This window comes from Diabrotica virgifera, chromosome 6 (assembly GCF_917563875.1).
Source record: "Diabrotica virgifera virgifera chromosome 6, PGI_DIABVI_V3a".
NCBI classification, from domain to species: Eukaryota; Metazoa; Arthropoda; class Insecta; order Coleoptera; family Chrysomelidae; genus Diabrotica; species Diabrotica virgifera.
The window spans coordinates 207,953,667-208,025,755 of NC_065448.1; positions in this window are offsets into that span (position 1 = coordinate 207,953,667).

Sequence of the window (72,089 nt, forward strand, 5' to 3'; positions counted from 1 at the left end):
ACTTTTTTTATAAACAAAATGGAGCCCGAAAATCGTGTTTTTTTCAATTTTTGCTCTATAACTCCAAAGATTTAACCTTTAGACCAAAAACACTCAAATAGAAATTCACCGCAATTAAATTCTGCATAGAAACGTGTTTTCTTAGATTTACTTCGACGAAAACTTTCCCCGGAAAAAGCGGGTTTTTCCAACAAAGTCTTTAATTTTAAACTAAACTTTTAGATAAGTAGTTGTGAGTCAATAATTAAATAACTTGGTAAAGTAAAAGCTCTTTTCGTATATATTATAATTCCAGAAGTCGATAGAAATTGAATGAACAGTTTAGCAACAATTGAAACGTTAATTAAAAATTTACGGTCGCTCTAATAACGACAATAATTACGATGCGTAAGAATAACTATGATTTTTTCATAAAAAAACACTATACCTATCTAATGTACTTTACAGAATTGAAATTGGACTATTTAAGCGGCCTCAGGAATATTTTAAAGTTTTAAACAATTTTTTGGCTTATAAATAAATAAAATGTCTCGGGAAATATTAAACTAAATTAAATCATGAAAACGGTATTCGAAAGGCAGCGGCAGGATACTTCTTTTCAAAGAAAAAACGTTTAATTATGACGAGTGGTCCCTGAGATACAACCGATCAAAGTTGACCGAAATTTACGGCAAAGATATAAACAATAGGATCATAATTTTCAAACCATCACCTTTTTATTTTTATCCTCTTTCTCCACACCAATTTTCATATCTTTAAAATCCTCATAACATACATTATTATAATAAAAACTATCGATAATACGTGTGAAAATTGCCAAAAATAGCAAAATTCCAATAAAAAATTAGGTTGCAGAAAATGTAACCCTCAAAGTTCAAAATCAGTATACGTTAACAAAATGCATTTTCTCGGCTTCCCATGGAGCAATTTCCTTCATTCTTTTTTTGTTCCCTAATAACTCGAGTAGAGCCATCGAACTAATGCATTATTAAATGTCAAATTTGCTTTTGTTTTGTTATAATAGATTTATTTATTTATAAGAACAGAAATTTACATATTTTTTCCAGTTGTAGGCTTTTTTTAGATAAACTTACTGCAAGTGTACCTTTTAAAGTTAAAAACATAAATATTCTCATTTGAAAGCTGTATAATTATTTAAACAATTTTTATTTAAACAAATTAAAATATTGTGTTATAATAAATAAATTAATTTATTATAACAAAACAAAAGCAAGTTTGACATTTAATAATGCGTTAGTTCGATGGCTCTACTCGAGTTACTTGGGAACAAAAAAAGAATGAAGGAAATTGCTCCATGGGAAGCCGAGAAAATGCATTGTTTTAACGTATACCGATTTTGAACTTTGAGGGTTACATTTTCTCCAACCTAATTTTTGATTGGAATTTTGCTATTTTCACACGTATTATCGATAGTTTTTATTATAATAATATATGTTATGAGGATTTAAAAGATATGAAAATTGGTGCGGAGAAAGAGGATAAAAATAAAAAGGTGATGGTTTAAAAATTATGATCCTATTGTTTATATCTTTGCCGTAAATTTCGGTCAACTTTGACCGGTTGTATCTCAGGAACCACTCGTCATAATTAAACGTTTTTTCTTTTAAAAGAAGTATCGTGCCGCTGTCTTTCGAATACCGTTTTCACAATTTAATTTAGTTTAATATTTCCCGAGATATTTTATTTATTTATAAGTAAAAAAATTGTTTATAACTTTAAAATATTCCTGAGGCCGCTTAAATAGTCCAATTTCAATTCTGTAAAGTACATTAGATAGGTATAGTGTATTTTTATGAAAAAATCATAGTTATTTTTATGCATCACAATTATTGTCGTTATTATAGCGACCGTAAATTTTTAATTAACGTTTCAATTGTTGCTAAACTGTTCATTCAATTTCTATCGGCTTCTAGAATTATAATATATATACGGAAAGGGATTTTGCGTTATCAAGTTATTTAATTATTGATTAACAACTACTTATCTAAAAGTTTAGTTGAAAATTAAAGATTTTGTTGGAAAAACCCGCTTTTTCCGGGGAAAGTTTTCGTCGAAGTAAATCTAAAAAAACACGTCTCTATGCAGAATTTAATTGCGGTGAATTTTTATTTGGGTGTTTTTGGTCTAAATTTAAAATCTTTGGAGTTATAGAGCAAAAATTGAAAAAAACACGATTTTCGGACGCCATTTTGTTTATAAAAAAAGTAGCACACTATCTGCTGACTTTGCATATCTATATTATTAATATATAAAATCATAAGATTCGATTCCAGCAATAAAATTGCTGGTAAATAACTTTTCCCAAAAATGGCCTATTCTCCGATAATCAGCCCAGACTACTATGCTATTCGCTCTATGGCATCTGTGATGATGATTTGATATCTATATCTGGTTTTCGACATTCCAATGAACGGAACAAAAAGCCAATCAACTGAGTCTTTCATTTCCCATCTTGTTTCTGGGTAAAGTTTTTACTCGCTTCATTGTTGAGCAGGCCCGGCTCCAGGGGTGGGCAAACTGGGCGGCTGCCCAGGGCGGCAAATTTAGGGGCGGTAAATTTTTAAAAAGCCAATTTTTGGAGTTAAAGAAATAATAAATTATATTTTTAATATTATAAAAAATCAACATTATAAACAAGAGCGGCAAAAATGCCTCTGTAAAAACGAGAATTAAAAAAGTGAAACAATAACAATTGTTCATTCGACCGGAAATCGACAACATCGCCTTCTTCTTCATCGTATAAGAATAGTGGGATCAAAACTACTCGCCAAGTCAGATCACGCTATGTTTCCAACTCATCTACTGTCACAGCGACAGTGGGTAGAACTAGCAATTTTATTAAACTAGAATCGGGCAAATCCATAGACGAAGAAACACAAAAAGTTCTAAAATGTAATAGAACGACTTGCATCAATAATAGAGTTCTTAGCACAACAGTGTCTTCCATTGAGGGTCGATTCTGTTAAACTGTTTAATCACAACCATGGTAATTTTTAAAGCTTGTTGAGCTCTTTGGAAAATTTGATTCTGTTTTACAAGAGCACATTAGGAGAACAACGAATGGTAGTAACAAGCAGCATCACCACTTGGGAAAACGTATCCAAAACGTAATTATTCAGCTTCTCCATTAACAAATAAAAAATAAAATTTTAAACTTTTTGAAATCGGCAAAGTATTACACGGTGGACAGATGATATCAGGCGGATTAGTAAAAATTGGCAACAATCAGCACAAAACCGTGAAGTGTGGAAACAATTGGGAGAGACCTATGTATGTCCAGCAGTGGACGTGAATTGGTTGAATGATGATGATGTTGATGATGATGAAAGCATTATAGCATAATTTTAGATTATACACCTAATATTGCTGGAGTGAAAAAGATATCTACTCTTACACGTCTTGTAGATTTATATTCGTTCACAATGTGTTAAAATTAAAGCACATTTTCTTGGATTGGTGCCTGTTCTGAAAACCACTGGCTTGGGACTTATAGAAGTTATTTTGAAAAAACTTAATGAACTGTGAATACCTTTGGAAGATATGAGAGGACAAGGGTATGATGTATGATAATGTGGCATACATGAAAAGGAAGAACTTGGGAGTTCAAAACAGAATTTTGAAAATGAATCCTAGAGCATTTTTTGTCCCATGTTCTAGCCAATACTAGCCATTTACTCAACTTAGTCATAAATGATGCTGCTAAAGCCACACAGTTTGCAGTTTCTCTCTTTTCTTTACTGACAAAAATTTACAACTTTTCATCAGCATCTATTCATATACTGAAAAATCATATTTCTGGGGCTATACTGAAAAATCATATTTCTAACCTTTGTTCGAAACTAGATGGGAAAGTAGAATTGATGCAATTACTCCCATTAGATACAAAATTGAAGAAATCTACAATGCTCTTGTAGAAATCACTGTCAATAAAAACAACATAAAATGGTTGCTCATGAGGCAAGCTGTTTGGCATGATAGTTTACTTCACATCAACGTAGTCAGCACTGCACAATCACTGCAGAGTATTGATATGCGAGTGTATCAAGCTGTAAGTTTATTTAAAAAACCGAAATCCATTTTAAGTCTCTCAGAAGTGATTTAAAATTCCAGGGCTATTTGACAGCTGCAATAGAGCTAGCATCAAGTATCAAAGTTATAAATTGAGAATATGAAAATCGGAGGCACAGAAATTGCAAGAAAGACGAAAGTGAAAAGACAATTTGGCTACAAGGCTGAAGATGAAAGTATAGACGTACATAGATATAGAGACACGATATAAAGTTTACTTCTATTTAAAAATTATAGACACAACCTTTAACGCATTAAGTGATAGCTTTCAGAAAACTAAGAGCGATGGTGAAATTTTTTGGGGTGGGGGGGGGGGGGGCGGCGGTTGCTGACTTGCCCAGGGCGGCAAAATTCCTAGGGCCGGGCCTGTTGTTGAGAACGAAAGTTCTACACTATTCGTTGTGACAGGTACAGTTGCCAAAATTGTAAGGAATTTGTAAATGTTTAGAGAACAAATCTTTATTACAATGTTTCATTACGTGGAGAACTTCGTTATTTGGTTCCAAAGATGATACTGTATTACAGTTACACCATAACATATACATATTCAGCTTTTATTGCTCAAGGGAAGTGTCGCGGGAGTAATAGGCAGGCAAATTTTCTAGCAATTTTGCTTTTTCTATGGCTATTGATTATATTCAAAATAACATAGCTAAAAGGAACTACAACGTTAACGGGGTTTTATTATTTTATATGGTCAATGGACATCTATATATGAAAAAACCGCGGAGTGCTACCATTTAAAGGGGTGCGTTTTTGAGAAATGGGTGAATTAGTCCCTGGGCACAGGTTACATTAGGGTGAGTTCTATGCACTTTTGGTACAAACATATCTACATAAAAATTGTTCCTGGTTAAATTTACTATCTAAATATCAGTTTTTAAAGTCAATGATACTTTTTTTTACAAAAATATATTCAAAAGAAAAAGTACAAAGAAACCCAAAAGAAAGAAATTTTGTTTCTTGTCCCATAACTTTTGTCCACGAGGATATAGGTATAGACATTGCTTTACAGAAAAAAAACCTACATATTTCTTCTTTAAAATGTTGTTTAGTAGAGGTAATTAGGATTTACAGTTTTCGAAATATGATTTTTCAAAGTTCGCCACTCACAGCAATTTTGGGCAATTTTCCTTGTTATTTCGCAAATATTGTTCTGTAACTTTTTTCTACGTAACTTTAGGTATATGCAATGGTACACGTAATAGGAATAGAAATCAATTACCCCTAAAATGGTCGACTGTATAACGTTGTACGACTTTTTTTAAAGAGATGGTTTTTCAAGGTTTTATACTTTTAACGATTTTTTATAATATAATATAAAAATAAAATAATATTATTATATAATATTATATTATATATAGTATATATAATATAATATTACATTATATATTATATAATACCTAATATAAAAAAATATTGTTTTACATTTTTTACGATTATTTTTGAAATTTCTCATTATAACTTTTTTTTTCTTATATTGCTCAACAAAGAGGGCTTACTTTATGTTCTTTAAAATGGTGTATAATCTATATTTAAATATGTAATGGAAACCGAGTGATTCTTTGATATTTTTTTACCTGTATTATTTAAAATTATTTCTTTTACAAAAATTACATAAACATTAGTCTTAGAAAGCATCACTTTAGTTAAAATTATTTAAACGTTGACATTTAAAAAAATTTCAAAATCAAAGTCCATCTCTTCGTTAGAATCTTCAATATCTTCCTCTGACACCTCATATATCTATATCCCTTAGAGTTTCCACAATTAGTAGGTACCCATGCACATGCACCCTTTGCAGAATATTGAACAACTAATTTCTATCTTCCTACAACCGCAGTTTTTTGTACATCCTTTGGTACATTTACATGCTATTTTTTCAAGCAAAGCTTGTGGTGCAGGAGCTTTGACCGTAAATATTGGAATTAATCCATATTTTGAAGTTTGCCCGGCCGAGTCAAGTGGATCCAAAGTATTACCTATAAAAATAAGATTCAATCATAACACACAATCACATAAAAAAGTTATAATGAGGAATTTAAAAAATAATCCTAAAATCAAAAATCGTTGCAAGTACTTATTACATTTTGAAAAAGCATATCTTATTCAAAAATGATCCTAGAATTTTTTATAATACACCATTTTAAAGTAAACAGAATAAGCTTTCTTTTTTATTATATAATATATACCTAAATTTAGAAAAAGAAGTTATAATGGAAGACTAAAAAATTAATCGTAAAAATATAAAAACTCGTTAAAAGTATAAAGTCTTGAAAAAGATAACCTCTTTAAAAGAAGTCGTACAACATTATACGGTAGAACATTTTAAAGGTAATTGATTTCTGTTTCTCTTACATGTACCATTGCATATACCTAAAGTTACGTAGAAAAAAGTTACAGAACAATATTTGCGAAATAACAAGGAAAATTGCCCAAAATTGCTGTGAGTGGCGAACTTTCAAAAATCATATTTCGAAAACTATAAATTCTAATGACCTCTACCAAACATCATTTTAAAGACAAAATATGTAAGTTTTTTTTCTGTGAAGCAATGTCTATACCTATATCCCCGTGGACAAAAGTTATGGGACAAAAAGCAAAATTTCTTTCTTTTGGGTTTCTTTGTGCTTTTTCTTTTGAATATATTTTTGTAAAAAAAAGTATCTTTGACTTTAAAAAGGTATATTTAGATAGGACATTTAACCAGGAACAATTTTTATGTAGACGTGTTTGTACCAAAAGTGCATAGAACTCACCCTAATGTAACCTGTGCCCAGGGACTATTTCACCCATTTCTCAAAAACGCACCCCCTTAAATGGTAGCACTCCGCGGTTTTTTCATATATAGAGATTCATTAACCATATCAAATAATAAAACCCCGTTAACGTTGTAGTTCCTTTCTATAGTACATAATCAATAGCCAATAAGAGGCAAATGCAGGTTGTTGGATTTGTGATGGTGAAATGTTAATAATTTTTAAATTGGATGTAAGTTGATCCATACACTGAATAAAAACAGAAATAATTCTAGTAAAAAATAATAATAATTACGTTCACTTTTTCAAAAATGTTAATAATAACTTATGGTTAAACGTGCTGCCTTGGTACAAAAGCCGATGTAGTTTTGGGAGGGGCCCGGACCCCATGGACCCCTCCCTTGGCTACGTGCCTGTTTTACAGCATTGGTCTTTCCAGATTCTTTAGTTAAAATTTTTTATTATAATTATAACTATAAAGCAATTAAATAAAATACACAATAAATAATCCAAAATGTTTATTAATTACATAAATATTGTACAGTAAACAAACTTACAAGTTGTGCTATGCTATTTAGATGCTTACAATAGTGTCTGTTAAAATATTGTTTATTGCTTAGTATTAATACTTAATACATAGAAACAAAATGTATATAAAAGTCATGACATCTGATGAAAAAAAGAAGAAGAATGAGACGAATGTTTTCTATCTATCTATTGCTCTTCATTTGTCCAAAGTTGAACGTAGGCCTTCCCCTTATTTTTCCACTCTTCTCCTGTCTAACCCTGTCCATCTGGTTCCTGCGTATCTTTTTAGGTCATCCGACTATAATATTATCTGTGGTCTGCCCTTTCCTCTTTTATGGTCCCAAGGTCTCCAGTGGGTTATCGCTTCATTCCATCTTCCGTCTCTTTGTCTGCTGTTGTGTCCTGGAAAATTTCCATTTGATAGTAGCTGCATGTTTGTTTACATCTATCACTTTGGTTTTATTTCTGATCCATTTCTTTTTATTTTTTTCAGAGTTTAGCTTGATACAAAACATCTGCCTTTCCATTGCCCTTTGAGTCTTGGCCATATTTTCGTCTGTGAAGGGCCATGTCTGTTCTCCATATGTAAGTACTGGTAGAGCACATTGATTACATACTTTTGTGCGGAGGTATTGGGCATATTTTTGGTTTTTCAGGATATAGCTCATTTTTCCGAATGTCACCCATGCGAGTCTTATTCTCCTTTTTATTTCGAAAGTTGTAGCAATTGAAAATATAATGAATAGAAACAGACTGTATGACTTGTACACACTTCTATATAAATCAAAACGGGAACTGGTGTATGTTTTCTGTTTTCAAAGAGTGATAGTGTGTAAATAAATTTATTAAAATCAGCTAAGTACTTTCAGCATTTTTAATGCCATCATCAGAACTATCGTCTTATAATTGTAACTACCTCAAATGAAGAGAAAACTTTGAACAAACACATTCTAATATTAAAAATTAACCCAGGGATCTAACCACTGGTCAGGGTAAAAACCCTTAAATGTATAAAATATTCACATTTAATGTATTTTTAGTAACAGCTGTTGATTGTAAAAATGGTAGCCATTTTTTAAAGTACATTAAATGTGAATATTTTATACATTTAAGGGTTTTTACCCTGACCAGTGGTTAGCTCCCTGGGTTAATTTTTAATATGAGAATGTGTTTGGTCAAAGTTTTCTCTTCATTTGAAGTAGTTACAATTATAAGACGATAGCTCTGATGATGGCATTAAAAATGCTGAAAGTACTTAGCTGATTTTAATAAATTTATTTACACACTATCAGTCTTTGAAAACATACACCAGTTCCCGTTTTGATTGAAAATATAATGGCCTACTCATACTATTGCTCTGCTTGAAAATTTCTCATCTTTTGGTATTGAACAAATCATGAAAAAAATGTAGGTAAGTATGCATAACCATTTATTAAAAGAGGATAAAAATATAGGTATTCTTATGCAATCTACAAATAAATCATAAATTAATACAGAAAGATATATTATGATGAGTTGTGGTAGTAAAAATAAAAAACAAATGTTATTATTATAAATATATTACAATAGTTATTTATGATATAAGTGTTAAAAGTACAATTTTAAGGCACGCATGTGAATGTTTGCAGAATGAGCGAAGCGAATTCTGCAATTCACATGAGTGCCTTAGAAATGTACTTTTAACACGTATATCATACAATATTTTTTCTACAAACTTATTAAATTTTTCAAATTGCCCAAATTGTACTATTAATATTAATGTTAATAAATGAAAGTGAAACAGTGAAACAAATTGTGAGGTGAGTTTCGCAACTATCAATGTATTTACCATTCATCACCTGGGATTACTAAGTTTTCTGTTTTAAAGACGTAGAGAGTATTACATACAAATAAACATGGCAAAACTAACCTAAAACCACAAATTTTAAAAGATATCGCACTGGTTTTTTGTACGCTATTGATAATAATTAAGTATAATATAAAGCGTTCCATACACGTAAAATTGATCAAATACAATAAAAATATGCCTGATAGTCAAGATCGTGAATTTATGAAATTAAAAGAGTTTATCAAGGAAGAGAACAAGAGATTATCTGAACATTTCACATCTAGCCTTAAAGAGGAAGTTGCCTCCTTAAAAAAAGATATTGATGAACTGAAAGTTGAGAAAGAAAAACAAACCATTAGAGTTGAAAGACTGGAAACTGAAAATGCAGAACTAAAAAATCAAATTGAGCGAATTGAAAATAAACTAAGAAAAAATAATATTGTTATTTTCGGCTTAACTGTACAAAAGTCGACACTTCTTGAGGAGATCATCCAAGAGTTGAATCAGAGACTGGAAATAAATTTAGTAAATTCAGGTATCAGTGGGTTCAATGCCTTTGGTAAAAATCCAACAAAAAAATCAGTATTGGTAGAATTCGCAACATATTCAGCAAAAATTAGTGTTCTAAAAAAGTGCAAACTTCTAAAAGGTACAACGGTGTTCATCGCTGAATATCTATCCCCATCTCAACAAGCAGTAAGAAAGGAATTATTAAAATACCAATCTGAACTCAGGTTGTCAGGTAAAACGGTGAAGTTGAGAGGAAATAGGCTTATAGTTGATGGACAATCATTAACACTGGAAAAACTGTCGGACTTTATTATTACTAACAAGACTGCTGAAGAAACCGACACATTATTGGATGAAGCCAGAAGAACAAATCGTTACCCCACTAGAGCAACATCTTCAAAAAATTAATTTTTTTTTATTGTATATTGTACTTTTATTTTTTTTTTCAGCTTTTTTGTTTCTAGAATAGTTTAATTTATAGGTAGTATAGGTAGTAATAAATAAATAACCTTTTCTTTTTGCTATATTATTAATTTAATTGTTTTTTAAGGGTATATAAAAATTTGTATTTTTGGTGGTCCAAATTAGCACTGAAGCTTAATTGCAGAGCTAAACTTACAAAAACTATGTTCATTTTCTTTTCTTTTTGTCAGTTTTGCAGTTTTTTTTTCTTTTTAATTTATTAGTTAGTCTTAGTTTAGTAAGAATTAGTAATTAATGGGCAAAAATAATGAGATAAATTTAAGGATAGCACATGAACATAAGGTCACTAACTAATGGATTTCAGCACTTTGTTGACATTGTAAAACAGGGCGCTTTTAGTATAGTTGCAGTGACAGAAACATGGCTTAACAACAACGTACTAGATAATAGTATAGCTTTGAATGGTTTTAGGTTTTTCAGGAAGGACAGAAATTCCAGAGGTGGAGGTATTATGATATATTTTGCAGATAACTTAAATGTTGAATTATTAAATATTGATTCAGTTTTAAACAATGGTGTAGAGTTTTTATGCTTAAAGATAAAGTTAAAAAACAAAATAATTGGTTTCGGGTGCTTTTTACAGGCCCCCCAAAGAAAATACCCAAAAATGCATTGAAATAATTGAAGATTTCCTAAACAGGTTAATTCCAGAATGTAACGAGGTTATCTGCCTTGGTGATCTTAATGTAAATTTACTAAATATTGCAAACCCTGTTGGTCAAATTTTTGAGAGCTATGACTTAACGCAGTTAATAATGAACCGACTAGGGTAACTTCGCGCAGTGCTACATTACTAGATCCAATTTTCGTAACATGTCCTAGTCAGATTGTCAAAAGCGGTATTGTCGACTGTAGCTTAGTGAGTGACCATCATCTTGTATTTTATGAATTAAATATAAAAATCAAAAAAATGGAACCAAAAATCATTAGTTATAGGGATTATAGCAAATTTAATCAAGAAAAATTTGAACATGATTTAAAACAATTTCCTTGGTTTTTATTTTTGCAGTCTACAGATATCAATGAAAAAATTGAACTTTTAAATACTTTTCTTCTGCAGTGCATTGACTACCATGCCCCAATCAAAACAGCACGAATAACAAAAAATAAATCACCGTGGTTAACTCAAGAAATTAAAGATTTAATGAAATGGAGGGATCGCGCTTACAGTTTGTACAAAGCATCTAGGTCTGATGAATATTGGTCTCAGTATAGAGCTCTTCGTAATAGTACACTAGCGGCTATTCGCGAGAGAAAAAAATCTTACATCACTCAAGTGGTGAACGAAAACAAACCAAATTCAAAAAGAGTATGGTCTTCGTTGAATGACGTCAATTTAATTAATAAAAATGTTGTGGATATTCCTGAGCATTTAAGTGACGTAAACAAAATAAATCAGTACTTTTTATCAGTTAATAAAATTGATCACAACACTGAAAATGGACAAGACTATTATTCCACTAACAAATACAGTCAATCGTTGAATTTCTCTTTTAAAATAGCAACCACAGATCAAATAGCAAAAGCGATATCGGAGATAAAATCTAATGCTAGCGGAATTGATCAAATTAATATTAATTTAATAAAAAATTGTTGCCCCTTCATAATACCGTATATAACTCACTTAATCAATGTATGTATTGAATGCAATTATTTTCCTTCTAGCTGGAAATGTGGCCTAGTAAAATCGTTGCCTAAAATTCAAAATCCTATGGAGTATTCTGATCTACGTCCTATAACGATGCTACCAGTTCTTTCGAAAATTTTTGAAAAAATTCTATATGAACAAATATTTACTTACTTTGTAAACAACTCAATTATAAATCAAAAACAGTCAGGCTTTCGTCCCTCCCACAGTACTATATCAGCATTAGCTCAGGTTACGGACGACATTTTTCGAAGTTGGGATGAAGATGACATTGTTGCAATGGTGCTATTAGATTTTTCCAAAGCATTTGACAAAATATGTCATAAATTGCTTTTGGCCAAATTTAAGTTTTATGGGTTTGATGAAACTGCACTATTGCTAATAAAATCTTATCTTTGTGACCGTCGTCAAATAGTAAAAAATAATGAATGTTGTTCAAATTCTTGTTTCGTTCCTACCGGAGTGCCTCAGGTATCTATATTGGGACCTTTATTTTTTCTAATATACACTACGGACATTTTAAACCAGATTTCGAAGACTTTCATGCCTACGCTGATGATATCGGGCTTTACATTCCACTTGCAAAAAATAACATGCGCGAATGTGTTCAAAACTTGCAGTTGTGTGTGGATGAAGTTTATGATATGTCGCTTAAACACAACCTAATTTTAAATCCAAAGAAATGTGTAACTATATTCTTTGGAACTGATAAAAACTTGTCAACATTAAACAACGGTACGTTTTCTATTAATAATGAAAAGCTAGAAATTAAGTTGAAAGCAAAATATCTTAGACTTTATTTGGACTCTAAAATGACTTTTCAACCACAAGTGAATCAAGTTATAAAGAAATGTTTTTCAAACTTAAAACTGCTTTATTCCAATAGAAAAATGTTAAACTTTAAAATGAGAAAAACACTTTGTGAATCCTTAGTGTTATCGCATCTTGCGTATTGTAATTTTATATATTATGGTCCTTGTCTAACAGTTAATAATGTCAAAAGATTACAAAAAATATAAAATTCTTGCTGCAGATTGGTGCATGGTATTCGAAAATATGATAGAATATCCCATAAAATAAAAGAACTTAATTGGCTTAATATTACTAACCAATACAAGCTGCAAAATTTGGTGTTTACTCATAAAGTGATCCAGACAGGTAAACCAAGTTACATAAAAGATAAGATTATATTTAGAGAACAACTTCATACATTTCCACGCACCATTCGCTTTCCTGAAACACTTGCCCTTCCTCGGTTTAGAACATCCATGTTTAAAAAATCTTTTAGCTATACAACAATTAAGGCCTACAATTTTCTACCACAAAAATTTAAAAATATTAAAAACTCCAAAAAGTTTAAAACCGAAGTGAACATTTTTTTAATAAACTCACAATAATTGCGTTTAATAAAACAATCTGCTGCATCCATTCAGTAATCTGTAATTTCAGTTTATTTAATAAGTTGCTGTCCTTTGTTCTTTCCTTCTCTCTTGCCCATATTTTTAAAATTTTCTTTTTGCCCAGTAATTTTCTAATCTTTTCTCCTTTATGCTTGTTTTTTTTCCTCTAATTTTTTATAAAAATGTTTTCTTTCTTATGTATTTAAATTTATTCTATATATTTATATATTTTAGTGCCATTTAATCGAATCATTTGTGTAATTTAATTTAGCAGCAAATTAGTGAGTTAAGTGTAAGAGTAGTCTAGGCTAAACTTAGCTCATTATTTTGTATGTATATTATTTTTTGTTTCTAATAAAGACCTCTATTATTATTATTATTATTATTAAATATAAATATTTTGACGTTTGCTTTCAAAATTCTACATTTTACTTTTAACTGCAGTGCGTACGCGGTATTTAGAGCACGAGCGACAACGGAGCGAGTGCTATACATCGCATAAGTTCGCAAAAAGTACTTCACGCACAGTTTTATACAATATTTTATCTACTCTACCATAAACAAATAAAAAAAACTGTAACTCTTCGTCACTGGAATTTATTTCTATCCCACAATTTTTAGAATTTTGACATTTAAAAATTTTAACTTCTTTCGAACAACAAAACTGTCAAAACTTTTGTCGTAATTTATTGCTATTATGTCATCACCATGACAACGCGAAAGTTAAGGATATTTGATTATATGAAAGTGTGTCAAAAACAGTGCGAAAAAGTAAATCCCATTTAAAATACATTGTTACTTCACGCACACTTTAAACACTTCACGCACTGCTATCTATATTGACAGTTTTCACAAACTAAAAACTTATACATAATATGACATAGAGTAGATAAATTGCATTTCTAACACGTTTGTAGAAAAATAAATTTAAACAATACCTGCATATTCATTTAAACAATACTAGGTACACGTGAAAATAATATAAAAAAAAATAAGAAAATGTAGGTAATTATGTAGATAATATATTATATGTATTATAGTTTCTACTAAATGTGGTTAATAAAATACTAATTGCCAGAAACAATATTTTAGCTTCATTTAGACATATGTTTGATGATAATTTGAACAATAACAACAATTATTATAGCTAAAGTTATTTCGTTTTTAAAATATTTAATTTTAGCAAAATCTGTTACAATATTAAATCTTAAATGTTTTATATAAGACCGAAAAGTCCTTTGCAGAACCCAAACCTTTTATAGAACCAAGAAAATATCCTTAAAATATAAAGGTATGTATCCATTACGTTGATGCTCCGTGCTCGGTGTGGATACGGCATGCGCTCCTCTACATACAGGGTGCGCCAAATCTCTGGTTTTCTTTGATTACGACTAAACTATGAGATATACAAAAAAATGTTTATAACAAAACTAATGTATATCAAATACGTCTATAATTTAAAATTATTTTCGATTATACAGGGTGAGTGAGAACGACGGTATGAACCAAAGTTTTATTTTTTGCAATGGAACACCCTATATATTAAATCATTTTTGAATATATTATTTAAAAATATGAAACATTTGTGTCAGGTCGTATAGGCCTAAAGTTATTAATTTTCGAAATTTTTACATTTTTATTGAGAAAAATGGTAATATCTATAGGGTTGTGGATTATGTTTCCAAGGTAATAAGAATTTAACTGATATGTCAAAGTTTTTATAATATAGTGTTATTTTTAAATAATTTAATATCTTTTACCTTTAGCCATAAAATGTACAGTGTGATCACTATTTGCAAATACAAAATTTTCTCATTTTTTTAAATGGGACACCATGTATATTTTAGTTTTGCATTTTATAGTAAATATTACAGCCTTTCTTTTGGTATCAGGTTGTATGTACCTAACATGTTTCGTTTTGTAGATATTTTAAAAAATCTATAGATTTTACGTTTATCCGGAATTTTTATTAAAAAATTTTTTGCAAAAAAAAAAAATAATTGTGATCTAGTTTTAGAAACATACACTAAAATATCAAATATGAAAATAAAAACGTAATTAAAGATTAAAATAAATTGTATGCTAGTACAATTCAATTGAATTTAATAACTTTAAATTATTTTAAAAAAATATTTTAATAATGCATAAATTATGCAATTAATGAATGCATAAACTAGTTACTAAATTAAATAAACAACCAAATTTTAAATCTACCTCAGTAATTTTTCTACCACAGCAACTTTCCTGTACCAAATTAATTGTTAGTTATATTGTATTTACGAGTAAGATCAGTTAAACTTTTAGTTTACCTTTTAAATTTATTTACATCTTGAAAACATAATAATTATAAAGTATGCTTTGAAACAAATGAATGTTAAATGTATCAGCCAAATTATTTATTAATATTTATAGTATTTACTGGCGTGACCCGTCAAAATAGCCCGGTCAAAACAGCCCCGTCAAAAAAGCCCCGTCAAAATAGCCCCCACACAAAATAGCCTCGACAAAATAGCCCGCAAACAAAATAGCCCCGACAAAATAGATCGCACACAAAATAGCCCCGGTCAAAGGAGCCCTGGCTAAAATAGCACCGGCTAAAACAGCCTCTTATAAACAATTACATAATTATTTATACAAGGTGTCCAAAAACTTTTTTTTAATTCAAATTATTTGACAAAAAGGAAGAATGTATTTAATTTATTTAATTTAAAATGCATTTTACTGTTGCCCGAAAACAGAAAAAAATGTTTATATCATAAATTAACATTGATTTTCGCTTAACTTAAATGTTCAAACTTCCAAGAGGCAGGGAAGACAGGACTCGAGTTCTCTGAAAAGACAATTTATATTTAATGTGGTTAAAACTAACATCTAAATAGAGGATAATTACCATTTCCAAGCTTTTTTTGGGGCTATTTTGTCGGGGCTATTTTGTCGGGGCTATTTTGTCGGCGGGCTATTATTCCGCGGCTATTTTGTCTGCAGGCTATTTTGTCGGAGCTATTTTGTGTGCGGGATATTATGTCGGGGCTATTTTGTCGGGGCTTTTTTGACGGGGCTATTTTGACGGGGTACCATTTACTGGTGTCACAAAAGCTGGTAATACTTTTGTAGTCGAAATTTTTGTAACAATTTTTTATATTTTAAATTTTAATTTTTCAACCGAACAATTGGTGGATATGACATTTGTTTTAGCGAAACCATTAGAAATTATTACCAGCTTTTGTGACACGAGTAGGTACATAGATACTATTTACTTCTTAATATACATACTTCTATAACGTTCATTTGTTTCAAAGCATACTTTATACGTTCTCAAGATGTAGGTAAATTAAAAAGTTATTAACTGAACTCACTCGTAAATACAATATAACTAACAATTAATTTGGTACACGAAAGTGGCTGTGGTAGAAAAATTTCTAGGGTAGATTTAAAATTTGGTTGTTTATTTAATTTAGTAACTAATTTATGCATTCATTAGTATGGTAAAATATTTTTTGTAAAATAATTTAAAGTTATTAAATTCAATTGAATTGTACTAGCATACGATTTATTTTAATCTTTAATTACGTTTTTATTTTCATATTTGATATTTTAGTGTATGTTTCTAAAATCATATTATAATTATTTTTTTGCAAAAATGTTTTAATAAAAAATCTGAAAAAACGTAAAACCTTTAAAATATCTACAAAACGAAACATGCTAGGTACATACAACCTGATACCAAAAAAAAGGTTGTAATATTTACTACAAAATTCAAAGCTAATATACAGGGTGTCCCATTTTAAAAAATGAGAAAATTTTGTATTTGCAAATATGTAGTGATCACACTGTATATTTTATGGCTAAAAGTAAAAGATATTGAATTATTTAAAAATAACTCTATATTATAAAAACTTTGACCTATCACTTACATTTTTATTACCTTGGAAACATAATCCACAACCCTATAAATATTACCATTTTTCTCAATAAAAATGTAAATATTTCGAAAATTATTAACTTTAGGCCTATAAGACCTTATACAAATTTTTCATATTTTTAAATAATATATTCAAAAATGATTTAAGATATAGGGTGTTTTATTTAAAAAAATAAAACTTTGGTTCATACCGTCGTTCTGACTCACCCTGTACAATCGAAAATAATTTTAAATTATAGACGTCTTTGATACACATTAGTTTTGTCATAAACATTTTTTGAATATCTCATAGTTTAGCCGTAATCAAAGAAAACCAGAGGTTTGGCGCATCCTGTATAAACCGCCACCGATTCAACCGATTGGATCTCGATACTCGCCGATCCAATCGGTGGTGGAAGTTTATATGTAGATGAGCACATGCCGTATCCACAGGGAGCACGGAGCACCACCGTAATGGATATGTAAGTAGTACACTTAAAAGACCAAAAATAATCATTTTTTTCAAGAATTTTTTTCTCATAACCTTTATTAAAAATGAACATAAAACTTTTTACATATTAATATCTAACTCTTAGAGAATACAAAATATGTATCTTTTTTCATTTATGCACGTACACTAATATTGTAGAGGGCGCCAAAGTCGAGGCCTCGAAAAAAAGTAGTTCCGATGACAAACAGTTAATCTCAGGATTGGGATCTCTGAAACAAAAAAATCGTACTTCATTTGAAAAAGGTAGGTTTCCTACGTGACAATTTACCACAATTTGACCAAAAAATAAAAAATAAATATTTTTTAACTATGAAAAACTGAAGAAAAACGGGCGATTTTTCACAAATTTTTGAAGTGAAAACTTCTTTAGGCACGTTGTGCACTTTCTTTGGATAGGGGAAAAAGCATTTAATTCGCGACCGTCATCGCGACCCTCATTGCGACCGTCATTGCGACCGTCATTGCGACCGTCATCGCTCATGCTATATATTATGTGTATGTATATATACATTGTGTAGACATATTTAAATTTATAATAAATGTAAAACCTATTTTACGATGGGGAAAAAAGATTAATTTCGCGACCATCATAGCGACCGTCATCTCTTCGACGAAATAAATTTTGTATATATATTAATTTATTATGTGTATGTATATATAAATTGTATAGAAGTATTAAATTTAAAATAAATATAAAACCTATTTTACGATGGGGAAAAAAGATTAATTTCGCGACCATCATAGCGACCGTCATCTCTTCGGCGAAATAAATTTTGTATATAAATTAATTTATTATGTGTATGTATATATAAATTGTATAGAAGTATTAAATTTAAAATAAATATAAAACCTATTTTACGATGGGGAAAAAAGATTAATTTCGCGACCATCATAGCGACCTCATCTCTTCGGCGAAATAAATTTTGTATATATATTAATTTATTATGTGTATGTATATATAAATTGTATAGAAGTATTAAATTTAAAATAAATATAAAACCTATTTTACGATGGGGAAAAAAGATTAATTTCGCGACCATCATAGCGACCGTCATCTCTCCGGCGAAATAAATTTTGTAGGTACATATATATATATTTTATGTGTATGTATATATAAATTGTGTAGAAGTATTAAAATTTAAAATAAATGTGAAACCTATTTTTGGATGGTGAAAAAGGATTTATTTCGCGACCGTCATAGCGACCGTCATCTCTTCGACGAAATAAATTTTGTACTTTTCTATATTATGTGTATCTACACATAAATTGTATAGAAGTAATTAAATTTAAAACCGTCATCTCTTCGGCGAAATAAATATTTTGTACGTATATGTATTGAAGTTAAAACTTCTTTAGGGACGTTGCGCACTTTTTGGATGGGAAAAAGTATTAAATTGGCGACCGTCATCGCCTCGAAGAAATAAATTTTTGAAGTGAAAACTTCTTAAGGGTCGTTGTGCACTTTTTGGATGGGGAAAAAGTATTAAATTAGCGACCGTCATCGTTTCGACGAAATAATTTTTTGAAGTGAAAATTTCTTTAGGGACGTTGTGCACTTTTTAGATAGGGAAAAAGTATTGAATTAGCGAAAGTCATCGCGACCGTCATCGCTTCGGCAAAATAAATTTTTAAAGTAAAAACTTCTTTTGGGGACGTTGTGCACTTTTTGGATGGGGAAATATTATTAAATTTGAATGGGGAGAAAGTAATAAATAAGCGACCGTCATCGCTTCGACGAAATAAACATTTGCAGTGAAAACTTCTTTAGAGACGTTGTGCTCTTTTTGGATGGAAAAAAGTATTAAATTATCGACCGTCATCACGACCGTCATCGCTTCGATGAACTAAAATTTGTAAAGTGAAAACTTCTTGAGGGAGTTGTGCACTTTTTGGATGGGGGAAAAGTATTGAATTAGAGACCGTCATCGCTTCGACGAAATAAATATTTGAAGTGAAACTTCTTTAGGGACGTTGTGCACTTTTTCGATGGAAAAAAGTATTAAATTAGCGATCGTCGTCGTTTCGATGAAATCAATTTTTGAAGTGGAAACTTCTTGAGGGACGTTGTGCACTTTTTGGATGGGGAAAAATATTAAATTAGCGACCTTTATCGCTTCGACAAAATAAAAGTCAAAAATTTCTTTAGGGACGTTGTGCACTTTTTGGATGGGGATAAATTACTAAATTAGGGACCGTCATCGCTTCGACGAAATAAATATTTGAAGTGAAACTTCTTTAGGGACGTTGTGCACATTTTGGATGGGCGAAAAGTATTGAATTAGGGACTGTCATCCATCGCTTCGACGAAATAAATATTTGAACTGAAACTTTTTTAGGGACGTTGTGCACTTTTTCGATGGAAAAAAGTATTAAGTTAGCGACCGTCATCGCTTCGATGCAATCAATTTTAGAAGTGGAAAGTTCTTGAGGGACGTTGTGCACTTTTTGGATGGGGAAAATATTATATTAGCGAACCTTCATCGCTTCGACGAAATAAATTTTTGAAATGAAAACTTCTTGAGGGACGTTGTGCACTTTTTGGATAAGGAAAAATTATTAAATTAGCGAGCATCATCGCTTCGACGAAATAAATTTTTTAAGTAAAAACTTTTTTAGGGACGTTGTGCACTTTTTGTATGGAGGAAAAGTATATAATTAGGGCCGTAATCGCTTCGAAGAAATAAATATTTAAAGTGAAACTTATTTAGGGACGTTGTGCACTATTTCGATGTAAAAAAGTAATAAATTAGCAACTATCATCGCTTCGACGAAATAAATATTTGAAGTGAAAACTTCTTGAGGGACGTTGTGCACTTTTTGGATGGGGAAAATTATTAAATTAGCGACCGTTATCGCTTCGACGAAATAAATTTTTGAATTGAAAATTTCTTTATGGTCATCACTTCGCTGAAATCAATTTTGTACATATATAAATTATGTGTATGTATACATAAATAGCATAGGGCATACGCATCGCGCATATCGTATATGATATAGGTACAGCACTTCTTTTAGGATGGGGTAAAAGCATTGAGCTCGTAATGTATATACTATAAGAAGTTTTCACTTCTGTCGGCACTCCCACGAGTGCCTTCAATTTTTTTTTCAAATTTCCGTAAAATCTTTTGTTTGCGGAATTTTACACTAACGGTGGTAAATTGTCACTTAAGAAACCTTCCTTTTTCAAATGCAGTACGATTTTTTTGTTTCAGGGATCCCAATCATGAGATTAACTGTCCGCCATCGGAACTACTTTTTTTCGAGGCCTCGACTTTGGCGCCCTCTACAATATTAGTGTACGTGCATAAATGAAAAAAGATATACTTATATTTTGTATTCTCTAAGAGTTAGATATTAATATGTAAAAGGTTTTATGTTCATTTTTAATAAAGGTTCTGAGAAAAAAATCTGGACAAAATGCTTATTTTTGGTCTTATAAAGTGTACTAGTTAGTACATTCTTAAAATTACGTCTCCTTAAAATATGTTATACCATAAATACATGTTTAAAGAATCACTACGCGAGGTTGGTATAAAAAGAAATCATGAATAAATATATAGTAAATATCAGGCATTCTGAGGATAGTGTACTGATGGCAAAAACAAAAGAAAACCTACAAAATTTATTCGACAAAGTAAATAATGCAAATAAAGGATTGTAGGCGAGCGGCAGCAACCTCTAAAATTACGTTACACCGACCACGAAAATCGACTTTAAGGTGAATGACCAATTTTGGTGGTTATTTATATTTTCGAGGTCGCTGAATCTGAATATGATGTTTATTTTTATCTAGAATTGGTGGAACATGTTTAAAAATCAAATTTTATGCAAAAATGCAAAAAATCAATTTTGATGATTTTTCAACTTTGCCTCGCTTTATCTTTGCTCGCTGTAAATATTTCCTCTTGAAAATTTTACTGTGTCATTTTTGAAGTATTTAGATAACAACGAGCTTTGTACAAAAATGTTTATATAAATTAAAAGAGGATTAAGTGACAAACTTTTTATCTTATAATTTTAACCAAGACAGCAATAAAACATAATTCATGAAGAAGTTTTCTGGAAAACTTTAAGTCAAAATATGCAATTGAAAAAAATTTATGTGATTTTATAGACGAGCGGCACACCACAAAAAACGCTTATTTCTCGAGATACTGAGTGGTGCAGAGCCGGATTTAAGCCTGTGGGGGCCCCTGGGCAGAATTGGTGTGGGGGCCCTACCTCCTACCATTAAAAAAATATTGATCAATTTTTGTAAATATAATTTTAAATAATAAAAAGTACAAGAGCTGTAACTTGTTACAGTAAAATATTAAAAATAATAGTAAGATGTATGGTTAAAGTCCGGGAACTTTTCGAGATATTTTAATTGAAAATTTCTTGATTATGTGGGACATAAGTTGCATTTAGACATCGTGGCCAATGCTCATTGTAGAGAGATGAGTCAAACACTCTTGGCCCATCATAGACCGAAGTCGATTTTTAATTAATTTAAATTTTAAGAATGATCTCTAACCACTGCAGTTAGTTAGCATCAGACCTAAATATTAACAAAGTGTCACCTCAACATTTGGAAAGCATCATTCATATTCTTTTTTTTTAGCAGTTGGTACATTTGAAATTCTTTGTTTATATTTGATGAGCTGATTTCCTCTTTAAATGAATTGAAGAATCTTACAAACTGTACCAGATGGACACATAAGTTTTCATCTAAATCATTGCTATAAATGTTGGTAAGCTTTAGTGAGTGAGCTTCAATTTCATTCAGAGTTAAATTTTCCAATTTTCCAAAATGATGTAAAAATCCAAAATTGGAATGGATGGAATCATATGCAGAAAGCCTCTGACTTAGACGTAATCTATAATAGCGATAAAATTTTGAGTTCTAAACTTCCCCGATGTTCTCATATCTTTCGAAATTGTCACGTCTTGACTGTAAAATTTGTATAAGTGATCTAAGTCTTGCCACTCCTGAATTAAGGTCAATATTTGGATCTTGAAGAATACGACTTGTGCTGTTTGTCCTCCCTGATATCCTCTCTATTTCCAGAAAACACATTCGATTATAGGTACAACAAACCATTTGCAATGACTTTAAATTGTTGCTCATAGTCTTCCGAAATTTTGGATAATGCTCCTTTAATCTGATTATAACCTTTAACTAGTTCTTTTGCGGCATTACTTCCATGACCATCTAGTAGTATTTGATCTTTTAGGAGCAATAATATTTTTGGCACGGTCTGTATTGCTGTCGCTTTAAGACGCAGTTTTTAAACATTCTGTTAAGTTGTGTCTATATGAAGAGGAAGTGAAAAATACATATAAGCTAGTTCTTCTAAGAAATTAAAGAATGCGGTGCTATGCTAATGCATAATAACACTCAGTTGCAGCTTTTGAAACTAAATTTAGAGAGTGGGCGACACAAGGAATCCACAACTCCAAGATATTAAGGTACGTATCCATACGTGGGTGCTCCAAGCTCGGTGTAACAGCTCCACATAGTAGATACGTTGGTGATCGCCAACCAGTGATTTAACCGGTTTGCTGTTTATATGTAGGGGAGCGCATGCCGTATCCATTTAAGCAGCTACACCGAGCACGGAGCACCCACGTATGGATATGTACCTTTTTGTTCTATGATTTCAGCCTGAACACCATTGTATTTTCCATTGATATCTGACGCATTAACGTAGAACGGTCTCCTGCAGTTTTTCAGATCGATATCATGTTCTTGCAAAAATGTCATTAGATAATTAAATATATCTTCTGCTTTATGACGGCGATTTGGCAAAAATATGGTAAACCTTTCAACAGGAGTGAAACCTTCTATGTAACGAAATATCACAGTTAATTGATTTGTTTGAACTGAATAATATTTTGACTTCTTAATCCTTGAAACTACTTCATTTAATACGTTTTGACCCATCAGATGTACAATTTCCTCATATATGGTTGATGAAATATAGTTGAAATGTCCGCTTCCAGGATTTGCATATTTATTAAAATATGGTGCTTCAAAAATTGATCATATTCAGCTAATAACTGGAGTATTTTCAAAGAATTTTCATTTTGTGATGAACTCGACAACTACTTTTCGCTGCGAAATGCTAAATCTCGTTCACAAATAAACTTTATAACACTAAAATTAGTGTTTGAGTTACCATTTTCCAATAATTCTTTATTTCTTTGGCCTGTTTTGCTACTTCAGTATCAATACGCCTAATTCTTTCGTGTGCTTTAGACATTTCGTGATCCATAAGCCTACTATCTGCATCTGCATGTTTCCTATCACAAAATTCTCTTCTCATCACTTGATAAGAATTTACAAACGAAGCAATACACCCACCCGGTGGAAGGTCAAAAACATAACCATAAACAATGCAATATTATCACTCCTTCGCTCCTTCATTTTATACTTGTCATACATTGTTCCTGTATCTCCTGCCAATATCTGTTTAAATGAATCTCTTATGTTTGGGACTTTGTGGGGGCCCCCGAAATGTGGGGGCCCCGGGCAGCTGCCCAGCCTGCCCTCCCTTAAATCCGGCCCTGGAGTGGTGTGATGACCACGGTGTGGTGAATGGCTAATTTTGGTCATACTTTATATTTTTGATGGTGGTGAAAACGAAAATTAGGTTTATTTTGAATTTTACGTGGGGAAACAGTGCCAAAATCGCAATTTTACCCTAAAAATTAAAAAAAAATACAACCACATTTTTTGCGTTTGGTTTCATTTTAATATTTTTTTCTAAAATTTTTATAGTAGGTATATATCTCTTATCTTTCTGAAGACAATGGTACCTGTTTCAATCTTTCTGTCCCATTATAATAAAAGTTATGAATTGTTTAAATGAAAGGTATGCAGATTCCTAAATTTCAAAGTTTAATCGTAAAAGTTGAGTGACAAAATTTGAAATTTAGATTTTTAATCAAGTTTATGTTAAAATATAGGGTACAAAGAGTGAAATGTTTGTAGAAAAAAAAATGAAATTTTAATTTTAAGAAAAACGTGATTTCATTTTTTTATTTTTAGGGTAAAGTTGCGATTTTAACAAAGTTCCTACACCTAAAATTCAAAATAATCCTTATTTTCGTTTTAGCACCATCAAAATCATAAAGTAAGACCAAAATTAGCCATTCACCACACTGTGGTCAGTATCTCGAGAAATAAACGTTTTTTTTAAGAGTGCCACTCCTCTATAAAGTCACATAACTTTTTCCTTTTTACATATTTTGACTTGAAATTTTCAAAACTTCTTTATGAATATTATATTTTATTGCTGTGTTGGGTAGTTAAAATTATAAACTAAAAAGTTTATTACTCAACTTTTTAAGTAAACATGAAACTAACGAAATCTGACGACAAAATATTGTAAAATTTACAACCCCTCTTTTTTTTGTGTAAACATTCTGACAAATCTCGTTGTCATCTAAATACTCGAAGGATGATACAATAAAATTTTCAAAAGAAAATATTTACAGCGACCAAAGATACAGTGAGGTAAATATGAAAAATCATCAAATTATAGTTATTTATGAAACAGTTCGTGAAGTATGCTTTTTGCGAACGCACGCGATATTTAGAGCACGAGCGACAACGGAGCGAGTGCTATACATCGCGTAAGTTCGCAAAAAGTACTTCACGCACAGTTTCATACAATATTATATCTACGATAAACAAATAAAAAAACTAACTCTTCGTCACTGGAATTCATTTGTATTCTACAATTTTTAGAACTTTGACATTTAAAAATCCTAACTACTTTCAAACCACAAAACTGTCAAAAATTTTGTTGTATGTCATTGCTCATATTGTCATCAGCATGACAACGCGAAAGTTAAGGATATTTGATTATATGAAAGTGTGCCAAAAAACCCATTTAAAGTGTGCGAAAAAGTAAGTCCCATTTAAAATACATTGTTACTTCACGCACACTTTAAACCCTTCACGCACTTCTATCTATAATGACAGTTTTCACAAACTAAAAACTAAACTTTCAAAACTAAAATAAATTTATCTACTCTATGTCATAATATTATGTATAAGTTTTTATTTTGTGAAAACTGTCATTATAGATAGCAGTGCGTGAAGGATTTAAAGTGTGCGTGAAGTAACAATGTATTTTAAATGGGATTTACTTTTTCGCACTGTTTTTGACACACTTTCATATAATCAAATATTCTTAACTCTCGCGTTGTCATGGTGATGACATAATGAGCAATAAATTACAACAAATGTTTTGACAGTTTTGTGGTTTGAAAGAAGTTAGAATTTTTAAATGTCAAAATTCTAAAAATTGTAGAATAGAAATGAATTCCAGTGACGAAGAGTTAGTTTTTTTATTTGTTTATCGTAGATAAAATATTGTATGAAACTGTGCGTGATGTACTTTTTGCGAACTTACGAGATGTATAGCACTCGTTCCGCTGTCGCTCGTGCTCTAAACATCGCGCGCGTTCGCAAAAAGCATACTTCACGAACTGATTTATAAATAACTATTTCGCATTTTTGCATAAAATTTGATTTTTGAACATGTTCCACCAATTCTAGATAAAAATAAACTTCGTATTCGGATTCACCGACCTCGAAAATATAAAGAATTTGCCATTCACCTATCTTGGTCGCTTTTTCGATTTCTAAGCCTCAAATTAGGGGTGTGCTATTGGAACTAACGATAAATATTCAAAAATGTAGAAACCCATGTCTTTTGATTTTTTTACATTTTACACACTGTAAAAGACAAATAGAGAATACTTGAATTAAATTACAATGTAGGGGAACAAGGGGCTTGTTGTAACAGGGGTAAGTAGTAACATGGCTTTTTCATAGGTTATTTGAATGTTTTTAACTAATTTAGCTGACTGAATCTTATTCTCTTATCGCCCTGCAAATGACACCGTCTAGCCAGCCATCCTCCGATAGTTGCAAATAGTAGTTTTGTGCACGTGCTTCATAGTCCGTTCTTTAACAGTAAAATATTGCAAAACCTCTAAATTGTAAAGAACCGCTTGGATTTACATGAAATTTGGCATACACATAGCCAACAAGTCAAAGAAAAAAAGTGATATTGTGCCGATATGTGCTTTTGCCCTGGGAGTGGTTTTCACCCCCTCTTGGGGGTGAAAAAATTTTCGTCCAAAGAAAGTCAGGAAATGGATAAACTGGCTAATTTTAAGTAACTTTTGTTCTATAGAGTTTTTTCACTAAGTCAATACTTTTCGAGTTATTTGGCAGTGAATATGTTCATTTTTCAACAAAATAACCACGCTTTTAGACGGTTTTTTGCAAATAACTCAAATAGTAAGTATTTTATCGAAAAAACATTCTTAACAAAAATATAGCCTCTAAAAAATTTTAGAAAATGGTGTATACATCACGTCTCTACACCTAGTAGAAGCAGAGTTATAGCTAATGAAAAATAGGTTCATATTCGTCAAATTCCAAATGAAATAATTTAACGTGAAATAACCAAAAATGAAGCACATTTCGGGGAAAACTCATTACAACTTATTTAAAGTGCTTAAAAAAAGCTTCATTTTTGTTTTATAAAAAAAATTTCTAGCATCAAAATTAAACAAGTTGCGCTCAAAATAAAGTTAGTCCCTTTTGGTTTTGGTAAAAAAATCGAGAAAATCACCCCCTAATTAGTATCTTAAATGAACTTAATCGTTACGACTTCATAAGTTTCTTAACTCCTATTATATTGTTTATGTGATCTGTAAGTTTCATCGGTTCAAAGTCCTTATTATTGAAAGGGCTGTAGTTAAAAGGGGTTAAACGAGTCACTGATCACGAATGTATGCAAATTTAGAAACACCAAATCTTAATCAATTTTTGTCCAACAGAAAAACAAAAAAATACATGATATTCAGAAAAGTAAATCTAACTTTTTTTGTTTCTCGCGATTTTTGGTATCTCTAACAATTTTTAAGTTATTTTGAAAAAAAAACATATTTTTCAAAATTTAAATTTTTAAAAATTTTATTTTGAAACCAAATTTTTTCAAAAATAAGCACTTTGAATCGATGAAACTTACAGATCATATAAACACAACATAAGTAAAATAATTTGTGGAGCGGTAACGATTAATTTAATTTAAGTTGCTAATTAGGGGGTGGTCTTCCCGATTCTTTTTTGCAAAAACAAAAGGGACCAACTTTATTTTGAGCGTAACTTGCTTAAATTTAACGCTAGAAACTTTTTGTAAAAACAGAAATAAACCTTATTTTAAACACTTTAAAAAAGTTGTAATATATTTTCCCCAAAAAGTGCTTAATTTTTTGGATATTTCACGTCGAAATATTCTATTTGAAATTTGGTGAATATGAATCTATTTTTCATTGGCTATAACTCTGGTCCTACGAGATCCAGAGACCTAACGCGTACACCATTTTTTTACTTCTTTATAGGCTATATTTTTGCTAAGAACGTTTTTTTCGACAAAATGCTTACTTTTTGAGTTATTTGCGAAAAACCGTCTAAAAATGTGGTTATTTTGTTGAAAAATGAACATATTCACTCGCAAATAACTCGAAAAGTGTTGACTTGGCGAAAAAGCTCTATAGAACAAAAGTTACTTAAAATTAGTCAGTTTACCCATTTCCGGACTTATTTTGGACATATATTTTTTCAACCCCAAGAAGGGGTGAAAGTCACCCCCAGGGCAAAAGCACACATCGGCACAATATCACTTTTTTTCTTTGACATGTAAGCTATATGTATGCCAAATTTTATGTCAATCCAAGCGGTTCTTTAAAATTTAGAGCAAAAACCGTGAAAGAATGGACTAGAGGTAATTTAAAATTTAACTCTCATAAAATTTTGGTTATCGCTATTGTTTTATGCGGAAATGAATCTTTCGGTGTTCATTTCTTTTCTAAATTTAGTTATACTTTGATGTTGCTTAACGATTTTACGATTAGCAAGATGTTTTTACAGTTATGTATTTTAATAAATATACAAAAGTGTGCTACGGGGTATGTTGTAAAAAAACTTTGGGGGCTTGTTGTAACATGTTACAAATTGCGCTAAATCTTACTAAATTTATGATCTACATTTGTAATAGACCAGAACGAGACAACATAAAAGAAAATCAGAAAGGGCAACTCAAATCCAGGAAGTGAAGTCTACGAGTTGGGTTCAGCGGAAATTTTAGATAATCAATGTAGCATAAAGCAAGCAAGTAAAACAGCACGGACTGTGTCATCACGTATCTTTATAACGATATAGAAAAAAAGAAAAACATTAAGAGTCTACAAGTTGGCTGTACTAAACCAGTGATAGTTTTTACAGCCGAAGAAGAAAGTAAAATGGCTTCGTATATTCTGAAATGCACCGAAGTATATTTTGGACTAACTCCCATGAAGATACGAAAACTGCCTTACCAATATGCTGTGAAACTCAGTGCTAAGCAACTTCCTTCTTCTTGGAATCAAAATTATACAGTTGGTCCAGATTGGGTCAAAAATTTTATGCGTAGAAATCTACATTTATATTTAAGAACACCAGAAGCCACCTTATTAAGTCGAGCAACATCTTTCAACAGGACCAACGTTGGTATTTTCTTCGAAATATTCCAAAAAGTTCGAATTTTCGTAATGTTACAACCTGCCCCAATAGATGTTTTACAACTAGCCCCAAGCGCGGGGTAAGTTGTGACAATGCATTTTTTTTTTGGTAAAATGCTAGTTGATTAAAAAATAACAGTCTTTTTAACTTTTCTTCAGTTCAATTTTATTCAGAAAGAGTTAAACTAGGGTTTAGCGTTTAATTAGTGATAATTGGGAAAATAGCTGTCAAGATATATTTGATTTTATGAAAATTGTTACAACTAGCCCCCTGCTTCCCTACTTGTAGTATTTTTTAAAATTATCACATATATGTAGGTATTTTTTTAAAAACGAAAGAACCCCAAATAGACAATTTTCTCAGTGTTATTGTTTCTTGTTTCCGTGGATTCTTCTACTTACCTATTACAGTTTTATGAATGAACTACTCTGACAAATTTTAATATCATATTTAATTACAATAAATTCTTTTAGCATGCATATGTCTGATACTATGATAATGAACTCTTAAATCTTAGTTGTCGAGGTTTATAAATACTTAATATTACAGATGGTTTATACACTTAAGATATATACGCTTGTTTAATTGAAACCCATCTTTGGTCAGGCTAGCCTTGGAAACAATTGTTGTTAACAATCCGTTAAAATAGATATAAGCAGCGTACGGTCATTTATTTTTTTCATGCTGAAGGTTTGCAACCAAGCAACACAACTGCTCAATATAATAAAGAGACGCAAGCTTGAATACTTCGGTTACATTTTGAAACACTTCTTTCAAATTCTTTACTCCTGTATTTTTCCATCAACTGCCTTATAATGAAAATTGCATCTGTTAACAGTTGCAACAATTGTTGCAACAATTGTTGATCTGCCCTGCATAAAGCCAAATTGATTCTCGGATATTTAGGTCTCTTCAGGTATCCGTCTATCAATTACTCTTTCCCATATTTTCATGGTGTAGCTAAGCAGTTTTATAGCCCTGTAGTTTGTACATTGTTGTATATCTCTCTTGTTTTTGTAAACAGGTACCAGTATACTGCTTCTCCATTCGTCTGGAATTTGTTCAACTTCCATTATTCTATTAAATAGACCTGTTAGCCACCTTGTTCCTGTCTCTCCCAATGCTCTCCATACTTCCTCAGGAATATCATCTGGTCCTACCGCTTTTCCTTTCTTTATTTTTTGAAGCGCTTGAGCCACTTCCTCGTTTGTTATTTTGGTGACCATTGCTGCTACTGTCTCCGTTGACTCTACAGGCTGTCTGTCAAATTCTTCATTTAATAAGCTGTCAAAGTACTTTCTCCATCTCTTTTTGACATCCCTTTCGTGAACTAGTATTTCTTTGCTCTCTGTTTGGCTATTTTATATATCTTCGTTTCGCCTTCCCTGGTATCAAGTTGATCGTATAGGTTTGAATACGCTTCTGCTTTGGCTTTTGCTACTGCTACTTTCGCTTCCTTTTTCGCCACCATATAGTTTTGAAGATCTGTGTCGTATCTGGTTTCTTGCCACTTTTTATATAATTTTCTCTTCTCTTTTATTTTTCCTTGTACTTCGTGTGACCACCACCAAGTCTCTTTATCCTCAAACCTTTTTCCTGACGTTTTCCCAAGTATTTTAACAGCAGTCTCTCTAATACTACTGGATATTTTTCTCCAAATTGTATTAGGGCTTCCTTTCATGTTCCAACATATTTTTTCTACTATTCTTCTCCTGAATAGACCTTCTTTCTCATCTTTTAGCAGCCACTACTTGATTTTTTGTGGTCCTCTCCGATATTTTTGTAATCACCATCGTCAATTAACATCATGTCCGACATCAAAAAATTTTAAACTTCAACCTTCTGCAGGCAAGGTTAATTTTTTTTTAGCATGAAAGACTCTTGCTTATAAAGTTTACAGAGTACATATCAACGCAAACCTGTATGAAACTTTAGAACAAGCTCCATCAACAATAAGACCAGAACGTCAAAAAAGCTCTCACTTGGTTTCATTCTTCTACATGACAATGATCGGCCAAAATAGTGAAATAAAATTTACAACGAAAAAAATTGAGGATATAAGAGCATCCACCCTAAAGTGCCGATTTATCGCCTTGTGATTTTTACATCTTTGGGCCACTGAAAACCCCATTAAAAGGTAGTCGTTTTCAGTCTTACCTTCTTCTTTTTAACACTCAAAAAAATTTAGTTCGTAATATTGATTAACAGTGATTATTGAATAGTATTTCGTTGTAACAACAATTTAATTTTTTATTTCAACGAACTTTTAGACATTGATGAATGTATTTGGTTATTGTGTCAATGATTGAATAATAATTGTGAAAATAACTAGAGTACATTAATCAATAACATTTAATTTATTCAGGCAATAAGTTAGTTTCGTATATTTAATAAATAATGTTAATTCTGGCAGCAACTCACATTCTTGATTTCGTAGATGATAAGCAATTACCTTGGTTTATCGTGACAACGTACAGATTTCATTAAAATAGAGTACAAATGTTGTTAATATAGAGTAATATTTGATTATTCCATAGATGTAAACTGATTGTTGTGACAACGAATGCATTAATCAATCTACTACTGCGTTTAATAACCACAATCAATGCGATCATGGTAACAATAAACGCAGTTGTTGAAACAATAAATGGTTTGCTTGACCAATTGAAATGTTACGGCTTTTCCTTATCGTGATACCCCGAGCTTCTCTGTTACCTCTGCCGAAGTACCGAATAATTTCATTTCGTTTCCAAGTGTAGTCCGTACTGAAAGGAAGGAATCCTAAGAAAACTAATTAGTATTTTTGAAAAATTTAAACACAGAATAAAATATTACAGTATTATCGAGGGTCTGAAGTCCCTGAGAATTTCCATAATGATTATTTTAATAAGTCACAAGGGTGAAAAAGAGAAAATTTAGTATGATTTTTAATTTCAAATACAGTGGAATCCCGATAAGTCGGCCCCGATAACCCGGCAGTCCGGCTAACCCGGACCGATTTTCATCAGACAAAACAAAAAATTTTTCACTTCGACTGAGTTTTTTACCAACAAATAAACAATACTCTATACAACTGTATGTAATTTAGATGTACTGTGCATATGGATTTCATGTTTTGGCATTTATAATGGAGTTCATCTCTAAGTATAGTATTTTATTAATTTTTACCATATTCTCCGCTAACCCGGATTTTCGCTAACCCGGATAGACCGCGGTCCCGATTAATCCAACTTATCGAGGTTCCACTGTATACCATTGAAAAGAAACTTTTTGTTTATTCTAAGGGACTTCCAGCCCTCGGTAATAATGTAATCTTTTATTCTGCGTCTAAATTTTTCAAAAATACTTATTAGTTTTCTCAGTATTCCAAAAAAAATGAATGCGTTTAAAAAGAATCGATCGAAAGGACACCGCACACATCTTATGGAAAATATAATGTCACTCAAATTCAATAAAATTTATATGAATAAATTCGTTTTAAATTAACGGTCAATTCTTATCATTGCGCCAACTCTTAATTATGATTAATTACGGCGCAAATTCCAATTAAAGTTTATCGAAATCACATTTTTGGAGTTCATAAATGTGTCAGTTACAATCACTATTGCTCTGAGTGCTATTCAAAACAGCTTAAACCCCGCTGGGCCTAAGCGGATTAGTGAACCTAATCCACTGATTTATGGAGTACCGATAATTTGGGTATTTTAAATCATTTTTTCTCTCTCTAACTTATGTACGTACCCATTTGATTTCAGATTTATTTATTTCAATTTCTGCTCTTATTTTTGATAATACAGAGTTGGCGCAATGATAAGAATTGACCATTAATTTGAAACGAATCTATTCATATAAATTTTATTGAATTTGAGTGACATTATATTTTCCATAAGATGTGTGCGGTGTCCTGCGCTCTCAAAAAGGATTAAAGTGTTATACATTTTTGGAATCACTATTTCAAACGCTTTTAAATCAGCTGTCACATGATGTACTTTCCCATTTAAAAGAATCAAAGTTGTGCCTGTCCCCTGAAGAAGGATCGCGTAAAGTTCGGAACATTGATGTTATAATATACTTTGGTTATTTTAAAAATCGACCTGTCCGATAGTTTTGCTTATGTGCTAAAAATAAATAACTTAATAAGGGGGGGGGAACACTTATTCCAGCGCACTTTATAAGTGAAATCATTGAGAAATCACACTTAGGTTTAGGACAAAAAAAAAGATTTGTAAAATTATTATTAATCAATTAATATCATACATTGAGCTAATGTATTCAGTATAAAATACGTTCATAGTAGGAATGAACGAAACTGATTGTAGGTATGAATAGAATTGCTTGTAAGAATAACCGTAATTATTGTGGGAATGAACGGAATTAATTGTAAGAATACACGGAAATAATTGTAGAAATAAACGAAATTTATTGGATGCATGAAGCAGTATACGTTAGGAGAAATAACACTGTTATTGACAGAACGAATAGTCTTCGTAGGTCAATTAATGACGTTGTTGTTTCAATGAATAGTGTTCGTTGACTCAGTGAACAATGTTCGTAATATCAATAAACGTAATACGTTGGATCAACTAACGATAATAATGAATTGATGAACATCGCTTTGTTGTTCCAATAAAACCAAGAATTTGACAAATTTAAATATTGCTTTTGTTGTCTGAATTAACATTTTTATTAATATTACGTACCTTTTTCGTTAAGTGAAAGTGCCGTGCATTTCTGCGTAGGCGTTCACCGTACATTGTCTAGTCAGGTGACATGTTAGTTAGTCAGGATTCAATAATTATTTTAAGAGCATTGCGAAGCATTTCATAGCTGTGGATTCCTGTCCATTGGCGAATATTACGCAGCCATGACATCTTTTTACGTCCCAGACCGCTCTTACCCTCTATCTTTCCTTAGAGTATCAGTTGCTGAAAAGTGTATCATTCTCCTCGTAATATGTGCCGCAAGTATGCAGTCTTTTTACTTTTAACATAATTAAAAAGTTCCCTATCCTCTAAAGGCAAGCGTCCACAGACCCGCATCGTACGCATTGGACGCATCGTACGCAACGGATTTTAGTTTGCCTTATACAGAAACTTATGTAACCGCGTCCACTGATTCGCATCGTACGGATCGCATTATCGGCAATAATTGTAAGGCAAACTAAAATCCGTTGCGTACGATGCGTACGATGCGGGTCTGTGGACGCTTGGCTTAAGTCCGCACTTCTTAGTACTTCCTCATTTCTGACTATGTCCGTTCATGACAGGTATTCGATGCAGGCACCACAATTCAAAAAAATCAAGTTTGTTAATGGAACTGGCCTTTAGTATCTTACCAAGACTTACAAAATGCCGTAAAAGATTATTGGAGCAACCGCCATAAGAATTATTTAAGGAGGGTGTACATCGGTTGGTGAACCAATGGGATATAATATCTGCTATAACTGTAGTGGTAATTTTGTAGATATATTTGACAATACATTTTTTCTGGACCAAACATGGGATTGAATTGAACAAGCGTCAAGTAGTATACCTAATAAACTACTATGTACAATAAAAATTTACATCAACAAAACTTACTTTAGAGTCTAGGCGCCAGAGGGGTCACCGTGTCCTTTTCAATTCTGATGGACAAACTCAACGGTTTCTTATGGATTTTTGGCTGCTGATTACGAATTTCGAGGGTGGATTCCGATCAGAGTGGTCGAAAAATTGTTATAAACAATTTAATTGTTTATAAGGCTCTGTCTCATAAACTAAAAGAGATAAAAAAATGTTTGAAATAAAATTTGTTTAAAAACGAAGAAAAAACGTTTACTTAACTTAAATCCAACAATTAGAACTCAAGATATTATAAAATTAGTGCACAATACAAATTGCAAATTGCAAAATAAGTATTTTTTGAAGCTTTATCCATCGTAACTCGGCTTCTACGAATTCAGATGAGCCTTAGAAGATCTCATTCTAAAGATTAATTAATAGGCTTCCAAACAAAGTTTGTTAAATTACTTTATCTGTATGTTTTCTAAAGTTATATGCGTTTGAAGTTATAATTTTCTTAAAAAATTGTACAATAATTTGGGTTTCAAACAAATTTGAGCTATAAACAATTATACTTTAATTAACAATAATGATAGAAGAACTCAAAAGGCACAATTTGTGCTTATGAAAATGTTCGTAAGTGTATTTTTGGCCAAGATATCGATATTTTAATGGCGCGCTATGAGGCGCAAGATCGGCTCACAGTCAAGTACATGACGAAATTCGTAGCCGAAATATCGATATCTTAGCCAAAAATAAACTTACGAACATTTTCATAAGCTCAAATTGTTCCTTTTGAGTTCTTTTAATAATAAATAAATAAAAAAATTTGAAACAAAAATAAAAACAATAGAAAAATAAAAATAAAAAGTAAAAAAGTGTTTCGCACAAATTAAAATATATATTAAAAAACACAGTAAAATAATTAAAGAAACAAAATAAAAAAAACAACACAATATACCTATGTATCTATAAAAATAATATCTTAGTATGTACTTCTTATGTTATGAAATAAGAAATTTATGACTATGAATCTGTAATCAATCACAAACAAGTCTTGCTAATTGGCTCTGCCAAAGCCATTTTTCAAAAAAAAAGAGTTCTTCTATCATTATTGTTAATTAAAGTATAAATGTTAAAGATCAACTTGAAACTCTTATAAACAAATTAATGTATAATTTTTTTAAGAAAATTATAATTTCAAACGGGTATAACTTTAAAACAAATAAAGATAAAATAATTTAACAAACTTTGTTTGGAAGTCTATTAATTAATCTTTAAAATGAGGTCTTCTAAGGCTCATTTTCATTCGTACAAGCTGAGTTACGATCGATAAAGCTTCGAAAAATACTTATTTTGCAATTTGCAATTTCTATTGTGCTCTAATTTTACAATATCTTGAGTTATAATTGTTGGATTTAAGTTTAGTAGACGTTTTTTTCTTCGTTTTTTATTAAGGAACAAATTTGATTTGAAATATTTTTTTATCTCTTTTAGTTTATGAGCCAGACCCTTATAAACAATTAAATTGTTTTTAACAATTTTTTGACCACTCAGATCGAAATCCACCCTCGAAATTCGCAATCAGCAGCCATCGAAATTCGCAATCAGCAGCCAAAAATCCATAAGAAACCGTTGAGTTTGTTCATCAGAATTGAAAAGGACACGGTGACCTCTATTTGGCGCCTAGACTATTAGAAACGAGAATTGTTCGTAATTTCATTCTTCTACACATTTCATCTCTAAAACCGTTTTATGGCATAAATGCAGATTAAAATATAATAAATGAAAATGTAGATCTGAAATTGAGAATTTACATGGAATATTGCTATTTATAGTGATAAAAAAATATTTCGGGTTTCAAAGCAAAATTCTGGACGATAGCTATGTAGGTACGCTTCAGAAATTACCATTCGCACAGCAAAAATGAAGAAATTACTAAGTCATAGAAAGACAGATATTGAGAAAAATATTGGATCCAAGGACATAAACCAAAAAGGTGCAACATTTTTGGATATACCTTTTCTTTATCATCAATTACGATACAATTCTCACATATTTGTTATTAGTAGGTTGGGGGTAGTTGAAAATTATTATAGCTTTGTACTTGAACTCAGTAGATCTAAGAATAATCAAATCTGTTTACAGGGTGTTTCATTAATATTTGTTCATATAGTAACTGGAGAAACTTTAGCACGAAATACGAAGATTTAACCTAAAACACTTAAATAAGGCTAAAGTTTAAAACCTGAGGCTATAGTTGGGTTTTAATTTCAGAATTTTATAAATGCTAGAATATTCCACAGGGCGTTCCGAACTTTTAGAAAAAAAACACAGTTTGATTGGTACACCCGATATACAATAAAAATTTACCTCTCGAGCAAAAATATTATAACAACGATATTGTTAAAGAACAAGGCTATCACATATTAAAAAAATCACTTAAATCGGACAACAGGTTTAGGAAATACTAGCCATCAAAAATGACCTATTTTGTGGGGTGCCCGTTTTTCGTGCCGGTGAGTGTATTATCACGTTGGTTGCATTATGAAATTATGAACCCGTGTTGAGCTGCCCCCCCCCCACTTGCAAAAATTAAAAAACAAATAGCCCTGATTTATGAGCTATTTATGAGCTTTAATATTCCGCAAACTAAAAATTTTGAGCTCGTTCCACTGAGCAGGAATTTAATACTTTATACTTAAAAATAGGAATATTGAATCGCTTTTTGCGGCAGAATTACGAGCTATTTATGAGCTCTTGAAATTATATAGTTTCGATTTTTGAGTTCATCCCTTTCACCCCCAAAGAACCCTTTAATTGATTTAACTTAAGAGAAAAATGCTGAGAAAACTTAAAATATATCGTATTGCGGATATAATATATAATATATATCGTATTGCTTATATACTCTAAGAATAAACTATTAAATCACGTGCATTTCGATTATTGAGCTACAACCCCTTCGCAAGAAAACCACCCTATCTTCCCGGCTTAAGAGAAAGTTTTACTTAAAATGCATTAAATTAATTATTTGGCGACTACATATCATTTAATAATTTATAAGCTCCCAAATTACGTGCATTTAGATCAGTAAATTGCAATTTATTTTGTATAGTGCAGTCACTGAAGGTAAAAATCAACGATTCCCTTCAATTTCGGTGAACCTTCATCGATTTTCACGAAAATTGGTCAGTGGTTAGAGGATACCTCAAGAAACAAAGGTGACATGGTACCACCTTGCGCCATTACCCTGAGGGTGGATACCGCCACTTCTCGGGGGTGAAAATTGTTTTATAAAAAATAACTGCACAAATCTATAAAAGAACAAATTAAAAGCAAAATTTATTATATAAAGTTATTAAAATAAGTCAATACTTTTTAAGTTATTAAAGATCAAAGATTTTAATTATTCGTAAAAAAAATGCATGTTTTGAAGCGGTTTTTCGTAAATCACTGAAAAACTGTAAGTTTTTACAAAAAAGTTAATAGTAGATTAATTCGTATAGCTTACATTCTAAGAATAAACTCTTAAATCACGCGCCTTTCGATTATTGAGGTACAACCCCTTCGCAAGAAAACCATCCCATATTCCCGGCTTAAGAGAGAGTTGTACTTAAAATAATTTAACTTAATTATTTGGCGACTACATATAGTTTAATAATTTATGAGCTCGCAAAATATACGCATCTCAATTATTTAATTGCCATTTTCTTTCTATAGTGCAGTCACTGAAGGTAAAAATCAACTATGACCTTCAATTTCGGTAAATCTCCATTCATTTTCACGAAAATTGGTAAGCGGATAGAGGATACCTCAAGAAACAAAATTAACAATAACAACTTAGCCGGGGGTATATGTCTCCCCTTCTCGGGGGTGAAAATTATTTTATTAAAAATAACCCCACAAATCAAGAGAGGGACAAATTCTAAGCAAAATTTGTTATATAATGTTATTAAAATAAATCAATACTTTTTGAGTTATTAAAGATCGAATATTTTAATTTTTGTGAAAGAAAATGCATGCTTTAAAGCGATTTTTCATAAATAACTTAAAAACTGTAAGTTTTTACAAAAAAGTTTTTGTTACTAAAATTGAAGCTAATAAAAAATATAATAAATTGCTGACTTGAAAAACCCTTTAATGTAAATTTAAAGTTAGTTATAGGTAATTAAATGTATAGTTTTTTCTTCGACTATTCAAATCTAAGGATTCAAGCTTAAATAAAGGGAAAGAGATGCGTTTTATAACACTTACTAAATACTTGTCAAAGTACTTAGAAATACCTATCAAATGAGCTCCAGAAAAAGTTGATAGCATCAAAATTTATACTCCAAAAATTTTTACAATGAATTTTTTTTAATCACTCTGTTAATTTTTATGATATCAGGCACATCCAACTATTTGAAAGGTAATTTCAAGAGCTATAAAACTGTATTAGGCCCGATACTTTATGTCTCGATTAACAGCCGGTTAGTTCACCGGGGTTTAATCGTGACCTCTTTAGGGTCTCTTGCGTTGTAATAAATGCAATTATAAGTATTATTATTATTCTTATTTATAATCATAATAATACTTGTACTTGCATATTACAACGCAAGAGACCCTAAAGAGGTCCCGATTAAACTCCGGTTAACTAACCGGCTGTCAACCGAGATATAAAGTACCGGCTTAATATTTCAAATACTTTATTTTTTAGGATAATAGGTTAAAGGGCTCCAGTTACATTGTTCCCGTAGTAAAATTTAGGCTTAAACGTTTCTATCTTCGTTATTTTGATTCATACATAAATCAAAAGACAAGTAAAATCTTTGCTAATAAAAAAAACTCAAATTTCGTTATCTATCATTTTTTACGTCAATCGAGTATTGTTGGAGTTATTATTTTAAATATGATCTAAAAAAATAAAGTATTTGAAAGATTAAATGTAATATAGTTTTATATCTGTATACTTTATAAGTATAAATTTTGATGCTATCAACTTTTTCTGGAGCTCATTTTTGATAGGTATTTCTAAGTACTTTGACAAGTATTTAGTACCTAAGTGTTATAAAATGCATCTCTTTCCCGTTATTTAAGCTTGAATCCTTAGATTTGAACAGTCGCAGAAAAAAATATACATTTAATTACCAATAACTTACTTTATTTTAACATTAAAGGGTTTCTCAAGTAAGCAATTTATTATATTTTTTAATAGCTTCAATTTTAGTGATGAAAATTTTTTTGTAAAAACTTACAGTTTTTGAGTTATTTATGAAAAATCGCTTTAAAGCATGCATTTTCTTTCACAAAAATTAAAATATTTGATCTTTAATAACTCAAAAAGTATTGATTTATTTTAATAACATTATATAACAAATTTTGCTTAGAATTTGTCCCTCTCTCGATTTGTGGGGATGTTTTTAATAAAGTAATTTTCACCCCCGAGAAGGGGTGACATATACCCCAGGCTAAAACCGCAAGTTGTTATTGTCAATTCGTGAAAATGAATGGAGATTTACCGAAATCGAAGGTCATAGTTAATTTTTACCGTCAGTGACTGCACTATAGAAAGAAAATGGCAATTCAATAATTGAGATGAGTATATTTTGCGAGCTCATAAATTATTAAACTATATGTAGTCGCCAAATAATTAAGTTAAATTATTTTAAGTACAACTCTCTCTTAAGCTGGGAATATGGGATGGTTTTCTTGCGAAGGGGTTGTAGCTCTATAATCGAAAGGCGCGTGATTTATTTATTCTTAGAATATAACCTACTAATATTAACTTTTTTGTAAAAACTTACAGTTTTTCAGTGATTTACGAAAATCCGCTTCAAAACATGCATTTTTTGACGAATAATTAAAATCTTTGATCTTTAATAACTTAAAAAGTATTGACTTATTTTAATAACTTTATATAATAAATTTTGCTTTTAATTTGTTCTTTTATAGATTTGTGCAGTTATTTTTTATAAAATAATTTTCACCCCCGAGAAGTGGCGGTATCCACCCTCAGGGTAAAGGCGCAAGGTGGTACCATGTCACCTTTGTTTCTTGAGGTATCCTCTAACCACTGACCAATTTTCGTGAAAATCGATGAAGGTTCAGTATTCTTAGAGTATATAAGCTATAGGAATTATATTCGCAATACGATATATTTTAAGTTTTCTCAGCATTTTTCTCTTAAGTTAAATCAATTAAAGGGTTGTTTGGGGGTGAAGGGGATGAGCTCAAAAATCTAAACTATATAATTTCAAGAGCTCATAAATAGCTCGTAATTCTGCCGCAAAAACCGATTCAATATTAATATTTTTAAGTAGTGGGGGGCTGACTCAGCCCCCCCCCCCCCCCACTAAAGTATTAAATTCCTGCTCAGTGGAACGAGCTCAAAATTCTTAGTTTGCGGAATATGAAAGCTCATAAATAGCTCATAAATCAGGGCTATTTGTTTTTTAATTTTTGCAAGTGGGGGGGGGCAGCTCAACACGGGTAAATTATGATCTGACAACATGGAATAATGACTTATAAATAATAATAATAAGTCATTCTAAAAGATGTGTGATATTAAAAAAATATAAACAAAATTTTAATGAATAATAATTTAAAACAACACCCAACAAAACCTACCAATAACCCTTTACGTATCAACTTTAGTTCCCTTTCCAAACTTAAACAAGCCCAAAAATAAAAACTATGTACAAAACAATTCATTGACTAGATAAACATTATTGACACGAATCAACTCTACGCGACTTCGAGATCTGACGAATCGTCGTCAGAGAAATTTTGAGTCTGAACGGGATGTAATGACTGATCACTTGTTGCAGGTCTATTGCAAACGTCTTCTTCTTGGACCTTCCTAAGTCGCTCTTGCTCTTCTCTTTTCTGTTTCCGCCATTTTGCTCGACGGTTTTTAAACCAAACCTGTAACAAAGAAAAAGAAGCTTGAAGCTTGTAATATTGAAATAATACAATTTAATACTGTATCTAATAAATATTGTTTAAATCTTATTTAGCTTCATGCCACTGAAACTAAATAGTCCAGGAACCGAAACTTTCCAGCTCGCAATTTTTACAGAATGGATCGATTTGCTTGAAAATTTGAGAATAAGTAGTGGATAGTCCAAGGATCAAAATCTATATGATGCCGAAAGGCACTTTTACCATGGGAGTGGTTGCCATTCCACCTTGGGGGTGGAAATTTTTTATTATATTTTGACCGCAAAAGTTGATAAAACATTCATTTTAAGCAAAAATGCTGTATAAATTTTTTTGATAAAATTAATATTTTTCGATTTACCCGCTATCGAAAGTGTTAGTTTTTTATCGAAAAAATCAATGTTTTTCGATATTATACTCATTTACGATTCACTCAATTTTGCCGAAGAAAATTTTTTTTCAAACCAAGTTCGTAAGTTTTAAATAACCTACAATTTCATATTTAAAAATTTTTTCGTATCTCTAATGCTAATCTTTCTATTCTGAAGAAAATGGCATTTTTTACCAAACAACAAAAATTCGTTATTCGCTTTTAACTCCAGTTTTTTTAAAACTTATCACTCTAAGCCAGTGCTTCTAGAATCTATTACTAATACATAAATAAAGAAGTATGAAAACGGCCAATGACTAAAAACACCGCTAACTTATATTATTAAGCTTTCAATTGGATTTCTCCTTTTTTTATATATAAATTAAATAAATAAATTTGATAAAATATATATTGATTTTTTAACCGTAACTTTTTTATTTTTTATCCTAGAAAGTTTGTTAAACAATAATTTTGTAGGTATCTACAAGATCTATAAGGCTATTAATATTAAATCCTTTTAAAGTCCTAAGTCGCAAAAAGAGGTGACTGAGAAGGGTTGGTAAAGGTGGTTTTTGCATGTTATTACAAGTTTTAATTGTCAATAGCTCACTCAGATATTGCCATAAAAAATTTTGCTAACTACGTTCTTGGGAATTAAATAAGCTACAATTTTAGATTTACATATTTTTTCGTATATCTGATGCTAATCTTTCTATTCTAAAGAAAAGGGCATTTTTACCAAACTACAAAAATTAGTTATTCGCTTTTAACTCCATTTTTTTAAAAAGTAATCATTCTAAGCCGCTCAAACCTCTAGGACCTATTATTAATACATAAATATAGAAGACCAAATAAGGTCAATGACTAATTTTAATTATTTTGGTAAGTAGGGGGAAGTTTCCGATCACTTTTTCGCTGAAAAAAATAGGGACTGATATTCTTTTCATAATAAGTCACTTAATTTTTGAGCTAGAGGGCTTTCTTTTATTTCTGTAGATAAATATTTTTAAATACTTTAAATTAGTTTGAACAAGTTATCCTCGAAAAATGCACAGTTTTCCCGTCTTTTGAGTTTGAAACTACAATATTTAGCATTTGACGAAGAAGGGCTAACATATAATAAAGTATAGCTCGATTACTATTGGTCTTAAAGAAAATAAAAAAAAAACTATTTTGTTTATTTTTTCAAAAAGTACATTTTGTTAAGCAAAGTTGTTTTGATAAAACGAAAACTTTTTGAGTTATTAGCAGAAAACTGATTAAAAACATTGATTTTTTCGATATAAAACTAACACTTTCCATAGCGAATAAATCGAAAACTATTAATTTTATCAAAAAAATGTATAGAACGTTTTTTGGTTAAAATGAAAGTTTTTACCAACTGTTGCGGTCAAAATAAAATAAAAAATTTCCACCCCCGAGATGGGGTGGCAACCACCCCCATGATAAAAGCGCCTATCGGCCTTAAATTTTTAATTAACAATTCAATTGTTGCTAAACTGTTCATTCAATTTCCATCGGCTTCTAGAATTATAATCTTACGAAAAGAGCTTTTATATTACCAAGTTATTTAATTATTAATACACAATTACTTATCTAAAATTGTAGTTGAAAATTAAAGATTTTGTTGGAAAAACCCGCATTTTCCGGGGAAAATTTTCGTCGAAGTAAATCGAGAAAAACACTATGCAGAATTTAATTACGGTGAATTTTTATTTGGGTGTTTTTGGTGTAAAGGTAAAATAGTTCGAGTTATAGAGCAAACATTGAAAAAAAAAACACGATTTTCGGGCGCCATTTTGTTTATTATAAAAAAAGTAGCACACTATCTGCGGACTTTGCATACCTATACAGTGAGCACGTGAAGGTTGGAAAAAATTCATTTTCTCGAGAACGGACGATTTTGGAAAACAATCCCGAAACCGGTCAATTTTTATTTTTAAATTACGACTTTTTGGCATATATATCATACTAGTGACGTCACCCATCTGGGCGTGATGACGTCATCGATGATTTTTTTCAATAAGAATAGGGGTCGTGTGACAGCTCATTTGAAAGGTAATTCAATTCTCTATTCAGTAGTGTAAACAATAACATAATTATTTATAAACGGTGTCCAAAAAAAATTTTTTTAATTAAATTTATTGACAAAAAGAAGAATGTATGTAATTTATTTAATTTGAAATACATTTTACTGCTCTCAGAAAAACAGAAAAAAATGTTTATTTAACAAATAAATATTGTTTTTTGCTTAAATTCATATTAATGCAGCCACCTGCCTCTCGACAGTTTGAACATTTAATTTAAGCGAAAAGCGATGATTATTTTTCAAATAAATATTTTTTTCTGTTTTCTGAGAGCAGTAAAATGTATTTAGAATTAAATAAATTAAATACATTCTTCTTTTTATGTCAATAAATTAAATTTAAAAAAAAAATTTGGGCACCCTCTATAAATAATTATGTTAATGTTTATACTACTGAGTAGAGAATTGAATTAGCTTTGAAATGAGCTATCACACGACCCCTATTCTCATTTAAAAAAATCATCGATGACGTCATCACCCCCAGATATATGACGTCACTAGTATGATATATATGCCAAAAAGTCTTAATTTAAAAATAAAATTGACTTTTTTCGGGATTTTTTCCAAAATTATCCATTCTCGAGAAAATGAATTTATTCTAACCTTTACGTGCCCACTGTATATTATTAATATATACAATCATAAGATTCGATTCCAGCAATAAAATTGCTGGTAAATAACTTTTCCTTGTATTTTGCTAATTAGCCCAGAGTAAAATACGATATAGGTCTGGATCCCGCGTATGAAAAAAAAAGTTGATTAATAGCAAGCTGAAAATTTGTTAATAGCTTAAGGGTGTCTAGTAGGATAAACTTTGATATATGGGAACACTGTAACAGGGGCAGTTTTAATTGTGGAACAGGTTGAAAATTTGGAACGGTCAGAACACGAAAACGGCACATTTATTTTGTCCAACAGAATAGACTTAAACTCTTCGAACAGAGATTAAACTCTCATGCAAAAATTAGACTGCTATTTATCACCTGTCATAATTCCTGTCATACGACATATTCTACATGTTCCACTCATTAAAACGCCCATTTGGTGATAAATAGCAGTCTGATTTTTGCATGAGAGGTTAATCTCTGTTCGGAGAGTTTAAGTCTGTTCTGTCGGACAAAATACATGTGCCGTTTTCGTGGTCTGACCGTTCCAAATTTTTAACCTGTTCCACAATTAAAACTTCCCCTGTTCCAGTGTTCCCATATATCAAAGTTTGTCCTACTAGACACCCTTAAGCTATTAACAAATTTTCAGCTTGCTATTAATCAATTTTTTTTTCATACGCGGGATCCAGACCTAATACCTATCAAAGATCATTAACAAATATTTTAAAGAAGGATTCAAATCAAAGTGTATTCTGCTCAACTAGGTAATGTCTGTATATTTCAATTCAACTTTCCCTTCCTTCGTGATCTGTATCTGCACTTGATTTATTAGATAACAACCCAAATCACAAAATTTAATTACGGGCGATGATGATATCACGCCAAAAAAGTGCTTAACGTCATCCGCAGACCAACTCGACGGCGTATGGCTGGAAATGACGAAATGTAATATGAGAGCAGGTTTTATCTGCCTGGCGCTGATATTATGCGAGGAGATTTTATTGCCTTTTCCTAATACAATTCCAGGATATTTGCATCAGAATAATTCCTGTTTGAGTGTTGGCTTTATTCGAGAACAATGGAAGACATAAAAGGTTTTTCACTCTTTCGTGTTACTGAAGGCAGAGCTGGTTCAGAAACGGATGGAGTTAATAAGATTTAAATTTAAAAATAAGCGCTGATAAATTTAGTGAATAATTATGTGCATAGTAATGGGTTTCGGTATATATGATCTAGATTGTTTTAAAATTACTAAAAAGAGCAGGTTTAAAACTTGATTTTTCTACGGCCGTGCTAAAAGAGCCACTTTCACGCACGCATTTCGTTTCCGAAAGTTGCACTTTCCCGCACGGCGTGCGTGAAAGTAAATTTTCCCGCACGGCGTGCGGGAAAGTAAAATACCTTGTAATAGGTATGGCATTATATTATTTAGATATTATTTACTAATTTATTTCAAATTTATCTTATTATTTTATTCATAGGAGATTCTTACCAATAGAAAGTTACAGAAATAAAAATTAAAGTGATTATTTTTTGATGATTTTAACTTCCAATCGTATAGTAAGATATTTGATCACGCGTTTAATTCTATCCAATCAGATTAAAATTATACTGAGAATTATCTACTCTAGAAAATTACCAATAGAATTTTTTTAAGTATTTTAGATTGTTTCTGTTTAATGGCAACCAGTTTCCTAGTTTTGACAACTGTCACATTTAAGAAAATATCCATAATATACGTATTAAAAATAATCTTACGAATATCACACGACAGTAAGAATAAATAAGAAAATAATGCTTCATTTTTACTGAAATTTGTTTTCATTCTCGTGTCTATTGCCAGACAACAAATTTTCGAAAAACTGTCGCATTATTTTCAATTTATTCTGACTCTCTTGTGATATTATACCTGATATATTTTGATAATATCCCGTCGTCAAGTATATTACGTCAAATGCCCTTCGTTGCTAGGAAAAAATACATTCAGTGACATTAATGACAATTATTAATGTTTTAAAAATTATAAAAGTGATGACTTTCAACCTTCAAATATTTATAACAACTGTGTGTTTAATTGTACAAATTTGTACTTACAAATAAATTACAATAAAATTTTGGTTTTGAAAAGATTTATTCATGAAATAATCGCAGCAAATTGCATTCGATCTCTAAAATTATTATCGAATTTTTGCCCTCGTGACACTTTGACATAATTTCACTCCCCTTCGGGTCGTGAAATTAAAACTGTCAAAGTGTCACTCGGGAAAAATTCGATAATTTTAGAGCTCTTGTGCAATTACTACTGATTATTTCATTCATAGGAGATTTAGACCAATAGGGCTTTTCATTCACAGTCATTTGTTTCGAGCTTCTGTCATGTGTCACATAAAATTAATATATCTACGTCATACGTTATTGGTATATAACAATGGTACAAACCAGAGACGTATGACGTAGATATATTAATATTGTGTGGCACATGATAGAAGCTCGAAACAAATGACAATCGATGAAAAGCCCTATAGAAAGCTACAGAAATAAAAATTAAACTGATAATTTTTGATAATATCCCGTCGTCAAGTATATTACGTCAGATGCCCTTCGTTGCTACGAAAAAATACATTCAGTGACATTAATAACAATTAATGTTTTAAAAATTATAAAAGTGATGACTTTCAACCGTCAAATATTTATAACAACTATGTGTTTAATTGTACTAATTTGTACTTACATAAATAAATTACAATAAAATTTTGGTTTTGAACAGTTTTATTCATGAAATAATCGCAGCAAATTGCACTTGATCTCTAAAATTATTATCTAATTTTTGCTCTCGTGACACTTTGACATAATTTCACTCCTCTTCGGGTCGTGAAATTAAAACTGTCAAAGTGTCACTGGGAAAAAATTTGATAATTTTAGAGCTCTTGTGCAATTACTACTGATGATGCGATGAAATAAAATTATTTTGACATAATATTTAAAAGTCAGATCAGTAGACAATAGGGATGGACACAAGCTCGAGCTTAGCTCGGCTCGGCTCGAGGCTCGGCTCGTTTGACGAGCCGAGCTTCGAGCTCAAGCCTGTTTGTTTCTTGCGAGCCGAGCTTCGAGCCGAGCCAAATTTTTTTCGAGCCGAGCCGAGCTGAATTGGAAACGAGCCGAGCTTTCCTTAACGAGCTTGTCAATATTTTAGCTAATACTCTAATATTTTTTCTATTTATTTTTGATATCACTGATACTTTTGTTTGAGAATAAGTAATTTAGACGACAAATATGTATTTGCAATATACAGTGTGTCCGTAATGTATTAAATAAATGGGATATTTCCTAAACTAAAAGTCTTTTGAAAAAAATCTAAAACACGTCGATTTTTAATTTTAAGGATCTACATTTTACAACCAAATTTAATTACACATAAAGGTGATGACGCCATCGGATTTTTTGTAAATATAACAGCTTCACACACAATACCTGCAAAAGGTAAATATGTGGGCTAACAATTATCGGACCCTACTTTTCAAAGGTAATTGAAACGAGTCGCATAACATCAGTCTTTAACGGGGTATCTCGCACCTACTTTAATTTATTTATTTCCCAGTAGAATTAATCCTGGAGGTTTTGATGAAAGTTTATGGTTTCAACAGGATATTGCGCCTCCGCATTATGCTGTAGATGTTCCAAGGTACGTAGACGAAATTTGTCCGAACAGGTGGATTGGAAGACGTGGGAGTGTGAAAATTTAAGATAAAGTCATGTATCAATTACTGGATTACTTTCAAATTCTTAGATTAATAATTTGAAATCAATAAAATTTATTTTCATAGCGCATATCTTTGAAATTCTGTCCGTTAGACCCCAAGTATCATACCTTTTTAACATCAGCTCATTTTTATCGATCTAAAAATGTCACAACGTAAGTACAGAGTATACATTTACCTCATACATATCAGCTTAATGTATATCACCCTGTATAATCAAATTTTATGGTAGAAGGTAGAACATTAAAATTAAAACTTCACGAATTCCAGATATTTTTAAAAAGGATTAAGGAAGTATCTAATTTATTACATATTTTACGGACACTCTGTATAAATTCCTTTTTAAATAATATTCTTGCATTTCGATTATCCCTAATATCGTCACTAAATATTTGAATAGGATTTATAAAATGCAGTTATGTACTTCTCATTTTTACTATAGTTACTCGGAAGAGGTAAAAATTTTAATGTAGGTAGAATCCCAATTTTATAATCCTCCATAAACTTAAACTGCCTCTTGTAACCTTCTTAAGAATTTGTTTATCAAAAAGACTAACTTCTAGGAATGCGAATATTTACATTTTACCATAACAAAAAAATATGTTCATGGGGTAATATAATCTACCCAAAAATTTGAATCTCTATAATAATTTTATTAAAGGAAAGGTACTACTACCTCGTACCTCCATACGTGAATGGTTTTGGACATAATGATATGAATTTAACAATAGAAATTTACTGTTAATCTGTACAGTTGAATGTTTTATTGTAACTTATTTCTCAGTATAAACTTTGCTAAATCTGTAGGTATTAAGAAAATAATTCCGATTTTAAGAAAACTAGCACGTTTGTATTTTACGGGTAGTAGAAAAGAAATCTAATAGTTATTACAATCTTTTCAGTCTTGAGAAAGAAGTTGAAGTTGCTGTTCGTCCATTTCTGTTTAGGAACCTAATTCCAAATTTTTCGCGTTTTTAAAATGTTTAATTACGATAGTGATGATAGTTTTATGGACACAAATCTTCCTTCTCCAAGTCCAAGTGAAAATAGTGAAGTGTCAACTAAGTCGACTGAAAGCGTTAGCGGCGATTATACTCTTGACGAAACTTCGACATTTCGGAGCAAGTTTACATGCTTTTTTGAGTTTAAAATTATTGACAAAATAGACAAATTAGCGACATGCAAATTATGTAACAAACGAAAAATTAAAAGTGAGTTTAAAGTAAAACTTTCCGTTACAACTACTTTAAAAAGGCACTTATTAAGTAAACATCCAAAGGAATATGGTACTATTTTTCCAAAGCTGTCTCAACCTGGAACTAGCAAAGCTGGACCACTTCATAATTTCTTAACAATTAAGGTAAGAACACATTTTACTATTGTAATGTCAATATTCAAAGTATTAACGCCGAAGTTTTCGATGTGCCAAAACAATGCAAATATTCAAAAATAATATTTTATTATTTTTTTGCATGATGTTTCAGTTTTTATTTATTATTGTTGGAAAAAAAAGTGTAATAAAATTTTTTGTTCATAACCAGTTTTTTTGGGAATTTTCTTAATAAAATTTTGGTCGATGTAATAATCTGATAAATATTTGGCATTAAATAATTGCTTAACGTTAAACAATGTTGTCAAACTGAGTAAAATTATAAAATTTTAAGCTGTTAGTTTTCAGTACTAACAATTGCATTAATTATAATGAAAATTGATATACCTACTTAACCTAAAATGCAAATCCGAGATCCATTGTCTAGTCGCAACAGAGGGGGTCCCGTGGGAAAGTTCGAGCTCCCCGTGATTTAATGGTGGTATTATAAGTTTTTTGGGTCGCTGAATCCAATGGAAGTGGTCTGGAAGCCCAAATATGGTCCGTTTAATTGTTATTAACAAATTATGGTAAAATAAGGGCTTTATGAGAAGCCCTGTAAAGAAATTGATAGTATTAAGGTCTTTTTAGATTCTTTGGATAATTCTGAGCAAAAAAGGTCTCTTGTGATATTTGTCTAAAATTAGTTGTTGTCGAGTTATAAGCGATGACCTCTGCCAAACGTCATTTTAAAGAGGAAGGATGAATTTGCATTTTTTTAATATATTTTTGTAAAAAACACTTTTAAACTTTAAAAGGTGATAATTCAATAGTAAATTTAATTTCGAACAATTTTGCTGTAGAAATGTATGTACTAAAAGGGCATAGAACTCATACTATGCACCTTAGTTCATAGGGGTTAATTCACCCCTTTCTCAAAAACGCACCCCTGTAAATGGAAGCACTCCGCGGTTTTTTCATATTTAGAGGTCCATTGACCATATGAAACAAGAAACAATAAAACCCCGTGAACGTTGTAGTTCCTTTTAGCCATCTTATTTTGAACATAATCAATAGCCTAATATATTCTCTTCTATTACATCATCATCATTATACATATTTGCCTTTTTTGTCTTGAGCCACATCAGAATAAATATTCTTTACCGCCATGCCATTCCTAACTTTACCATAACGGCTTCTTCTTCCTCTCTTACTAGCTCCAGGTGCGACACACATTTTCGCTTTTTGGATGAAATGGTACCTTTACGCATTGTACGCGCCATAACCACCTTAAACTTATCTCATTTTATCTTTAATAATTGGTACCACACCCAAACACCCTTTTATGTTGTTTACCATGTTTTATCACTTTCATTTTACTTTTATAAAACTTTTCCGTCTGCGACAAGTAATTCTTGCCGTTTTCGTCCATAATTTAGTTTTTAATTACTTCTATTTTTGTGTTGTTTGAAACCAAAGCTTACAAAAGTCTGAAAGGAACCAAAAATTAAAATATAAAACACGTAAAGAACATTTAACACTTAACAACCATTGTGTCCTTATTCTTGCTAATATTCTTGTTGGTTCAATTGCCGTAAAGTTGGTAAAAATAATTTTGTTTACCCGCTGGGCTGCTATAATAATTATAAACAATTAGATAATTTCTCATTATCTATTACTACTTTTCTCAATGATTTAGTTTTTAACAATGTAAATGATATTGACTTAAAGAACAAATAAAAGTTATAATTAAAATATTTTATATTTCATAATTTTCTAAAAGACTAGGTCAATTTAATTTGTTTATTTATGGAAAAACCAAAAAAAAAGTTCAAAAAATTCGGCGCCCAATTCGGTAATCCCTTTAGTGTGCAGTTCATTGTACCTACCCAACGACCTCCAATCCTATTTTAACTATTAGCGGGCTCTGGTAATTTAGTGTGAATTCATGTTGGCTGGGAAATAATAAATAGCAAAATAAATACAATAAAATAATAGCTTTATTTTAAAAATAATTCAAATTTACATTCAAATATCAAGTAATTTACACTCGTTTATGTTTATTGCAGAAATCCGTGAATGAACCTAAAGATGAAAACTTTATCGTTGATTGGGTGGCCACTAAATACCTACCTTTTTCGTTTTTTGACGACGAAGCAACAAGGAACTTCTTCGATCAAATCAAACCTGGAATAAACCTGCCTGGACGAAAAGCTTTAAAGAGAATGGTTGTGTCCGTTTTGAACAGGATCAAAAAAAAGTTATGCATATACTACAACAAAACACATCAAGAATATCTTTTACCATTGATGGCTGGACGGCAATTAATGGAAAATCTTATTATGGGATCACCGCCCACTTTATTGATGACCATTGGCAACTCCAGTCTGTAGTTATCGATTTCTCACCTTCACATGGGCTTCATACTGGGAGAGATATTGCCAAGTTGTTTTATGAATCTTTGCAGAGCTATGGCATCACATCGAAAATTCAAGGCATAACTGTTGACAACACTGCAGCAAATACAACGTTCATGCAGGAGTTAAAAAAGCTTATTCCTTCTTTTGATGACGTTAATCAACATTTTAAATGTGTAGCACATATTCTGAACTTGGCTGTTCAAGATTGCTTAAAATCTCTGAAAATAGAAGAAGACGTAGGAGGGGAGGCTGAAGATGAAGAAAGCAGTAACGTAGATGAAGAGGTTGAGTTCGAACACAACGATGTTCTAGATGAAGATATTCAAACACCAACTAACTGTTTGGATAAAATTCGTTATATATTTAAGAAAATAAAAAAATCTGAAAAATTACGGATCCGTTTTAAAAGTGCGTGCCAAACTGCTGGGGCATCTACACAGATTTCACCTATTCTGGATGTTCCAACAAGATGGAACTCCACTCATGATATGTTGGATGTCGCATTAAAGTTAAAAAAGGGGATCGACTGTCTATGTGCAAGCGACAGTGTCAATAAATTAAACAATTTTCGACTACACCAAAACGAATGGCAGATGTTAGCTTCCGTCTGTAAATTTTTAAAGATGTTTAAAATAGTAAGCGAAAACCTTGGAGGAGACAAATACGCAACGCTTCCATCAGTTTAAATATACTGTTAGACAAAATCGAATTACAATCAAAGTTGCTTGACGATAAACCGAATCGTTCCTGTGTAGGTGAACAACTTTTAACTGCATTTCAAAAGGCCAGAGATAAAATTTTAAAACATTACAGACAAACAAATTGGATTTACTGTGCAGTACTTATTTTAGACCCAAGACATAAACTTGAAGCATTTGATAACTCACTTTGGGGAAGGGACTTAAAGAACGAATCGTATTCAGTGTTTAAAAAACTGTTAAAAAAGTATGAAGGAAATCAGCAAGCTGTAGAAAATATAACGCAAAGTACATCTGAATCGTCGGTGGTCATGGAAGTACAAGATGAGCTTGAAATCAATTTCGAAAGCTATTATCAATCAAAGGTCATAACAAAACCAAAAGACTTAAGTACTGAATTCTATGACTACATAGCACTCCCGCAAAGTACTGGCAACGAAGATATTTTAAAGTGGTGGCAGGTAAATAAAGGAAGATTTCCTGTTCTTGCTGAAATGACCAGAGACTTACTAAGTATTCCTGCTACGTCCGTACCATCTGAGCGATTGTTTTCGAAAGCTGGCTTAATTATTCGAAAACAACGCAATAGATTGACTAATGAATCGGCTAAGTGCCTCTTATGTCTAAACTCTTGGGTAGAAAACCCAATTTTGAAAAATGTGTAAAACAATTTTTTTTTAAATTTTAATCGTTTAAATTAGTTCTAGGTTTAATTTTATTTATTGTTGTAGTAGAGTCGTATATGTATAATTTGGTAAGAATAGAGTTATAATGTTATTTTTAAATATATACCTACACTTTCCTCCTTTCCTCTTGTAAATGATTTTTATTAACAATGTAATTTTTTTTAAATAGTATCTCCGATATAAAATGTTAATGGAGATACTATGTACCTATTTACAATTGACTGTAAGTGTACAAAAATATTTTTCAGGTGACACAGGTTTTTTAGTTACTTAAATTAAAAAAAAAGAGTTACAACTCATATGTATTAAGTTTAGCGAAAGATTTATTTTATGCGAATCTAGTAATATAAGACAATAAAATACTTGATACTTTTTATTTATATTTTTTATTTATTTATGCAGGCCTTTTAGGTGGTAGGTACTACATTACAATATTACCAATAGTATTATACAGTGTGGCAAAGCCAAATGGAATAAATTCATTATTTCGTGAATGAGCGATTTTGGAAAAAGATCTCAAAACAGGTCGATTTTTATTTTTAAATTACGATTTTTTGGCATATATAATACCTACATATATCATACTAATGACGTCATCCATCTGGGCGTGATGACGTAATCGATTATTTTTTTTAAATGGGAATAGGGGTCATGTGCTAGCTCATTTGAAAGGTTATTAAATTCTCTATTCAGTAATATCAATATTAACATAATTATGTATAGCGTGTGTCCAAAAAAAAATTCGAATTAAATTAATTAACACAAAAAGAAGAATGTATGTAATTTATTTAATTCACAATACATTTTACTGCTGTCAGAAAACATAAAAAATGTTTATTTGACAAATAAACACAGCTTTTCGCTTAAATTAAATGTTCAAACTACCAAGAGGCAGGTGAGTGGCATCTTGAACATTGAATTTAAGTGAAAAGCTATGTTTATTTGTCAAATGAACATTCTTTCTGTTTACTGACAGTAGCAAAATGTATTTTGAATTAAATAAATTACATATACATTCTCATTTTTGTGTCAATTAATTTAATTAAAAAAAATTGGACACCCTGTATATTATGTTAATATTTATATTACTGAATAGAGAATTTCATAACCATTCAAATGAGCTACTACCAGATACGAGTATATGCCAAAAAATTGTAATTTAAAAATAAAAACCGACCTGTTTTGGAATTTTTTTCCAAAAGCGCTTATTCACGAAATAATAAATTTATTCCATTTGGCTTGGCCACACTGTATGTACATATGAATATTGATATTTAAAAAAATGTTTTCATAAAATATGCTGCTTTTTCCTACTCCGATTATTTATGGATTAGTCTGGTCGTATTAGACTTTACTTTTTATTGTTATTTGTATTATTTATTATCACTACACTATACGAAATCCGGGTGTTATCAAACAATTCATCCACTATCTTGTCATAATACTTAATACAAATATGCCATCTTATTTGAAATTTATATTAAACTATCGTAATATATCTACCTATATAGTTTCTCAGCGATAAAACTATTTTCTTGGCTTCCTTTAAATCGGGTTATTTTAAAAAGACTGACATTATTTCAGGACGAACACTAAAATCATACATTATCATAGTTTTTTAAACAGAAATTAAGACAAACTGTGAAATAAAAATTTTTAATTTCTCCTATTTGTTCATTAATCTAAGAAAAAAAATATCTCACCCTTCTTGTCTCCTAACGTTACTATGACAGAGTATGTATTAGCTATTATGTGAAAAGCATTTAGTGAATTTCTTATTATTTCTTATATTTGACTATTATAAGTAAAAAAAATACTACGAATGTTATATTTTACATTCATTATTATGTTTTTGAGCTCGGCTCGGCTCGGCTCGAACTATTCGAGCCGAGCCGGCACGAGCCACGAGCTCAACCTGCAAGCTCGAAGTTCAAGCCGAGCTTCTATCTCGAGCTCGCCTCGAAATTTCGAGCCAAGCACAAGCTTTTCAAAAGCTCGGCTCGGCTCGGCTCGAGTCCATCCCTAGTAGACAATTACAATGGTTTTAAATCGTCGTCATGGAAACCAATATCGTCGTCGTGGTAACCCATTATATTGAAAGTTTGGTTTTGACAACCTTGTCAAAGAATTAATTTGTGTATTTTCACTTCTAAATAAAAATTGATATAAATCTATTTTTTGTGGCTTTTTTCCAAACGTACGGCCCTAGAAAAAATATTGTTCCTAACTCATGCGGAAAGTGTCTTCCCCGCACTCGACTAGCTTGCCCGAACTCCGCTATTGCGTCGTTCGGGTCAACGGCAGTCTCGTGCGTGAAAGTATCACTTTCCGCACTAGTTAGGAAAATAACTATTAAACTTAAAAAAGTTAATATGTATAAATCTCACCAGATTCTTCTTTTTTATGTCGACCTAGTCACTAGATAATACTACATATAAGGGTAGTATCCAAAAAATATTAATGAATTAAACATGTTTAATTCATTAAAATTTTTTGTATTTTCACAACGACACCCGATTTGGGCGTCGACACGTTAATAAAATATTTTTTTAGTAAAATTGTGGCTTATTTCCCATCAAAACTATAGTTAATTGCAAAAATGCCACAAGAAAATAGCTTGAGATTTGAATATTATTATTATAGTAAAATTTGAGACCTGCGTTGTGAAATGTTCGACCAAAGCGCATATATCTTTACCTTTATAGTTCAGAGAAATAAGGAAAAACAATAGCCTGTTGGTGACACAACCCCCTCCAGGTCGAAACCAAATTTTTGAGTAATGTGGACATCTATAATAATAACCTATATATTTCCTGCAGCCGATTTTGATGATATACATAGTTATAAACAAATGAAGATCAAAAAACGGTAAATTTTCGCTTTTTTCCTCTATAACTAAGAAAATAGTCATTTTAAACAAATTTGAGAGTAAGAAACTTATAAACGGTATAAAAAAACTTCAATATGGCGTTTGCTTAATATGTCTATCCTTATTGGTTGCTTAGAAAATTGCAAAATAAATCATAAATTTTGAGTTTTTATAAATATTTATAACTTATGCAAAAATTAACTTAGAACCTTCTTATTACACGGAATGCTGAGATTTATGGTGTTTAATTCATACCCTAAATTTCGAAGAAATTGGTCAAATAGTTTAAAAGTTATTTAATTTGTTTATCCCAAATTTATTTTTTTTGCAACACTGTAAGTCAGAAAATGATGAAGCTACAGTAATACTTTGGATAGTTTATGGAAGAAGGAAATTTACAGTATTAATTTAATTAAAAAAAAATTACAAAAAATAATTATAAATATTGCAAAATTATTTTGCAAAAACATGTGAATTAAATAAATGAGGGGGCCAACTTTGTCCCTAACTGTCCTAGGACAGTTGTTTTTCTTTCTAAATGTGTATAAAAATTCAGTCTTTCTAAATATGAAAATAGTATATTGTGCAACAAGTGCAGAAAGGTACTAATTTCTCACGAGTTTGAAAAGTTGCGGTACGAGCGCAAGCGAGTGCCGCAATTCAAACGAGTGAGAAATTACCTTTCTGCACGTGTTTCACACTATACTTTTTCTACAAGCACAGTTTTTCCTAAAAATAAAAATCACAATTTCCAAACGACGATTAATTATAATAGGTACCTATGTGATAAATTTTAAACTGTATTTAATTAATACCTACTAATCAATTTAAATTCCTTATACCTAAATAAATTGCACAGAAATCAGTTAAAAAATTAATGCACTGCCTTAATTTGTTTAAATTTAAACAATTATTACACATTATTGACATTATATTTATGCAGTCACGGATTTACACAAAACCTACTTCATTCGACGTCTCTTGCACAGGTTGCTAAATCCTTATTGGTTATTTGATAATTATAAAATGTTTAATAAGACTAAAATTGTAAAATAAAACAGTTGTAACATCCATAATTTAGTTTCTATGCTATAGTTAAATATAATAATTGTCTTATAGGTTATATATTTGTCTAAAGTTTAACCACGGATGTAAACAGAATATAACGTTACTCAGAATGCGGTAGTCCACGGATGTAAACAGAATATAACGTTACTCAGAATGAGGTAGTCAACTGTGCAGAAAAGAACTTTGCGGCACAGAAACGTCACTTTGCGGCACAGAAACGTCACTTTTCTGCACACTAATGTCAAATATCTTATACTGTGAGAAAATATCAAGTTTGCTAACATAAAACCGTGCAGAAAAGTGCACTTTGAATAGTGGTTGTAGAAAAAATAATTTTTCTACAGGTAACGGTTAAAAAGTTATTCTAATTGTTTATAAGTAAGCAAAAAATCGACATGTTTTTCAAAATAATTTTACACTGTTTAAAATTATTTTTTGTCATTTATTTTTAATAATGGTAATAGTATAAATGTTCTTCTTTCATAAACTGTCCGAAGTATGATTGTAGCCTCATAATTTTCTGACTTGTAGTGTTGCAAAAAAAATGAATTTGGGATAAACAAATTAAATAACTTTTAAACTATTTGACCAATTGCTTTGAAATTTAAAATATAATTTAAGTACAAGAAGTATCAGCATTCTGTGTAATAAGAAGGTTCTAAGTTAATTTTTACATAAGTTATGAATATTTTTAAAAACTCAAAATTTATGATTTATTTTGCAATTTTTTAAGCAACCAATAAGGATGGACATATTCAGCGAACGCCATATTGAAGTTTTTTATACGATTTATGAGTTTCTTACACTCAAATTTGTTTAAAGTGCTTAACTTTTTGGTAATAGACGAAAAAAGCGAAAATTTAGCGTTTTTTGATCTTCATTTGTTTATAACTATGTATATCATCAAAATCGGCTACAGGAAACATATAGGTTAATAATATAGATGTTCATACTACTCAAAAAATTTGGTTTCGGCCTGGAGGGGGATGTGTCACGAGAAAAATCTTATTTCTCTGGACTATTAATACAGTCACTTTTTGTGAAGGATAATAAAATGTTTTATACATTGGCCTGTCTGTCCAATATAGTAACCTTCTCAGCCTAAATACGGTAGTTTCTAGATTGTATTGGTAACATGAGAAAACAAAATTCTAATAGTAATACTAATCTAATTCTAAATTCTGATATTAATACTAAACTAATCAACTTTGTTTATCACATTCCTTGTGAATAATAGAACATCATACAAAAGTAAAAACTTCTTCGTTTGTACAATGGTATAAAAAGTTTATTGAAAAACTATTAAAAATTCATCCAAAAGGATTCGCAAAATGTTGGTCTGTGTCCATTGAACTGGCAAAAACCACACGTTATTATCGAGCAGTGAATCATATTGCCCTTTGAGCACTTTTAACAAATTTATCTTTTTAACATCGACTTAGAGTCGCTACTAACATCAGATTAACATGTAAATCATATTTCTCGATGTCACCTATTTGATAAGGTTGCTAGTTTCATCTACTAAGCAGAACGCACTGAAGATGATCTGATCTAGATCGAAAACGTTTTGCGAATCTTTTGGATGACTTTTTAATAGTTTTTCAATGAACTTTTTATGCCATTGTACAAACGAAGTTTTTACTACTGTATGATTTTTAATTATGGTATACAGCCAGCTGCTGGGATTTTCCCATTGATTTTCTTAATAATAGAACACTTGTTACATAGGTCAGACTGGGCGTTCACTGAAGGGTAGACTAACTTCACATCGTAGTGATATAAACTTATCCAAGCATTGTTGCGCATTGGCACTTGGCACAATATGCTATCACATCTAAACACTGGATTGAACTGATAGGTCAAAATTCTTTGTAGTGCAAAGAATTACACTAAAAGACAATTATTTCCACTGAAGTGGAACAAAACGCCAAAATATAATTATTTTTAAAGTAAATTGTGGCTTATTCCCAAAAAATAGTAAATTGCATTAAGATACCACAAGATAGATTCAGAACAATATTGGTTTCATGTACAAAAACAGTAAAATTGTATAAAACCAAAATTATTACCAATTAGATTAACAAATTAGATGAGAATAATAGACTAATTTTCTGTTGTTTTTGTTATGTTAACACAATATTGGAAGCCCATACATATTTTATCAGATCTAACTAAATATTATGGGCAAGCTAACAGTATAGACTAATGCGACAACGAAATCCTTTCGTAGATGATAATTTCATTGCACTTCACTAATGATATCACTTACAAAAATAAATAAACAAAACCAATCTTTAATGCAGCGATTGGGGGAGCTTTCCCTGAATTAAAGTGAACACTGAAGAGGGTTTTCAGCTAACAAAACACAGTTAATAATCCTTCCATTGTTCGAAAATAAATGCCCGCAAAATCCACATTCAATACCTCATACTCATATCATCGTATTAATAAATACAATCATCATTTTCAGCCGCTGCTGATATAATTTAAATGTTTGTTTTGGGTTAGAACGGCAAGATCGTACAATAAACCGCGATTCATTATGGAAACTGTTTAGTTACATTGGCGTAACATTCGACATATTTTAAAAGGGTTAAGTTATGATAACACTATAAGAAAATATTTTTATCTACTCTATGTCATATTATGTATAAGTTTTCAGTTTGTGAAAACTGTCATTATAGATAGCAGTGCGTGAAGGGTTTAAAGTGTGCGTGAAGTAACAATGTATTTTAAATGGGATTTACTTTTTCGCACACTTTCAATGACGATTCAAAACCACTGTTATTGTCTACTGATTTGACTTTCGAATATTATGTCAAAATTATTTTATTTCATCGAATTCTCGCGTTAATTTCATTAAAACATGAACACAATAAGATATATTTGAAATAAATTAGTAAATAATATCTAAATATTAGTTTATTCCATGTATTATAATTACTTTAAGGCCATATTAACATATCTAAATTAACACGCGTGCAAAAAAGTAAAACGCGTGCGGAAAAGTAAAACGCGTGCGGAAAAGTAACACGCGTGCGGAAAAGTAAAACTTTCTAAACTAAAACGCGTGCGCGAAAGTAGACATTTTTGCACGCTCGACGCTCGTAGAAAAAATATATTAACAACGAATAAAGTACAGAATTGCTGAAACTCAATTTAAATGTTTTATCAAAAAATCTCTCTACTTTTTTTTTCATTTCAATAATGGGTATTTTTTCCATTTCAACCTGTACATAGTACACGCATACAGGAATACGAGTATGTAGTCAAATCCACTTTTTAGCTTGAAATAATCCATCAAAGCCCATAATGCCTGTTTTATTATTTAGCATTTCCAACTATATCACAGCTGTCCTTGATTACGCAATGAAATCATTGTCCTGGGATCATAGAGGGATCATAGAAAATTTTGATGGTGAAAGACCTTAGGTTCGCAGATAACATCGTTCCTATCATGGATAACATCGACGGAGGCAAAGCATATGCTTGAAGAAGTGGAACAAGCTGCATCGGCAGTAGGTCTCCGAATAAACGTAAGCAAAACTCAAATAATGCCAAATTTAGTGCTTGCACAAAACATCAGAATAGACGACGCCGACATGACAGAAACACATAAATACCTTGTAGTCCAAGTAATGAAGCTTAAAATAGGACAAAACCTCGCAATTTTTACAGAATGGATCGATTTGCTTGAAAATTTGAGAATAAGTAGTGGATAGTCCAAGGATCAAAATCTATATCATGCCAAAAGCCGCTTTTACAATGGGGGTGGTTGCCACCCCATCTCGGGGGTGGAAATTTTTTATTATATTTTGACAGCAAAAGTTGATAAAAACATTCATTCTAAGCAAAAAATGTTCTATACATTTTTTTGATTAAATTAATAGTTTTCGATTTATTCGCTATCGAAAGTGTTAGCTTTATATCGAAAAAATCAATATTTTTAATCAGTTTTCTGTAATAACTCAAAAAGTTTTCGTTTTATCAAAACAACTTTACTTAACAAAAATGAACCTTTGGAAAAAATTAGCAAAACCGTTTTTAATTTTCTTTAAAACCAATATTAATCGAGCTATTCTTTATTATATGTTAGCTCTTCTTCGTTAAATGCTAAATATTGTAGTTTCAAAGTCAAAGGACGGGAAAACTATGCATTTTTCGAGGATAACTTGTTAAAACTAATTTAAAGTATTTAAAAATATGTATCTCCAGAAATAAATACAAATCTCTAACTAAAAAAAATAATTGACTTATAATGAAAAGAATGTCAGTCCCTATTATTTTTCCAGCAAAAAAGTGGTCGTAGACAACCCCCTAATCACCACCCTAATTAAAATTTGTCATTGACCTGATTTGGTTTTCTTGATTTATGTATTGTTAATAGGTTCTAGAAGTTTGATTGGCTTAGAATGATGAGTTTTAAAAAAAATGAAATTGAAAGCGAATAACGAGTTTTTGTAGTTTGGTAAAAAATGCTGTTTTCTTCAGAATAGAAAGATTAGTATCAGAGATACGAAAAAATATTTAAATATAAAATTGTAGCTTATTTAATTCCCAAGAATTTGGTTTGCAAAAATTTGTTTTACGACAAAAATTGAGTGAGCTCAATTAAAACTTGTAATATCATGCAAAAACCACCTTTACTAATCCTTTCAATGCCACCTCTTTTTGTGAATAACAACTTTAAAAGGATTTAATATTAATAACCTTATAGTTCTTGTAAATACCTACAAAATTCTTTTTTAACGAACTTTCTAAGATAAAAAATAAAAAAGTTACGGTTAAAAAATCAATATATTTTTTTGAAAAAAAAAAGGAGAAATCCAATTGGAAGCATAATAATGTAAGTTAGCGGTGTTTTTAGTCATGGTCTTATTTATTCTTCTTTATTTATGTATTGTTAATGTATTTTTGAAGTTTGACTGGCTTAAAATGATGAGTTTTTAAAAAAATTAAGTTGAAAACGAATAACGAATATTTGCAATTTGGTAAAAAATGCCATTTTCTTCAAAATAGAAAGATTAGCACCAGAGATACGAAAAAATGTTTAAATATGAAATTGTAGGTAATTTAATACCCAAGAACTTGGTTTGATAAAATTTGTTCTACGGCAAAAATTGAGTGAATAGTAAATGAGTATACCATCGAAAACCATTGATTTCTTAGATATAAAACACTTTCGATAGCGAATAAACCAAAAACTATTAATTTTATCAAAAAAATTTGTATAGAACATTTTTTACTTAAAATTAATGTATTTATTAACTTTGGCGGTCAAAGTATTATAAAAAATTTCCACCTCCGAGATAGGGTGGCAACCACCCCCATGGTAAAAACGCCTATCGGCATGATATATATTTTGATCCATGGACTATCCACTACTTATTCTCAAATTTTCAAGCAAATTGATCCATTCTGTAAAAATTGCGAGGTGAAAAGCTTTGGTTCCTGGAGTATTGGACATGAAATACAAATTGGAAATAATGACCATACACGTACGAGATACACCGCAGAATAGATTTGGGCTGGGCTGCGTTTGGTAAGATACGGAAAATATGTCTTATCTCTGAAGAGAAAAGTGAATGAACAGTGCGTATTGCCGGTGATAACATACGGAACAGAGACCCTAACATTAACGAAAAGGTCAGTAGAAAAGTGACCCCGAGGGCTATGGAAAGAGCCATGCTAGGAATCACAAGGAGAGGCAGAATACCATCAGGCAAAGAACAAAAATCAAAGACATAATACAACATGTAGCTAAAAGAAATGGAGATGGGCTTGTCATGTGACAAGAAGACCGAACGACAGGTGGACTAGATGATTATTAGAATGGCGACCGCGGGCGGACAAACGAAGCAACAGTCGACCAACGCGCTGGAGTATGTAAAGAGAACTGCCGGGAACTAGATGATGGTAGCTCAAGACAGAGAGACATGGAGAAACTTAGAAGAGGCCTATGTTCAACAATGGACGATAACGACTTGATGATGATGATAATGATGATATATCTATACATATACAAACAAGTAATTGGATTTCGTAAGTCCTAGGTTTTCACCCAAAGTAATCGAAAGTAGAACTGGAAGACGTTATTTGAATTCTTCCTGTAACTTTGCGTGGATTGATATACGAATTTACTAATTCTGAGCTATTTTTGCTAAAATTAAAATTAAAAATTAAGTAGTTAAAATTTCTCACTTGTAGTGCCATCCTTGGATTATAAGGTTTCATTTGACACCTCATTTGTAATTCTACCTGGTATAATGACGGACGAGTTATATTCGCGGTCGGGCGGACCGACGGACAGACAGCCTCGGTCAAATATCTCACCTTTAGTACCATCCTTGGATTATAAGCTTTCATTTGACACCTCATTTGTAATTCTACCTGGTATAATGACGGAGGAGTTATATTCGCGGTCGGACGGACCGATGGATAGACAGCCTACGTTAAATATCTCACCTTTAGTAACATCCTTGGATTATAAGTTTTCATTTGACACCTCATTTGTCATTCTAGCTGGTATATTGACGGAGTAGTTGTGATTACAGACGGACAGACAGACAGACGGACAGACGGACGTGGATAATTCAAAGTTTTCACATTTTTTCAAAATGGGGTGAAAACAAAATTAAGTAGTTAAAATTTCTCACCTGTCATTTCTCATTTGTCATTCTACCTGGTATAATGACGGAGGAGTTATATTTGCGGTCGGACGGATAGACAGCCTAGGTCAAATTTATCACCTTTAGTACCATCCTTGGATTATAAGCTTTCATCTGACACCTCATTTGTAATTCTACCTGGTATAATGACGGAGGAGTTATATTCGCGGTCGGACGGACCGACGGACAGACAGCCTACGTCAAATATCTCACCTTAATTACCATCCTTGGATTATAAGCTTTCATTTGACACCTCATTTGTCATTCTAGCTGGTATATTGACGGATTAGTTGTGATTACAGACGGACAGACAGACAGGCGGACAGAAGGACGTATATAATTCAAAGTTTTCATATTTTTTCAAAATTGGGTGAAAACAATATCTCCTTTGAACTACAATCCACAATTAGAACATGGTCACACAATAACAAAATAAAAAAGGGTATCCATGGACTACCAAGGAGATTAACTAAGAAGCGGTATGAATGATAGACATAACTGTGGTAAAATCTCTCTGTAATAGGATTTATCTCATTATTAAGATCTTTTAAAATTCCTTAAATTAATTAAATTATTCATTAGATATTTATTTATAAAACAATAAACACCAGGCATACGTTTAATTGTATAAGTAAAACACCTTAGGTAAAGTGCGCGCAATGTAGTTTTGCTAACATCAGCAAGGTTGTTTATTAAACTTGACACAGTAATGAAAAAACATAAAAAAACATATTTACATATCGAAGTATTGATAAATAAGGAAACACGATTAGATTCGGATTAATTGAGTTATTTTACTGAGTTACGCGAGTTAGTTAGTTTTTGGGGTTTGCTACTCTTAGAGCAGAATAATGTAGTCATCTTGGGAGCGTTCAAGTATTACGTACCGCGATTTTTGACCCCTCTCCCCCCTACGTAACGCACTCTAATGGGCGTTTAACTATTGCGTAACGCAATTTTTGAAGATTTTTTACCCCTCCCCCCCTTAACCTGCGTTACGTAATACTTAAACGGTCCCTGTCAACTGAATACATTTATATGGCATTTGTTCACCGAATAAACGAGTTATGACTATTTGACAGTATTCCTGTTGATCAACCCCAACAACCACCTCATTGGCTAACACACATCTTTATAGGGAGGTACAATATATAGTAACTACAAAGAGATTAAGAGATAGTAATAGAAATGTAGTTCTAAAAGAGTAATTTGTAAGAAATCTCGGCATTTAAATTTTAGTATAACTAATTTAAATGCTTGGTAAATCCCATTTAAAATATACTAACATCAAATAAAAAACAGAACTGCAGCAACTCAATTTAAATGTTTTATCAACAAATCTCTCTATTTTTCTTTTCAGGAAGTATTATGGCATGCAATTTCAATTTTTTTGTTATTTCAATTATTTTAACTAACCTTTACATAGTACACGCATGCAGGAATACGAGTATGTAGTCAAATACACTTTTTAGCTTGAAATAATCCATCAAAGCCCACAATGCCCGTTTTATTATTTAGCATTTCCCAGTATACATGTATTGCCAGCTACAATGCATTATAAAAAACATGCCGATTCTGGAAAAAAGTGGAACAAACAAACGTATATCTGAAAGGGATAATAAAAATCTGGACCTTTTAGAAAAATATAGATAAGTACACAAATATCTCCTTTGAAGTACAATCCAAAATTAGAACATGGTCACACAATGACAGAATGGAAAGGTGTCCAAGGAAAACAAAGGAAAGATCAAGTAAGAAGCGACATGAAAGGTAGACAAAACTGTTGCAAAATCCAGGAAACCATAAAGGGATTGAGAACAAGTAATATGAAAGACAGTATAAGTAACCATCTATTCCAATTCGTCGTCTTACTTCCTCATTTCGAACTCTTTCCCTACGGGATATACCTAACGATCTTCTAAACACATCCATTTCTACAGCTTCTAATTTTTTCCTGTTGTTCTCGGTTATTCTCCAAGTTTCTGCTCCGTAAAGTAGGCTGCTTTTAATAAGTGTTTCATAGATATTGTATTTTCGCTGTATTCCTATTTCGGAGCTTCAAAGTATTCCATTTAGGCAGCCAATTGTTCTTCTACCTTGTGTTACCCTTTTTTTTATTTCCTCATCGTCTTTTCCCGTTCTATCGAAGATTACTCCCAGGTATTCACTACAGGATGTGATTTCTTCATTATCCTCTAGTTCGATATTGGATAACTCAGCTCCTATGGGTAGGTATTTAGTTTTTTTCATATTAATTTCCAAGTTCATATTCCTTCTTTAGTTTTCTTGCCATATACTGTAGATCGTCTTTATTATTAGCTATGATGACTTGGTCATCAGCAAATTGTAAGTTATATAATGTTGTTATGAGATGTTTATGAAATGAAAGACAATTTGTTCCATTTCGGTTCAAAGGCGACCATCATCCCCTTCCGTACGTTCCACCCTCTCAGGGATCTTCAGAGAGACTATATGATCTACTCTGAATCAAAATGAAAACAAACTGTCTATTTAAGCAGGATTATAAAAATAATTTGCTTTTCGGACGGTGTTGCGAGATCTATTAACAAAATGAGAAGTCCCAGATGCGAAAATCTAAAGGCCTCTACCGTGGAACCAAACTCTGGTTACAACCTCAATTTGTGCCTTTTACAATTTATAAAGCGAAAGAAAGGGACTCTACAATATGTAGTCACCTACTGTCCATTCATGTAGGTAAAAATTCCAGCGTAAGTTGATTCCGTGTAGGTAGGTAGTCACAATGTCACAATATGAGTAAAATGAGAAAGTGAAAGCCACAAAGTTAGTTTATGTTTCATTTCGCTGTATTCGCTTTATTCATCGACTGCTTCTCTGCTTGCCTTGTAAATTGTAGAAGATTGAGGTGGTTCCACGGTAGAGGTCTTCTCATTTTGTTAACAGATGTCGCTACAGCTTCCGACAACCGAATATTTTTATAATGCTGCTTAGAAAGACAGTTTGTTTTCACTTCGATTCAGAGTAGATCGTATAGTCCCTCTCCTCCCTGAAGATCTCTGAGAGGGTGAAACGTACCTAAGAAATGATGATCGCCTCTGAACCGAAATGACACATTAACTCTCTTTCATTTTCTAAGTTAACTCATATGGTGACAACTTATGTTGGATTTTTTACCTAGATGAATGAGCGGAAGGAGATTGCTTATGGCAGAGTCCCTTTCGTCTTCTTTATTCGTCGTCTGCTTGCTTTGCAAATTGTAGAAGGTACAGATTGAAGTTGTAACCAGAGGTTGATTCCACGATAGAGGTCTTTTGATTCTCGGATCTTGTACTTCTCATTTTGTTAAAAAGTAGTAGAGTTTCACGATATTCGATAAAAATATTAATATTGTATTGATATCGTATCGAAAAACAATACGATACCGATACAATACATACCTTAGCAATATTAATGTCGATACGATACTCATTATCTGAAATCAATACAATACTATAGATGTAGAAATTATTGGTTTAACGACCACTCGTACGAAATCAATCAAATAAAATAGAGAATGTGGAGAAATCCCCTTACTAATAATTCACACATCCACCATTTTGGGTTGGGAAAATTGTTTGAATAGAATTTTTTAACTAGAATACAATACTCTCGTATTGTCGATACGCTTGCCTCGATATAAAATAAAACGCTACAGTTGTTTGATTATATTTTATGTAATAGGTATTTAGATCATAATTATTTATTACATAAAAGTATAAGTGATCTGCAACCCAAGCATCAGCTGTTATAATATTTGACACGTGAGTGTATGACCTTTAAAGTCTTGAGAGTGAGTAAATGTCTGTTATGATTACACTGTTTATATCATGTGGCATTTGTGGCAATATTATGGAAGTAAGTGATGATGACTCAAAAATAATTTTTAACAAATACTGAATTGCGATTTTTGCGACACTGTGACAGTTGAAGTCACCCAGTACGAATTTGATTTGCTGTGAGTGAAAGTTACTCGTTTCCTCAAAAGCAAAGTCAGCGTTATCTTTCTTGGTAACATTATTCAACAAACGGTAGTCCACACAGAACCTCGTAGTTCCATCTTTCTTCTTGACCAGGACCACCGGAGAGACCCATGTCTCCGGGGATTTCCCTATATTTTCAAAAGTAGTTTTTAAACAATACGTAACTAGTAAGTATATTTGTCGACTTTCAAAAAAGCATTCAGCCATATTTAATCTTTATAAGAATATACATGTAAGTTATAAGCAATATTCGTAATATATTTAGAATAATATCCATTTTCCAAGCATGCAAAAGTGGGCATAAAGGGCCTACACAGCTCAGATGTATAATCCTTTTTATGTCGATATTTTATCGAGTATTGTATCGATATCGTATCGAAATCAATATCAATACGATATTTTTATAAGAAAATCTTACCGATTTCGATACTCGATACGATACTTCATTGGCATAAAAAATACAATACTCAATACTTAAAAGTATCGATATTGCATCGTATCGTGAAGCTCTAAAAAGTAGTATGAATGCAGTTATAAAAGAGTAATTTGTTTGAAATCTAGGCATTTAAATTTTAATATAACTATGTTAAATGCTTTATAAATCCCCTTTAATATATACTAACAACAAATAAAATACAGAACTGCAGCAACTCAATTATGTTTTATTAACAAATCTCTCTATTTTTTTACCAGGAAGTATTATAAAGCTATGGCATGCAATTTGTATTTTTTTTTTCATTTCAATTATTTTAACCGAACCTGTACATAGTATACGCATACAGGAATACGAGTATGTAGTCAAATACACTTTTTAGCTTGAAATAATCCATCAAAGCCCACAATGCCTGTTTTATTATTTAGCATTTCCCAGTATATATATTGCCAGCTATAATTCAATTAAGTTGGCCGTGCCAGGAGTATTTTCCCATTCGTTGTTTAGCTTGCCAGGCCAACGCGATTCGCTACCGACGGCGGCGTCGACGGCGTTCGGCGCTTGTTTTAGCGTCGTTTCCAGATTATTCTATTACCGCGTATCAACATCGGGGAGGGCTAATTTTGTTTAGTCTCAAAACATACCATTGTTTCAAGTGGATCAAAAATTCAACGGAAGGTTAATTACAGTTATGTATATACCCGCCCCAATGTAGACGCACAGTGGTATAGTAGGCATTGATCGAGTTGCCCTCTAGCTATTGTTTCCACTCGTATATATGCTAAGATTTTTTCGCTTTAGACTTCCGCACGTTTGTTTTTGCAAAGCAATTGTTCTCGGTAGTGATTGTCAAAATTTGAACGGGAAAATTTTGACTTCGTGTATTCCGGTTGATTAGAGTTTGCCGATATGTCGTAAATTACAACAAATACACAAAGGAAGTAACATTTACGTCATGCTTGAGTCTACTTTTCTAGAACAGCAACCACGATACCTTAACCTCTACACATTAATACACTTAATGTTTTATATAACATTTGGATTTGTTTTCGATAGTCTTGATAATATCTGACGGTATGTTTCGTTTATATATAGCAGGTGAATTACGTCATTTAGCTCTGCACGGTCGAATGTCTTGTGTAGATCTATGAAGCAACAGTAAGCCGGGACGTTATATTCTAGTGATTTTTTCATGACCTTCCTGACGACAAAAAGTGCATCGTTACAGGATCGTCCGGATCTAAAGCCTTGTTGTCCATCTGCTAGATCTATTTCGTTGGTGATTTTGGTGATTATGACTTTTGTGGTCAATTTCAGAGCGGTACTAAGCAGGTTTATCCCTCTGTAGTAAACGGGTACCGTTTTATCATCATTTTTAAACATTAAGATCGTTGTGCTAGTGCGCTAGGTATTGTACGTCCCGAAAAAATTTTTTGAAAATTTCTTTAGTTTTTCAGTTAATGTGTTTCCACCGGATTTCAGCATTTTATTTGGAATCTTGTCGGGTCCTGGAGATTTACAGAGATGGAGAACATATACAGAGATTTAACATAAAGGCCAAGATAATAACATAAAGGCCAGAATTAGTGATGAGCAAAACAAGAACAAGACCAAGACCTGGCTAGTCTTGGTCTTGGTCTTGTTCTTGCAAGCTTGGTCTTGGTCTTGGTCTTGCACTAGCCGGTCTTGTTCTTGGTCTTGTTCTTGCTGCAAGAGTCTTGCTGGTCTTGCTTTTTTGGTAGTAATAATTTGAACCAAACAATTTCGAATAAAATGTACATTGAAATAAATAAAGATGTGAAGAATGAAAATATATTATTTGCTTTAAAATTTTAACAGAATGTAGAATGTAGTTTCAAACGGATACCAATGTTAACATTATACATTCACCTAATGACCTAATTATTTCTCTCTATATAAAGAGATTAGAGTATATTTTTATAATGGTAATGTTGATCAGTAGTAAAAACCTGCATTTACAACCCTTGTTGCAATTGCCGGCATTCGGTTGTGTCACGTTGTGTTTTGCATGCTGTCGATACCTGCCGCCTGCTTTCAGACCACGTCTTGAGTCTGGATTATTGTTTATTGCCCCTGTATTTTAATAAAATGTTAAAGAAAAAGAGCTTCTTAAAGGTCCCACAAATGGTCGGGGACCTTCAATTCACGGATTTTACGAAAAGGGATAAACGGTTTATAGTTGTTAACAGATAATGATCTGCTCCTTTCACTCGAACACTGTAGTATTTATCCTTCGAGGGTCAAATTTAAGAACATGAATTAAATTTTTTTAAGAGAACACGAAAATCAAATATTTTTTACTCTATTTAATCATTATTTAATATAATTAACTTTTTTTTAAACTAACTATAACATACTTTTTAGTAAATACGTTCACATTTACCATACCTATTTATAGACCTAATACTATAACATAATAACTATACCTAATGGGAGTTATAAACGCTTAATTCTGTAATTTGTTACCTTGCAGTTCTTTAATTTTATTTAAACTACATTGCTCTCGTAACACGAGTTATTCGCACTTTTTATTTTCACATATTTTTGGATTGAATACCCATTATGACATTTAAAAAGTTGAAAATATTCGGATGTGGGTAGTAAAAACTAGAATTTAAAACACACTGAAATGATGCGCATGCATTTCAAGTGCGGCACATACTATTTGTAGTACTGGCCCTTTCTGGGGAAAACCTAGATTCTTCCAAATAGTTTTCAACTATGAAATCAGTAAACTTCTTTACGCGTTTGTCATCCGAGATTTTCACAAATAATTCAACTTCCAACTTTCGTTGATTGTAAAAAATTAATCCAAAAAATAATTTTAAAAATTTCCCATTATCGGAATTTTTATCATTATATTCAGAAACTGAACCTAAGCTTTGGATTTTGCGATACCAAGCTTGACACATTACAATCGACAACCAGTTATTTTTTATTCAGGCCACAATGCTTTCACAGCATTGTGAATCCCTTTTCAAAATTTATTATGATATTTTTTGTATTAATTTTAAATTTAACGACCTACATTTTTCCTCGATTATACGAAAAGAATTGAAATAAGTGTCAGTATTTTTATTAGACAAAAAAGCGAAAACTACTGGTACATAAAAACCGTTTTTAATTGCATTTTTTTTTAAATGGATTACCCTATCTATAATTACATTTTTTTTGTCTTACAAGTAATTTCAATTGTCCTTGAACTGTCGCCGTTTGAAAACTTGCCTTCTGGACTTGTTTGTTGCTCCAGGGTAACAAAAATTCATCCGAAGACAGAAGGTTCGCTTTTTAAGATATTTATTTAGAATCAAAACATTACAAATGAAGAGTACAGGGGAAAAACAAGGAATGTCACTTTTTCATGAATTTTGGCTTTTCTCGCCATGTGGTAGCAAAAACTGAGTACT